A 72,089-nucleotide genomic window follows, 5' to 3' on the forward strand; every position below is an offset into this window, starting at 1 on the left:
TAACACACCAGATAAGCTGCATAGGTGGTACACTCAAGAATCGGATAGGTGCTGGAGATGTGGAGAAGGGGAAGGCACAATATATCACATCTTTTGGTACTGCCCAGAGATAAAGAAATTTTGGTCAGAGATAGGTGATATAGACCAAAAAGTAACAGACTTTAAAATCGAGGGAGAAGCTGCTTTTTGCCTCTTACAGATATCAGGGCAGTCAGAGAGGAAATATGCAAGATCAGTACTGCCACACATGATGAGTGCTGCAAGAGCATGCATTCCCCAACACTGGAGAAAAAGACAAGCTCCTTCGGTGTTTGAGTGGGTAAGAAAATTAGAACACATTAATAAAATGGAGGATCTTGTGCTCTCTTCACAACATAAACAGGAACAATATAAAAAGACAAGGAGAACATGGAACTTATTTATATCTTCGGATGTGGGCAAACAACTATGGGTACCATCATCTCAGAACGCGGAAGTTACGTGAGAGGGAAGGCGTCCCCTACCCCGTTCGAGGGGGGGAGGAGATGCGAGGGAGGGGAAGAGAACTACTTTGAATGTTCCCCCCTTTTTTTTTTTCTTCTTTGTTTTGTTTTGGGGTGTGTGTGGTGTTTGATAGTGGGTATGAATGAGGGGAGAGGGGGGGGGGTAATACAGAAAAGAAGAGAGATAAGGAAGGGAATGAACAGATAGAAAGAAGAAGGGGAAACAAAGACAAGATCAGAGGCTAAGGGTCATTTAAATTAAAGCATAATGTAGTAAAGGGAGGCAAGGATTGAACGAGTAGGAATAGAGAAAGAGACTTGCTGTCTTAACTATATCTTGCCTTAGCTGAATATTTGATGAATGACTAGATATTAATGAGTTGGAAATCTCTAGAGGATTCTATTAGACCTCGGAGATGAGAAAATTGATGTGGATAATGTCTTTGTAACCCATTGACCTAATATGGTGTTATATATGCTGTAATGATTTTTCTGAAAACTCAAAATAAAATGATAAATACAAAAAAAAATAAAATGTATAGGCATAGTGTCACCAGGGATCTTGGTGCATATTTGTTAATACACATTATTCCCTTCTATATGTGGTCTTCACGGAGAGGTTTTCTATTGCTACTTTACCCTCATTCTCCTCCGTCCTAGGTTCTATATCCCTGTTATCTAAGTTCCCTGGATAGGATGTTCTTTTGTGTACTGAGGTTCTGTGTTATCAACTGTGGAACCCTGACTGTCAGGTATACTTACCCTGCCTACCTGCTTATTGCCCTCTTACCTTATGGTTATTGACAATGTTAACCCCATACTGGTCCATGGGCTGGAATCCTCGTCCCTGGGTTTGCCCCCTGGTTCCAGGTCCCGGTTAGGTCTACTCCATTGTGTCCCTCATTGCTATATTTCCCATTTGGGCAACTTGTTCTTTTGCATGGTACACTACACCTTTGGTTTCATGATCCCGCTGTTCTCTGGTGGGCAGTGTGAGGGTATCACTGTATCTCACCGCCTTGTAATTCCTTAATCCCCAATAGTTGAAGAATCCCCAATTCGCCAAATAAGAAATCGCTGGTATCGCTGAATAATTCCACACATGAGCCAAAGCTGAAAGCTGGAACGCTTTCCTGGAAGCTACCACAGACATTTAAAACTACAATTTCTTGTATCCCCTGCCCCCATGCAAGGGAGACACCCACAACAAATACACATTAACCAATAACACAAAGGTTACAATCCACATAAACCCCCCCCTCCCTCTGTCTGTGAGGTAATTATGGTAAACAATGGTTAACACAATTATCAGAGGCAGGAAAAATGCAGTTTTACCCACATGCTGTAACTTTAAAACTATACATCCAATCTTTATACAAATACATGTTCACAATCAATCCATTCAGGGGAACAACATATTAAAAAATGGCACGAATCAGGCCAGGGGTTCCAAAGTTAGTACAATTCTCTTTGGCCTGGCTGTACAAGTCTCTTTGGCCTGACTTGTCTGCCGAAAACTGGTTCTACAAAGTCTTTTGTCCTGGAGACAATTGAGAAGTGATCCACTCATCTCCCAAGGACAGCAAAATACATGAAACTATATAACTATGCCGCTTATTACATAACACCGGTAAATTCAACATATCCCCAGAGAGCTAGATCTGAGCGCACATTATTACTGAATGGCAGATCACATACGTACAGATTCAACAGTAGGGGAAAAACAAGTGTTTCAACATGGGACCATAATCACATGGTAAGAGGCTGACAAGTAGTCCTCTCCAGGTATTCGCGGCAAACTCGAAAGAGGGGAATTTGTCACAGACAAATGAACGAATACTCAATATGGTCTTTTAAGTAGGGAGAGGAAACATGCGAACAGACATAGAAGGGCATCCTTCACAGGCAGGTTCCCCAGACACTGGGCTTCACCCCCAAGCTAACCTAGTTCTTTTTCTCCCCCCCCCAACACTTTCTCTTCTCCTTCCCTACCTTTCTCTGTGTGTCTCCTCCCTTCCTGCCTCCCCCCCTTTTTTTTTTCTTTCTCTCTCTCTTCCCTTTCTCTTTATCCCCTGCACTCTCTCCTCCCTGGATGGCTCCCCCGTCTCAGCCCACCCGTCCTAATGCCATGCTCCTGCATCACCCAAGGATGCACTAAAGCTCCTCTCTCTGAACGTTCGGGGTCTTAACATACCCGAACGTCGCTCCAACTTGCTTCTCACGCTGCGTCTTTCCATGGCGGACGTGGTGTTTCTGCAAGAAACCCACTTCAGGGCGGACGCGATACCCAAACTACAAAACAACTATTTCCCAATGGTCTTCCATGCCGCTGCAGCAGATTCCAAGTCAAAAGGCACCTCTATTCTATTCTCTAAGTCATGCCCGATGCTTCCGATTGACACTAAAGTGGATGTAGATGGCAGGTTCCTTTTCGTTAAATGCACTATTAAAGGTCAAATGTTCACCTTCGCGAATATTTATGCCCCGAATAAACAGTTAGTCCCCTTTTTTCGACGCACATTTACCCTCTTAACGGAATTTCAGGCTGGGACGCTGGTGGTGGGGTGCGACTTTATCGTCGCCCTTTCCCCTTTGCTCAATGTCTCGTCGGGCTCCTCGACACTGCCGTATTCAGCTCTATGAGCTATCAAGACCCTACTGCAGGACCTCCTGTTGAACGACGCGTGGCGTACGCTGAACCCTGACGTAAAGGATTATACGTTTTTCTCCCACCCTCATAATAAGTACTCCAGGATCGACTACGTCTTTATTTCCCAACACGCTCTTCCGTCCCTGTTGCGCGCATCCATAGACCCCATGGTCCTTTCGGATCACCATCCTCTTACCATCACACTCCATCTGGAGTCAGGCTCCCGCACCTGGCGCCTGGACAACTCACTCTTGTCAGACCCAAACTGTAACACCGAAATTGCCACCACTCTGCGTCAGTACTTTGCGGAAAATGACTCCCTGGAGGTGTCCCCGATCACTTTATGGGCAGCGCACAAGTGTGTAGTCAGGGGGAAGTTCATTGCCCTGTCAGCAAAGAGACATAAAGAGAGGCGGGCGCCTCTCTCACTGTTCGTATTCAAACCCTCAAACGTTCTCATAAGCAATCTCTTGCGGAACAAACCCTGACGGCCCTTACACAGGCTAGGCAGGACCTTCTGGACGAATTGGGTAGATCCACAAAACGTAAATTCGCCCTGATGCAGCGCAAATTTTACGAATATGGTAACAAATCGGGCAGCATGCTGGCGAGGGCGCTCCAATCTCGGAGAGCCGCTAGAACGATCCACTCTATCACTGACTCCAGGGGACGTAGGGTGTCCTCCACTACCGACATAGCTGACCAATTCCTTTCTTACTATCATTCCCTGTATAACTTGCCCCAAAATTCTTCCCGACACTCGTCCGCAGACCGCGCCAATCACATTAAGTCCTTTCTGCAACAATACTCCCCTTCCCCGCTTTCAGCTGAGGATCTTGAATCCTTGGATGCCCCGATAACTGCGGAGGATATCTCGTTGGCCCTCAAACAACTCAAACCGGGCAAGTGCCCAGCCCCCGATGGGTTCACGGTGGGATATTACAAGTCCTTTCCGGAGCTCCTATTGTCCCCGCTGACACATTTCTTTAATGCCTTCCTAGACTCTCCTGCCCTAGGCCCTGACCTCCTGGAGGCCCACATCGTTGTGATACCCAAGCCCGGCAAAGATCCATCTTTAGTGACCAATTATAGGCCCATTTCCTTACTTAATGTGGACATAAAGATTTACGTTAAAATTCTAGCAAACCGTCTCCTACATCTTGTCCCCGACATCTCCCTAGACCAGGTGGGGTTTGTCCCTGGTCGTGAGGCCCCACAGCAAGGGTGCGACCACCTGACAGATGCCTTCTCCGTGTCAAATGGCACACGTCAGGGTTGCACCTTGTCCCCCCTCATTTTTATTCTTACCCTGGAACCCTTACTTCGCAAGCTCAACTCAAACCCGGACATTTGTGGGGTGACGGTAGGAGCCAAGTCCTATAAACTAGCGGCCTATGCCTATGATATTTTACTTTTTCTCACGCAACCAGTAACCACTTTGCCAAACTTCCTGAAGGACCTGGATATGTTCCAAGCACTTTCGAACTTTAAGATAAACTACTCAAAGTCTGAGGCACTGAATGTTTCCCTACCGGCGCACCTTCAATCTTTCTGCCAACAAAACTTCCCTTTCCGGTGGGAATCTCCCCATATGGAAGAAAAATATATTTCCAATATATTTAGGGAAAAATTTTTTAGAAATATATTGAATATGGCCAAAATTTTAACATTTCAAATATATTTCCAATATATTTGGGAAAAATAAATTAAAAATGTGTTTTTAAAATATATTTTAAATATATTATTCTTCCATGTGGGTCAAGCCATCACTTATCTGGGTATTCAGATTCCAGCCAAGCTATCCGATTTATACGCAAAGAACTTCACCCCCATCTTTATGGAAGTCAAGTCTGATTTGTCTAAATGGGAGCGTGGGTCCTTCTTGTGGTTTGGCAGACTGGCCATCATAAAAATGAACATCCTCCCTAGGCTGTTATATATCCTTCAGACGATTCCCATCAAAATCCCCCCTGTATTCTTTCAATCGTATCGGCAATTATGCTCCAAATTTATCTGGTGCTCCAAGTGCCCTAGGTTGTCTTGGGATCTTCTAACCGCACCAAAGTCGTTCGGGGGACTGGGCCTACCCCATTTACAAAGGTACTACTGGGCTTGTCACATATCTAGGATCGTGGACTGGCACAATAGTCGCCTCACGAATGACTGGGTGAACCTTGAGGACTCTATGTCTCCCTTTCCCATACGCTTCCTACCATGGTCTAGTCCCAATTCCACTCTGGCGCCTTGTGCGAAACACCCCCTTACGCACCCTACTCTACTCATTTTTCGTCAGCTTTGTAAAACACTGGACATATCTTCCAGACCGGGTCCTATGGTCCCCCTATGCCACAACCCAGACTTCATTCCTGGCTTGGTACACCTTGACCCACTTGTACCCTTGACTGACGTTCCGCATAGGGCGGCTCATTTCTTTAAGGATGGTTCCCTTCTCACATACTCTGACCTCTCACGGAGATTCCCCAAATGTAAAATTCCATTTTTCAATTACCTGCAAATTAGAAACTTCCTACTACACACCAATGACCTCACTGCATGGCACAGAGACACTACCCCCTTTGAGGACCTGTGCGCTCGTACGGAACCCCAACGTCATTTAATTTTGGGCTTATAGTCCCTCCTCTCGCCGAGACTCCCCCCCAGGGTCGCACGACTATGTGATCGCTGGGAAGAAGATCTCGCCATCTCACTTAGTGGTGAGGACTGGGATAGGGTCTTCACCCACATGCACAAGGGCTCCAGGAATGTGTATGTGCAAGAGAGTGGTTTTAAAATATTTTCCAAATGGTATAGGACCCCAGATATTCTACACAAATTTTCGTCGGACGCCTCCCCCATGTGTTGGAGGTGCAATAAACACACCGGTACCCTGCTTCACATTTGGTGGGACTGCCCTCTTATAAGACCCTTTTGGCAGGAGGTCCATTCTCCTATTAGACACATCACCACCTACTCCCCAGTCTTTTCCCAGGCTCAATACCTCCTCCACCACACGTCCATCCCACAAAAAGCATACAAACAATCGTTGACCCTCTATCTCATTAATGCGGCGAGAATGTGCGTTCCGTGTCGCTGGCTCTCTCCCTCCGTAGAGTGGGCAGGGTAGCGGAGATGGAAGAACTGACCCACCAAGCCCACGATTCCCCTGACAAATTTTACACCACTTGTGTCATGGTCTTACCTTCTTGCTGTTCTCCTTCGTTTGACATGTGCTGGCGGCCATCTTGGTTTCTGGGTTTCTTGTAGCCTCCCACTCTGCGGCTCCTCCTTCCCACTGGGAGGAGCTGGATGCCTAGCTCATATATATAGGAGGTCTGTGGCTTCAGTTCCTTGCTTGGTCCTCCTGTGTTCACATGCTTCTAAGACTGCTGCTGCTTCTGGTTCCTGATCCTGGCTTCGTCTGATTACCCTGCTGGTTCCTGATCCTGGCTTCGTCTGACTACCCTGCTGGTTCCTGATCCTGGCTTCGTCTGACTACCCTCCTGGCTCCTGACCTCTGGCTTCGCAAAGACTCTGCTTCGGTTTTGCCATCCGTTTGGACTTTTGCTTTACAGCTTGATTTTCAATAAAGCCTTCTTATTTTCACTTATCTGTTGTTGTACGTCTGGTTCATGGTTCCGTGACATTAGGACCAAGCCATGAATTCTGACGGTACAGGGCCATCCTCGCTACCCACGCTGGTTGCCAGACTTGATCAGCAGGATCACCTGTTGGGTCAGTTCGCCGTGGCGTTGCAAATCCTGCTTGAACGCACGGCTCATTTCGCTCCCGTTGCCGATGGGTCGGTTGTCGCTCCTGGGCCCGCTCCTACTGCCGCTCCGGTTGTTGCGCCAGAGTCTACCCCGACACCTGTTGTTGCGCCTGCGGTGTTTCGGGGTATGACCGGTTCTGCCCCCCTTCCACAGCGCTTTGGGGGAGAGCCAACTCAGTGCCGAGGTTTCCTCAGCCAGGTGGGCATTTATTTCGAGTTGCTGCCACATGCCTTTCCTACTGAGAGATCAAAGGTGGGCTTCTTAATTTCGCTGCTCTCGGACAAGGCCTTGGCCTGGGCCAGCCGTTTATGGGAGAACAACAATCCGGTGGTTGCCGAGTTTTCCGGTTTTGTTGCTTCTCTTCGGAGGGTATTCGATGTGCCGGCTCGTGCTGCCTCTGCTGCGAAGCTCCTTATGTCCATCAGACAGGGTTCACGATCCGTAGCTGAATACGCCATTGAGTTTCGTACCCTGGAATAATGAGGCTCTGGTCGCTGCTTTCTCTCATGGTCTCTCGGATGCCTTGAAGGATGAGGTTGCAGCTAAGGACCTACCAGTGGAGCTCGAGTCTCTTATTTCTTTCCTGATTTTGATTGACACCAGACTCAGGGAGAGACCTTCCTTTAAGGAGAGTCTGCGGAGGCCTCCTAACAGATTGGCGCCTACCTTTGCTGTCCCACCCGTGCCTCCCTCTCCTCCCACGCCTCCTGGGGATGACTTGGCTGGGGATGAACCCATGCAGCTGGGCTTTGCTCGCCTGTCCGAGGGGGAGAGGGTACTCCGGAGACGCGAGGGCCGATGCATGTACTGTGGTCTCGGTGGGCATTTTCGGTTGGCATGTCCGAACCGTCCGGGAAACGCTCGCACCTGAGATCCTGTCGGGGGCAGATCTTGGGTGGAGTCTCCTCGTCCCCGGTTTCCCGTGTTGACAAACCACTGATCACTATTGTCCTCTCCTGGGTCGGGGGCTCAGTGACGACCCAGGCGTTGGTGGACTCTGGTGCTGGTGGTTTGTTCATTGATAGTGTGTTCGCTGCCGCCAATTCCATTCCTCTGCAGGCCGGAGGTTCTCCACTGGCTCTTGAGGCGATAGACGGCAGACCCCTTCTGCCGCCACACGTGACTCATGAGACCCTTCCAGTGGGGATAGCCATTGGTGCCGTTCACAGAGAGTCGGTCTACTTCCAGGTTATTTCGTCTCCACACTACTCGGTGGTCTTGGGGTAACCCTGGCTCCAGAAGCATAATCCGACTTTCGATTGGAGATCGGCCGAGATCCTCTCGTGGTCACCACAGTGTGGGGCTAGTTGCATCCATGGGCCTGTCAAGTTGCTGTGTACTAGCTCGGACTCTCTGTTGCCTCCTGAATACGAGGAGTACCGGGATGTATTCGATAAGGTGCGCGCGGTTGCCCTACCTCCACACCGCCCATACGATTGTGCCATCGAGTTACAACCTGGTGCCGTTCCTCCTCGTGGCAAGGTCTATCCACTGTCGGTAGCGGAGAATGAGGCCATGGAGGAGTACGTGAAGGAGGCGCTTTCACGCGGACACATTCGCAAATCCTCGTCCCCGGCAGGGGCTGGATTTTTCTTTGTGAAAAAGAAGGGCGGTGAGTTGAGGCCTTGCATCGATTACAGGGGTCTCAATCGCATCACGATCAAGAACACTTACCCGATACCCTTGATTTCCGAGCTGTTCGATCGCCTTAAAGGGGCCACGGTCTTTACCAAACTCGACCTGAGGGCGGCATATAACCGCGTAAGGATCAAGGCGGGCGATGAGTGGAAGACCGCGTTTAACACCAGGACCGGTCATTATGAATCCTTGGTTATGCCCTTTGGGTTGTGCAATGCGCCCGCAGTCTTTCAGGAATTCATCAAGGATGTTTTCCGTGACCTGTTGCAGCAGTGTGTGGTGGTCTATTTGGATGACATCTTGGTATATTCTGAATCCATGGAGACCCACATTCTGGATGTCAGACGAGTGTTGCAACGGTTACGAGAGAACAAGCTGTTCGGTAAGCTTGAGAAATGCGAATTTCACCGATCCCAGGTAACCTTCTTAGGTTACATCATTTCCGCTGAGGGGTTCTCCATGGATCCTGAGAAGGTTTCGGCTGTCTTACAGTGGCCCCAGCCCAGTGGTCTTCGCTCCCTGCAGCGCTTTTTGGGCTTCGCCAATTATTATCGGAAGTTCATCAGGGACTTTTCCATGCTAGCCAAGCCTCTCACGGATCTGACCAGGAAGGGCAGTAATTCCCAGGTCTGGCCGCTCGAGGCCATCCGAGCTTTTGAGGCTCTAAAGTCCGCCTTTGTGTCGGCTCCGATTCTGTCGCATCCCAACCCTGGGTTGCCCTTTGTCCTCGAGGTGGACGCGTCTGAGACGGGAGTAGGCGCCCTTCTGTCTCAGCGTAGAACACCAGAGGGTCCTCTGCTTCCTTGTGGGTTTTACTCCCAGAAACTGTCTTCCGCGGAGTGCAACTATCAGATTGGTGACAGGGAGTTATTGGCCATCGTGCAGGCCCTTAAAGAATGGAGGCACTTGCTCGAGGGTTCGGTGGTTCCGGTCCTCATCCTGACGGACCACAAGAATCTGACCTACCTTTCTGAGGCCAAGAGATTGACACCACGTCAGGCCAGATGGGCTCTGTTCTTGTCACGTTTTAATTACGTGGTCTCCTACCTACCCGGTTCCAAGAACATCAGGGCGGATGCCTTATCACGGCAGTACTCCGACCTGTCCAGGGAGGAGTCGATTCCGACTTCGGTCATACCTCCGAATCAGATCCTGGCCGCCATTCGCACCAGCCTGACCTCTCCCCTGGGTGAGCAGATTTTGGCGGCTCAATCTGGTGCTCCCTCTGGGAGACCCAACGGCAGATGTTTTGTGCCTGAGGAGTTGCGCACTCGGTTGTTGCGAACCTACCATAACTCCAAGACCGCGGGGCATCCTGGAAAGAATCAGCTGTCCTGGGCTGTTTCACGTCTGTTCTGGTGGCCTTCCCTACGTTCCGACATCGCCGCATATGTAGCGGCATGCTCCGTTTGTGCCCAGAGTAAGTCCCCTCGGCACCTTCCGTTGGGCCTTCTGCAACCCATAGCCACCGGGGAGCGTCCATGGTCACACCTGGGGATGGATTTCATTGTGGACCTCCCTGCATCCCGAGGCCATACGGTCATTCTCATGATTGTGGATCGGTTTTCCAAAATGTGCCACTGTGTTCCTCTCAAGAAGTTACCCTCTGCACAGGAGTTGGCCACGATTTTTGCCAGGGAGGTTTTTCGGTTGCACGGTTTGCCCAAGGAGATTGTGTCGGATCGGGGGAGTCAGTTTGTGTCCAGGTTCTGGCGCGCCTTTTGCTCCCAGTTGGGGATTCATCTCTCCTTCTCCTCGGCCTACCACCCTCAGTCCAATGGGGCCGCAGAACGATCCAATCAGGCCTTGGAGCAATTCCTTCGTTGCTATGTCTCCGATCACCAAGACAATTGGGTTGACCTCCTGCCTTGGGCTGAGTTTGCCAGGAACACGGCGGTGAACTCTTCCTCTGGGACGTCTCCCTTCATGGCCAATTATGGGTTCCAACCTGCCGTGTTACCAGAGGTATTCTCTCCCCAGGATATTCCGGCTGTGGAGGATCACCTTTCCTTCCTACGTGCTTCTTGGGTACAGATCCAGAAGTCCCTTGAGGCCGCTGCGCAGCGCCAGAAACTCCAGGCTGATCGCAGACGAGCGCCTGCTCCTTCCTACCAGGCCGGAGACCGTGTATGGTTGTCCACCCGCAACCTCAACCTTCGAGTGCCCACTCCCAAGCTGGCGCCTCGCTTTGTTGGTCCCTTCCGAGTGCTTCGCAGGGTAAACCCAGTAGCCTATGCCCTTGCGCTTCCTCCTGGCATGCGGATCTCCAACGTGTTTCATGTCTCCCTGTTGAAGCCACTGGTGTGTAATCGTTTCACTTCCTCCGTTCCTCGGCCTCGTCCGGTCCAAGTGGGCAATCGTGAGGAGTATGAGGTGAGCAATATCCTGGACTCACGCCTGGTCCGCGGTCGGGTGCAGTTTTTGGTTCATTGGCGTGGTTATGGTCCAGAGGAGCGTTCCTGGGTTCCCTCCGCAGATGTCCATGCTCCTGCCTTGCTCCGTGCCTTCCACGCACGCTTCCCTCAGAAACCGTTCTTTACTCCGCGGAGGAGGGGCCCTTGAGGGGGAGGTACTGTCATGGTCTTACCTTCTTGCTGTTCTCCTTCGTTTGACATGTGCTGGCGGCCATCTTGGTTTCTGGGTTTCTTGTAGCCTCCCACTCTGCGGCTCCTCCTTCCCACTGGGAGGAGCTGGATGCCTAGCTCATATATATAGGAGGTCTGTGGCTTCAGTTCCTTGCTTGGTCCTCCTGTGTTCACATGCTTCTAAGACTGCTGCTGCTTCTGGTTCCTGATCCTGGCTTCGTCTGATTACCCTGCTGGTTCCTGATCCTGGCTTCGTCTGACTACCCTGCTGGTTCCTGATCCTGGCTTCGTCTGACTACCCTGCTGGTTCCTGATCCCGGCTTCGTCTGACTACCCTCCTGGCTCCTGACCTCTGGCTTCGCAAAGACTCTGCTTCGGTTTTGCCATCCGTTTGGACTTTTGCTTTACAGCTTGATTTTCAATAAAGCCTTCTTATTTTCACTTATCTGTTGTTGTACGTCTGGTTCATGGTTCCGTGACAACTTGGGCCACTTGGCTCCACTTTTCCTTCTCTACCGAATACAGTAAATTGTTGGGAGCATCAGGCTAACCGGCTGCGTTCTTATATTTCAGTCCTAGATGTGACGGGTTCTCCCATTCCTCCCCCCCTTCTCCTCCCACCCCCTTTTTTTTTCTCTCCTTGCCACCCTTCGTGTTCCTGTCTCGTTGTCCCATTCCCGTTCCTTCTGTTCTACCCCCTTACTTCTTCCCCTCGCCCCCTATAGCCCTGTAGTACCAGGGTATTAGGAGGAACTAGTTAACCATGTGCACTTACCATTTACCCGCCCTTTCCGGCATACTCTCCCGCATGATCCCCTTGCTCACTATGTCTCCGAGGAGGTCCTCTCTTGACTAAGAGGGGACTCCCTCAGGCACACGTTCTGGGGCCTCGGGCACAGTGTGTTCCCCTTGGGGATGTCTGACCCCCCATTCGTGTGTCCGAGGGCCTCCTTGGTTGCAGTTAAATGGACCGCTTTTCGTTCACGATATGGCCAAAGGGACCCAATGTGTCATTTTTCTTTTGGGCGTGTATTTTCCTTCAGCTCAGACCCTTACTGGTACTCAAACGCTTTTCATGATGCCTAAACCGTCCTATTTTTTGTATGTTCATATGTTTTCCCTTTTTGAGCATCAATGGTTTCTTTGTTATTGGTTATATGTCCTTTGATACTGGTCCTTGTTACGACTACCGATGTTTGTTTAAACATTATCTCAGCTTTTATACACTTATTGTAACCCCACCTATCTGCTTATAAAAATTTTCAATAAAGTGTTTATTAAAAAAAAAAAAAAATCACCTGCGACAAATGGCCTACACTGTTGTGTCCTTAATGAGTTGAGCTCTGTTATGTCACAGTCATTGTTTCTAATTTTTAGAGACTCTTTATTGAGTTGCTCTGTACCAATGTATTGCCTATATTTAAAATGGGAGTCTTAAAAAGTCCTTACCAAGTAGCTATGGACTGGTTAGTTTAACTACTATGGTTTGGAAGGTGTTGAGAGTTTGACAAAAGACCACATAGAAGAGTTTTTGCCCGAAAACAATATTTTAAGCAATAGTCAGCATGAAGGTATGAAGGGCTGAGGTTTCAAACCTGCTTTCTTTTTATGAGGAAGTATGCACAAACTTAGATAAAGAGTGGCTCTAGATAAAATATACCTGGACTTCACAAAAGTGTTCTACACAGTTCCCCGTACATGGCTAATGTGTGAGTTAAAGTCTGCAGGCTTTGAAAATTCAGTTTGTACGTGTGTTTACTCACCGACCTTACCTAAACTGAGACTGGCGAATCATGCAACCCAAAACCCTATACTGATCATAAAAGAATTTTACAACTTCTATTCCACTTTATATGCTAAACCCGAGAAGTTCCAGCAAGATAGGGCAGATTTATTTTTCATGGTCTTTCCGTGGCTTCTCTGACTCAAGCTCATATGGGGCTCATGGACAAAGAAAATCCAGAGTGGGAAATTAATCTGGCCATTAAAAATGTACATCTTTCTAAGGCACTGGACCTGGAAGGCTCTACGGGCAATTACTATAGGAGGTACCAAGAAATCTTGACTCCACTCTCTGCTCATTCTTTAATGAACTTAGGAACTTCTGTTGTATTTGCATGTTATACCAAAACCGCAAAAGGACCACTGGGATTGCATAAACTATTGACCCATTTCTTTGATAAATGTAGACCTCAAAATAAATTTGTTCCTTAGCCAGTATATCCATTCTAACCTACCAAAATTTGTTCTAAATCACCAGGCTTCTGACCAAACTAGGAGAGTGATAGATGTTATCACAGCAATTCATTGCAACTGGGACTGAATGGGGCTTCGACGGGGCATATTGCTCTCTTTAGATGTCCATAAAACCTTCAACACACTGTCCTCAGACAATCTGTTCCATGTTCTGTCTCATTATGGCTTTGGACCACAATTCCTGTTGATGCTACAAATATTATACAGCTGGCCAACCACATCTCTAATGGTAAAGGGTCTATTTCTCAAACCCACTCGCAATTCATAGAGCTGTGAAACCGCTTGCTGTTAAAATTTGAAACCGCATGGATGTTAAGGGGATTGAGTGCAGAGATGGGGAACACAAATGCGCCCTTTTTGCAAACTACATCATGTTATTAACTTCATCCCCCATTACCTCTCTATGAAACGTGTACGCCATACTCCAACATTTCTCGATAATCTCCGGTCTCAAAATAAACCATGATAATTCTCAGGCACTGAATATATCATTACTGGAAAATACAGTTGCGGCTCTCAAGAAATCCTAAAATTCCACTGACAATCTGAGGCTCTTCCATACTTAGTAATAATGATCCTATCCCCCAGACTCCTCGCGGAGATGGGACATCACAAACTTATATCACAAACTTATATGGTACCTACAAGTAATAGATTCTCACCATTGAGACCTAGATCTGTGAGAGGACCTTTTGCCACCCCCAATACATCAGATTCCAATAGATCAAGGGGGGAGTATGATAGGGGGGGCCCCCAGATATTCTCAGCCATCACCATATAGATCCTACCCGCAACCCTATTATAGACCCTATAGGGGTAAAAGGAGAGGAAATAATAGAAGTAGAGGCAATCATAAGCCCCAATGGTACACTCAAGGGGGAAGAAATCCTCCAAACCATCATCAAGCTAAAGAGAGAGATTTATATCCCACTCCCTATTACTCTGAATAGTATTGGGATACACAATATAGACAAGCTTATTCCCCGGATGAGCGGAGATATGCCTCATCCATTCACTTCCAACATCAGGGGGAAGAAAGGGGATAGAAGGACAATTACTGGATGAATCCACAGGGACCAAGAAGAGAAAATATAAGAAACGAGGATGTAGAGGAGGGAGAAAAAAGAAAAAGGAAAAGGGACAACTGAATAAAGGGATATTCAATCTGGCAGGAGTAGCATTGTCGGATTCTGAATTAAAAGTTTTACAAGAAGGGTTAAAATTCGCTCCAGCCAAAGCTTTAGACCAGTTTGAAACCTTTATTGATATTAAAACATTTAGTAGAAAGTTAAATATAAAGAAATTATTTGCGGAACAAAACTAAAAAGGTATTATAGAAGAACCCGTGGAATTCCAACATGCAAGTTCAAAAAATAAATCCATCTTCAATTCGAAATCCAATACTTATCAGTACATACAGGTTTTTAAAAAGATGGTACAACAGGATGTTCAACAATTGAAGACAAAAACAAATTAGAAATACAAAGAAAATATGGGAAGGTATTAAAAGCCTAGAAAAAAAAAGAATATTAATTAGACCCGCGGACAAGGGTGGCAGACTTGTGATCCTTTAAAAGGAAGATTATGAAACTGAACTGAATAGAATCACGAATGACAAGAACACGTACAAAATATTATCAGGTGACCCAACTAGCAAGTTAAAAGCAAAACTCACTAAGTGGATTAAAAAAAGAACATCTAAAGGACTATTAAATAAAAAAGAAAGTAAATATCTAAACATCAAAGCTCCTCATATCCCTGTGATGTGGATCCCAAAGATCCACAAGAATTTAGAGAAGCCTCCAGGGAGGCCCATAATTAGTGGAATAAATTCTTTGTATGTGAGGATCGGTGAATATTTGGACATTTTTTTACAACCAATAGCGGCAAGTGGAAGATCCTTCCTGAAGGATACGATGGGTACCATTAGATCCCTGGAAAATCTGGAGATTAATCAGTCCACCATAATAGCGACAGTAGATGTCGAATCGCTATACACAAATATTCAACAAGAAGATGCCATGCAAGCAGTAAGGTGGGCATTCAAAGGTTACACAAATCTAAAAACTCCCCAAATAGAATTCCTCCTGGAATGTCTTAAAATGGCTATGTCAAACCATTACTTCTGGTATGGAGGAAAATTCTTCAATCAGATAAAGGGGGTAGCAATGGGGGCATGTTATGCCCCTAGTGTGGCCAATATATTTCTAGCAAAATGGGAGGAAGAACAGAGACCACCTGAGTTGAAGTATTACAGGAGATATGTAGACGACATCCTAATAGTGTGGGAGGGGTCACAAGAATCTTTGAGTGATTTCTTTCTGTTCATCAATCAGAATGATTATCAGATCAAATTTACTGGGAATATGGATAAAAATAGCATACAGTTTCTAGATTTAGAAATATACTGGAACAATAACACACTTAATACAAAAACCTTCTTTAAGGAAGTAGATTCCAACGGGAATATATCTACTAATAGCTGCCACCATCCAGCATGGGTCAAAGCCATCCCTAAGGGTCAATTTGTCCGCATAAAGAGAAATTGTACCAACAACCAGGACTATTTCTTACAGACTGAAAAACCTATTCTCAGATTCAAAGAAAAAGGTTACAAAGAAGATCTGAGAAAAACCCAAATTAAGGTATTTTAGATGGAAAGGAATGAACTCCTGAAAAATAAAACCAAAAGAGAAAACCAATTTGACCTAGCATTTATTACGGGGTTCAATCTTCAGTACAAAGAGGTAGAAAAATGCATCAAAAAGAACTGGTCTATACTTCTAAGGGATAATACATTAAAAGAATTACTCCGCAAGTGTCCCAAATTCATCTACAAGTGTGCTCCCGGACCGGAGAAATATGATTGCTAAAAACGTACCAGATCCACCTAAAAGACCGACGACCTTCCTTGAAAGAAATGTTTTTTACAGATACGGGAGATGCAAAGCCTGCAGAACTAGTAGACATAAGAAAAGAACTGAACTCAAATTTGCATCATCTGAGAATAAAGAATTTGCAATAGAAAAATTCATTACATGCGGGACTAGGTTTATAGCTGCTTGTTGTATTATGTCCTTGTTAACCAAACAGCGACCGCCCACCGCAGATATACTGAGGCAGGCAGCCGCTGCTGGGCAAAGTGACATAGGGGTACGTCACTCGCTCAGCTGCCTGTATGGGGCGAGCGCGCGCTGCCGGAGGTGCACTCCTGCCCCCGCTCATTCACAGGCATCCCCGCGCAAGTGACCGTCGACTCCGATGTCCGCCGGTCACTCGCAATCTCCCGCGGGAGAGGGAGAAAGGCAGACGGCTGATGTAAACACAGCCATCTGTCATTCTCCCTGATGTAAGTGCAGAAACTATACGATCCTGCTATGTAGGATCATATGTCTCTGTGGTTACATCACAAGCCAAGCCTCCCCACAGTTAGAATCACACCCCTAGGGACACACTTAACCACTTGATCACCAGTAAAGTTAACCCCTTTCCTGCCAGTGTCATTTTTACTGTAACAGTGTATATTTATAGCACTGATTACTGTAGTAATGTCACTGGTACCCCCAAAAGTGTCAAAAATGTCAGTCAGGGGTCCGATCTGTCCGCTGCGAAGTCGCAGCCCCCCGCGAAAAAAAAAAATATCTGATCACCGCCATTACTAGTTAAAATAAAAACAATAAAAATTACATAAATCTTTCCCGTAGTTAGTAAATGCGATAACTTTTGCGCAAACCAAATCAAAATACGCTTATTGCAATTTTTTTTACCAAAAATATGTAGCAGAAAACAAATTGGCCTACAATGTTAAAAAATTTTGATTTTTACATTTTTTTTGAGAATTTCATATAAAAAATTTGAAAAATATTGTTATTTTTTCAAAACTGTTGCTCTTTTTTTGTTTATAGCGCAAACCGCGCAATTGTCTGTTAAAGTCACGCAGTGCCGAATCACAAAATAGGGCCTGGTCTTTCAGCAGCCAAATCCTCTGGAACTTAAGTGGTTAAGGAAAGTCAGGATTTTATTTTTAATTTTTGTATTTTTTTTATACATTTTTCGTTTATTTTTATTTTATTCATATTTTTTTCGCATTTTATTGGTATACATTTTTATATATTATTACACATTTTATACACATTTTGTAGTGAATATAAAAGTAATTTTTTAGGGTAGCTTTTTAAAGATGTATTAGGTATATATAGATGTGCGGGAGTATGGAAAACTACCTGTTTAAAGGACAGTGGAAGTTGGTAATGTTGCAACCTTTATATTTCATAGAATGGGGAATAGAGTATCTAATATATAATTGAGAATCTTTTGTAAAATCACAATATGTGTCTATCTCAATATATATTAGATTTGTGCCAATTTGTTTATTATAAAAAGCTCCCAAAATCTACATAGAGCAAGTATTTTGCATAGAATGAAGGCTGTCACCGCTATATTTACTAGGAAAGCATTTTAAACCAATCAGCTGAGTGGGAGGCGTATATTAAGCCTCGGGGCGGGACAGTGTTCGGACTTCCTGATGATGCAATAGCGAAATGCATTGTGGCCTAGACAGCGCCCGAACATCCTGTTAGCCACTGACGTCACTTCCCCCATAGCCATGGAATGCACGCCTGGCCGCTACCCCGCTACCAGGTGCAGGAGAAGTGTACAAGTAGTGAACACTGGTATTTCGTTCTGTTTGGAGACAACATTACCACTTGCCCTGATGAGATTATCCATACCAAATCACCTTCCCAGATAGTTTACTCAGTCACAACTCATATGTAAGAAGATCTGGCGATGTTTATCTGTCGTATGATCTGTAGAATGTGCAGTTGCGACAGGTAAAAGAACGATACTTCCATGCAGGTTAGGAGAGATGCAACAGGTCACAATGAATGTACAGCATAAAATGACTAATACAGGAAAGGGGAAGGGGTGTACCTCAAGCAGCATGCAAACTACGGAGTGGCACAAGAGACAAACTTAAAGAGGTGGTAAACCTCAGAATTTTTTTTTTTTAAAATGAACACCTGAAAGACAAACACATAATGAGCTAGTATGCATCGCATACTAGCTCATTATGAAATACTTACCTTAGAACAAAGCCCCAAAATGCCGACCGCTCACCTCTCTCATGGGTGACATATTGTGTTGCCTTTCTTCCTGGTTTGCGGCATCCGGCCATCTGATTGGCTGCAGCCGCGATGACGTCACTCCCGCGCATGCGCGCGGGAGCCGATGGTCACGGCACGGGGCTCTGAAGGAACGGCACGAGCGCCCGTTCCTTCAGAGCGCATGCGTCAATGATGTCACTGGCTGCATGCAAAGTAAATATCTCCTATATGGTACATGTTTAGGAGATATTTATAGTACCTATAGGTAAGCCTTAATATAGGCTTACCTATAGGTACAAGTTGCAGAGGAGGGTTTACTTCCTCTATAAGATGAATATTAAAGAAACAGTACATTATAATAAACAATATCATGTAACATGACACTCCCCGCCTGAAATCTTTAGATTTCAAAGCCTATTATATATATATAAGGATGAGTCCAAATATCTAAAGTCAAAACTTGAACCTGTAAGTGAAAACATTGAAAATAATACTGGAGTGTACACCATAAATACAAGATACGTGCAAAGCAAATAAGGTATGCAGTAAATGAACAACCAAACACGAAGTCCAATAACAGATGGCTAAAGTTCTGTAGTCTACAGTTAACAGTTGCATAGTTAACGGTTATAGTGGCATTCTCCACTATAACACCGTATAGCCTGATACTCTTGCATAAGTCACTCACTTGGGAGAAGAAGTACCAATTCTGTGATTGGTCGAGAGAAAGTCCGAGCCGAACCTCCTTTGATAAAGGTATTTCACCTTTGAATCTGTGGAATTCTTCCATGTACACGTCTTGTTGTACACAGCGAATGATAACCCTTTCCGCACGCTCAATTTCCATTGCGGTAGGATGGTTGGTACAGATATGCCAGCCACGACACTCTGATGTTGAGCTCTTTTTAAAACAATGAGCAATGTGAATCAAATAAGCAACAGCCCTAACAGTGGATGACAAGGTTGAAAAATGTTCAAAACGATGTAACTTGAGTTTTGGTTTTGAACTCGCAGAGGTATGCAGTGTGGTGTTCATAGACCTGATTTCTTTATCGTCATCAAGATGTACCAGATCATAGGTAACGTCAGTGGAAATTGAGTAGGAGCTCTCACAAAGAAATCTTGGAGGCGACAGCCACAAGCAGCCATGGAGAGCTGCTGAGGATATAGCTCTTGTCCCACAATCAGCAGGATTAAGGTCAGTGTGAATATAATGCCATTGCTTTGGCAGAGAGAATCTTCTGATACGTTCTACTCGGTTACTGACATACATGTGAAATTGTTTAGTTTGGTTGTAAATGTAACCAAGCGCTATCTTACTGTCTATGCAAAATGTGAAGGAATCAATTTTAATATCCATTTCACTCTTTATGACTTCAGCTATTTCCACTGCTAGCACAGCTGCACAAAGTTCAAGTCTGGGTATGGTACTGTATGTGCAGGTTTTGATGTTAGCTTTGCCTTGCCTAGAACAAAATTGCAATGTACAGTATGTCTCGATTAACCCCTGCGGTCTTCAAATAGGCCACTGCAACTATAGCTTCAACTGATGCGTCTGAGAAAACATGGATTTCCCTCTGGTTAGCGGCTGAAATGGAGACTGGGGCAGAGCAACGTGGAATTCGGAGCTGTTCTAGTGGCTTCAGAGAACCTCTCCATTTCTCCCACCTTTGTTGTTTCTCAATAGGTAACAGAGTGTCCCAATCTACTGTATGTTATCAGTAGTAAGCTGTCTTAAAAGCATCTTACCTTGGGTGTTGACTGGGGCTATAAATTCCAGTGGGTCTTAGATGCTATTCACTATGGACAAGACTCCTCTCTTGGTAAAGGGTTTGTCACAGGTATGAAAAGTGAATGTGTCTTCTTTGATGTTCCACAGCGGACCTAGACTTCTCTGCATAGGAGGCATGTCTGACCCAAGGTCAAGGTCTTTTACACTGGCAGCATAGTCCTCAGAGTGAAATGCACTCATTAGCTCTTGGCTGTTAGATATAATTTTGTGAAGTCTCAAGTTTGCTACAGATAGCATCTCCTTTGTTCTGGTGAGAAGATCAATTGCTTCTTTAGCAGTAGGAAAGAATTTGAGCTCCTCATCTACGTAAAAGTTCCTTTCAACAAATTGTCGAGCATCGGATCCATACTCAGCTTCTCCAAGCTGGGCTGTCTTTCTTAGTCCATAGATTGCCACAGCTAGGGAAGGGCTGTTCCCAAAAAAATGCACCCTCATACGGTTCCCAATTACCTCTGTTGATGTCATTGTCTTGGTGCCATAAAAACCTGAGGCAGTTCCTGTTGTCTTCCTTGACAATGAAGCAGTGGAACATTTGTTAAATGTTGGCCATCACTGCTACGGGTTCTTGTCTAAAGCGAATTAGGACTCCAATCAGGCTGTTGTTCAAGTTGGGCCCTGTGCGGAGCATGTTGTTAAGAGAAATGCCTTCATGTTGGGTACTGGAGTCAAAGACAACTCTGATTTGGTCTGGCTTTCGTGGGTGATAAACACTGAAGGAAGGGAGGTACCAGCATTCTTCTCCTTGTTTCAGTGGAGGTGCGGGTTCAGCATGACCTCTATCAAAGATATTCTGGATAAAGTCCACAAAATGTCTTTCCATCTTTGGTTTCCTGCTTAAGGTACGCTTTAAGAAGTCGAATATTTGTATGGCTTGATGTAGATTGTTCAGTAGCTTCTCTCTCGGGAGGCGAAAGGTTAGGGGTGCTACCCAACTATTGGAATCTTCCTGAAAGAACTCATTGTCCATTACTTTGATGAATTCTTTGTCTTCTACCGAAGGAGCTAACATGTCATCTTCACCTCTTGTATTGAAAACTGTCATCGCAGGTGCGGGAAAGGTTTGTGTTGCCATGTTGCAACTTGCAGCTAGTTACCTTCTCTTTTACCCAGTAGTGATGTGGGCATGGCTCAAAGTGAGTATTTGGCAATACATTTGTCTTGAATGAAGAAATGTTAGTAGGCCTTTTCATTTTGCCTATACAGACATTGCCTATGATGACCCAGCCTAAGTCCAGGTGCTGGGCAAATGGAGCATCTGGAGGTCCACTGACCTGCCTGTGCACCTTGTAGACCCTTAGAATATCTCTTCCCAGCAGAAGAAGGATTTTATCATCTTTGTCAAGTGGTGGGATTTCACTTGCTATTGACTTTAGGTGAGGGTGGTAGAAGGCGACTTCTGGTGTACATAGTTACATAGTTACATAGTAGGTGAGGTTGAATAAAGACAATAGTCCATCCAGTTCAACCTGTGTAGGTGTGTGTGGCTGTAATCATCTCACATAGCCCTTAATGTCCTGATCCTTGAGATATAAGTCTAAGAGTCTTTTGAAAGCCACCATACTACCCGCAGAAACCACCTCTTGTGGTAGAGACTTCCACAATCTTGTAGCCCTAACAGTAAAGAACCCTCCTCGTTGCCTGAGGTTAAAACGCTTCTCCTCTAATCGCATTGTATGTCCTCGAGTCCTCATGCAATTCCTTCGAATGAATAGTTTTTTTTCTAAGCTGAGATCCCCATTAAGATATTTATAAATTGCTATCATGTCCCCACTCAGACGTCTCTTCTCCAGGGAGAATAAATCGAGCGATTGCAGCCGCTCTTCATAGTTAAGGTCCTCCAACCCCCTAATCAGTTTAGTTGCCCTTCTCTGGACTCTCTCCAGCTCCAACACATCCCTCCTGAGGACTGGCGACCAGAACTGGACAGAATACTCCAGATGCGGTCGGACCAGAGTTTTATAAAGTGGAAGGATTATAGTCTTATCTCTGGAATACATCCCTTTCTTTATGCATGCTAATAATCTGCTGGCTTTGGCAGCTGCCGCTTGACATTGCATGCTGTTGCCTAATCTATCATCAACCAAGACTCCCAGATCTTTCTCCATTTTTGATTCCCCCAAGGGTTCCCCTCCTAACGTGTATTGTGTTTTTATGTTTTTAGTCCCCAAGTGCAAAACCTTACACTTCTCCACATTAAACCTCATTTGCCAAGTCGTTGCCCACTCCGTTATTTTGTCCAGGTCATTCTGTAGGATATCTGCTTCATGCTGTGTAGTTATTGCTCTGGCCAATTTTGTGTCATCTGCAAAAACTGATAACGAACTACTGATCCCGTCCTCAATGCTGTTTATGAATAAATTGAACAAGGTTGGTCCCAGGACTGAGCCCTGGGGAACCCCGCTTACTACCTCAGACCAGTCTGAGTATGCGCTGTTTATTACCACCCTTTGGACACGGTCTTATAGCCAGTTTCGTATCCAAGAGCAAACCCTGCTGTTGATACCTGCAGACCTTATTTTATAAATTAAGCGCTTGTGGGGAACTGTATCAAATGCCTTAGCGAAATCCAAGTACACCACATCCACTGGTCTGCCCCTATCTAGCTCACAGCTCACCTCCTCGTAGAATGCTAAGAGATTGGTTTGACAAGAACGCCCATTTGTAAACCCATGCTGATTACTGCTGATGATGTTGTTGTCTTTAGCATACTCTACGATATAGTCCCTTATCATCCCCTCCAGAAGTTTACATATTATTGATGTCAAACTGGCAGGCCTATAATTTCCTGGGATATGCCTCTGGCCCTTTTTGAATATCGGAATCACGTTAGCCTTCCTCCAATCCCCTGGTACATCTCCTGTCCTAATACTGTCAGCAAAGATCAGGAACAGTGGTCTAGATATAACCTTACTGAGTTCCTTGAGTACTCTCGGATGTACGCCATCCGGGCCTGGTGATTTGTTTGTGTTAAGTTTATCCAGCCTTTCCCTGATTTCACCCTCTGTTAGCCATAGTGGCAAGTCCTGTGTATTACTACTAACCATACAGTCATGGTCAGTGTACCCCTCCCTTTCCTGTGTAAAGACTGACGAGAAAAAAGCATTCAGCACGGTTGCTTTTTCAGTGTCCTCTGTAACCATCCTCCCATCATCGTTAATTATGTGTGCAATATGCTCTGCCCTAGTTTTTTTGCTGTTGATATATTTAAGGAATTTGTTTGGGTTTTTTTTACTATCCGATACTGTGCCCTCTGATTTATATTTCTTGAAGGCCAATTTTTTCCCCTAATAAGTTTTTTAACGCTACGGTTTAGCCAGCCAGGTTTGGCTTTGTCTCTTCTAAATTTATCTCCCATAGGAATGCACTGCAAGATGCATTTGCTTAATATGTTCCTAAAGCATTCCCATTTTTCCTCTGTGGTCAGTGATCCCAGGGTTTGGTCCCAGTTTACCCTTTCCATCAATGAGTACAATTTTGGAAAGTTTGCCCTTCTGAAGTTTAGGGTTCTTATGTTCCCACCTTGCCTTTTTATATTGTTATTTATACTAAATGTTATCATCCTGTGATCGCTAGAGCCCAGGTTGTCCTGGACTCCTACCTCCAAGATTATGTCTGGGGCATTAGATCCAGGACTGCGTTTTCTCTGGTAGGGGAATCCACCAACTGTGACATGTAGTTGTCCTGTAAGGTTTCCGTGAATAGTCGGGTCTTCTGTGAGTGTGCAGTCCCCTCATCCCAGTCAATGTCGGGATAATTGAAGTCCCCCAATATGATGACTGATCACAATCTTGCCACTTTACCCAAAAGTGCTAAAAATTCCAGCTCTACCTCCTCCCCTTGGTTAGGTGGCCTATAGCAAACCCCCACAACTACTTTTCCCTTTTCTCCTTCCCTATGGAGTTCAACCCACACAGATTCTAAATCCATGCTCATCCCATCCGTAATGTCACTCCTTTCTATCACCTTTATATTGTTCTTGACATAGAGACATACCCCTCCCCCTCTTTTTCCTACCCTGTCCTTCGGGTACACCGAATACCCTTGGATATTGGCCAGCCAGTCATGTGAGGGGTCGAACCAAGTCTCTGTTATTCCCACAAGGTCTATGTCATCCTCATGTACTAACATTTCCAATTCATCCATTTTATTAGCTAGGCTCCTGGCATTAGCATATACCCCTCTTAGTTTTACAGAAGTTAAACGTGATTGGCGGTTATGTCTATTCCTGTTTGGTCTGAGGTTTTCCCGCACAGACCTGCCAATTGACGTTGTGGACCTACTGTCGCTGCTGACCCTACCACTGCCTTCAGTCCTTTGCTCCCTCCTGACTGATTCTACTTCTGAGCCCTCCCCCCCGTCTCCTAGTTTAAAAGCCCCTCCAACTTGGTGGCCATCTTTCTCCCCAAAAGAGCTGTACCGTCCCCATTAAGGTGCAGCCCATCCTTGCTAAAGAGCCGGTAGCTGACTGAGAAGTCAGCCCAGTTCTCCAGGAACCCAAACCCCTCCTTCCTACACCAGTTCCTCAGCCACTTGTTAAGTTCCCTAATCTCCTTCTGCCTCTCTTGTGTGGCTTGAGGTACAGGCAGTATTTCAGAGAAAACCACCTTGGAGGTCCTTTTCCTCAATCTATTACCTAAGTCCCTGAAATCGTTCTTTAGGATCCTCCACCTACCTTTTACTTTGTCATTAGTGCCCACATGCACCATGACCGCTGGGTCATCCCCAGCCCTGCACAATAATCTGTCTGTCAGATCTGTGATGTGCCGAACGCTGGCGCCCGGTAAACAACATACTGTTCGGTTACCGAGATCTTTCTTACAGATTGCCCTCTCTGTCCTCTTGATAATTGAGTCGCCAACTACCACAACCTGTCTAACCTTTCCTGAGTTATGGCCCCCCTTCTTCCTGGAGCCGCCCCTCCCCTAGCAGCTGGGGGAGGGCGCCTCCTGCAGCTCTGCCACCCCTGAGCTGATATCCCCCTCAACCTGCAACTCGGCAAATATGTTAGGGTGTACCAACTCAGGACTGGCCTCCCTGACACTCTTCCCACTAGGCTTCCTAACAGTCACCCAACTGCGTACCTCTGATGGCCCCTGCCAGCGCCTGATGGGTAATGTCCAAGCTCCTTTCCAGGTTGTTGATGCGACGCAGTCTTGCCACTGTGTTCTCTAGATCCAGGATCTGGTCTTCCAGAGCAACAAGTCGCTCACATCTTGCACAGCAGTATTCGCCCTCAATTGGTTCATCAAGGAACTCATACATGGCTCAAGAAGTACACTGAGTGGCATCCCCAATCCTGTCGGACATTATTACCCACTACTCTATGGGGATAATGTTAACGACCTGCTCTTCCTTACCTACACTACCTCTAACTCCCCTGGTACTAAACCTGGGGTACTCACCAGTCGCTAGTATACTAACCAGTCACTAAGATACTCACCAGTCGCAAGGATCCTCACCAGTCGCAAGGATCCTCACCAGTCGCAAAGATACTCACCAGTCGCAAAGATACTTACCAGTCGCAAAGATACTCACCAGTCGCAAGGATACTCACCAGTCGCAAAGATACTCACCAGTCGCAAGATACTCACCAGTCGCAAAAGATACTTACCAGTTGCAAAGATCCTCACCAGTCGCAAGCATACTCACCAGTCCAAAGATCTTCACCAGTCGGTCGGTCACAGAGCACTGTCAGTCAGTCGCAGAGCACAGTCAGACAGTCGCAGAGCAGTCAGACAGTCGCAGAGCAGTCAGTCACAGCGCAGTCAGTTAGTCACAGCACAGTCAGTCCGTCGCAGAGCAGTCAGTCACAGCACAGTCAGTTAGTCACAGCACAGTCAGGCCGTCGCAGAGCAGTCTGTCAGTCACAGCACAGTCAGTCAGTCGCGGCACAGTCGGTCAGTCACAGAGCAGTCAGTCAGTCGCAGAGCTGTCAGTCAGTCGCAGAGCAGTCAGTCAGTCGCAGAGCTGTCGCAGAGTAGTTTTAAGCAGATAGATCAGCTCAGTGCAAATCGTACCACAGCTACCCTTCTCAGTCTATAGCAGCCCCTTTTCAACCTGTATTGCTTGTAGTGTTGTGCTTTTGGTCCCCCCACCAGCCCCACCCCCCTACCAGCTGATCAGTTGTTACCTTACGTCCCCGGTCAGGTCCTGTCAGGTCCTTGTCCTTGCCGCCGCTGCTCTGTCACCCTGTCGCACGCTCTCGGTCATCCCCGCCGCCGCTGCTCCGTCCCCGCTCTGTCTCCCTGTCGGTCGGTCACCTTCCGAGTCTCCTTCACCCGGCGCCAGGCTCCATGGTGCAGCTTCCCCCGCACGTGCGGCTCGCGGCTCCTCCTCCGCTCCTCCTCTCTCACACACACAGCTCCCTCGCTGTGCACCGATCACCCCGCAGCTTCCGGCTTCCGGCAAGGCTTCCGGCGAGGTGATGGCAATAGCTCCAGTGTAGGTATTTCTTCTTTGTTGGCTCGTATTTGGTTGCACTCTACAAGTGTGGGTAAGGGTAATTGAGAGGTTATCTCCTAGAAAAGACACAATACATCCGTTGGCCCTTCTTCCAAAGACCTCTGTAGTGCCACTACAAGTGCCTAAGGTGTAAGGGTGAACCTCTCTTTTTATGCAGAATAGATCAAACAGTTTGGATCGGGCAAGTGATTGATTGCTTTGATCGTCTAAGATAGCATACACCTTTAAAGTCTTTTCTGGTTGATCCTTGTGGTGAACATTCACTAGGCATATTTTAGCACAAGACTTGTCACAGTGGTCTTCCCCACAGACTTCAGTGCATGAGGAAACTATCATGGTGGAATTAGGCACCTGATCTGTACTTTTGGCCCGGGAGAAAGGTTTGCAGGTTGTGAAGGATTGGACCCAAGTGGATGGAGAGCTTGCACATGGTCCTCGGAACCGCACTCTATGCACTTGATAGGGATTTTTACATTCCTTGGCTTAGTGATCAGTGGAAGCACAGCATCTATAACATACCCCAAAGGTCTTTAGGAGTTCCTTTTGTTTTTGTAGGGGCTTCTTCCTAAAGCCGATACATTTTTTGAGGGGATGTGGCTTCTTGTGGATAGGGCATAATCGGTTTGGGTTTTCAATCTTGCCATTCTTGTTTGAGGTGGGAGCTGAGGTGGGAGTGGGAATAATGTCTGTCTTCTTAACAGACACCGGACCTCTATGGTTCCTGTAGCTGGTATGTAGGTTGTCACCTTTAAGCGAGGAAGTACTGAACTCACCGAATCCAAAACTAGGATCGTTCTTGGTGTCAGCAATTTGACAAAATCGCAGAAGTAGGAGAACAGGGAAAGGAAAACCTTGTTTTCCCATTTGTATGATGACCCAATTTAGATCCACTTTTCTTGTAGGCCATACGGAAGCATGTAAACGATGGGGTCAACTCCTCAACTCCAAGTAACTGAGGCCAGGTAGTTTAGGGTCGGTTTTGGCAAGTTGGACTTCGAGAAGAAGATCACTGAGTCTCTGGAATTTTTTATTGTCCTTACCGGATATCGTTGGGAAATTGTCCAATCATTTGAGCAATGCATTCTCTATGGTTTCAGGACTACCATAACTCTGTTCTAGACGCTCCCATGCAGCGGTGAGACCTGCAGCTGGATTGTCGATGTAGACTGACCTGAGGCTCTTGACACGTTCTGTAGATTGAGGGCCAAGCAACCTGGTCAGCAGATCCAGCTCCTCAGCAGCAGTAATACCAAGATCACCTATTGTAGTTTTGAAAGTGGCTTTCCAGCTTCTGTAGTTTTCAGGATGGCCATCAAAGCTTACTAGGCCTGACTTGGTGAGATCACTTCGAAGTATATACTTTACAAACTCTGCTGTATCAGTTGCCTTTGACTTTACATAGGAGGTTGCTGGTTGAATGTTGCGGATTGCATTGTTTATGGTATCGTTGTAAAAAGACGTGGGAAGATATGGTGCAGCAATGGCATTCAGCTGAGTTGTTAGGTTAAAGTCTGGAACAGTACTGTTAGCAGGATGTTGGTGACTTGCTTGTAGATTAGTGTGCCGTTCTGTGACATATGCAGAATCAGCATGACAGTCGGGAGATGAACTGGGGTGGTTTTGCATATAGGAAGTTGCTGGAACAGCTTTTACCTGGTGATGTGGTAAAGTCCTGGTGATGTTGTGAAGAATGGAGGCAATTGAGTGTTCACTGCTGTGGTTTAGAACATAGTTCTTAGTGCGTTCGAAAGGATCCTCCATATCTGCCTTGACGCTGACCATTTCACCTGCACTGATAGCTTGTTCCAAAATCTTTAGTTTTGCTGCAGCTGCCTCGTAGTTGCTCTGTTCCTTTAAAGTTTCAATTGCTGCCCTTTGACGTGCTGTCTGAGCTTCCATTGCTGCCCTTTGACATGCTGCTTTAGAGGCTGCCTCAGCTTCCATTGCTGCAGCCTCAGCCTCCATGTCTGCTCTCTTTTTTGCATATGCAGCCTGTTCTTTGATAGCCTCTACTTCGGCACGGGCATTTATAAGCTGTTCGCTATGCGTTGAGTGCCTTGAACTTTGGGATCTAGAGGAACTTTTAGAGTGTCTGGTGGATACGGATCTGTGAGATACAGTGTCCTGTAACAGCATTAATTTTGCTTCTGCCTTTGCTTTAGTTAGCAGGATAAAGCTTTCTCTTTCCTCATTAAGAAGCTGGACATTGTTAAGTTGCTCTAAGGACTCCTCAGTGTTAATGGTTTGCAGAACAGTTTTATATTTATTGCTTGTAGTCTGGTACAGTTCATATGAAGCACAGAGATAGTTAAGTTCTCATGGATTCATAGTTCTCTTTAACCTTCCAAGTGAGTTTCACAGAGCGTTTGGCTCTGGATCCTCATCCTGGCTTTCTCCGTGTGGTGCATGCTGTGGTGTTTCATCACATACTGAGCCTTTTCCACTCATGATGGCCTGAAGTACACAGGCTTGGCTGTAGAAGTGAAGAGTGTCTGTATACTGTGAGGAGCCGTAACAAGCTGTGCTGGGGTTGTATGCAGACTTCTCATACAATACACACAATTAGACTTCACTATGATCTGTCCTGTGATGCAGCAATCTCTGTACAAGCTGCTGGATAAGTTCTTTTACTATTCTGGACTGGGTGCAAAGGCTATGAATGTGGTTTTCAGGAGCACATGGTGCTCATTGCCCTGATGAGATTATCCATACCAAATCACCTTCCCTGATAGTTTACTCAGTCACAACTCACATGTAAGAAGATCTGGCGATGTTTATCCGTCGTATGATCAGAGGAATGTGCTACAACAGGCTAAAGAACGATACTTCCAAGCAGGTTAGGAGAGATGTAACAGGTCACATTGAATGTACAGCATAAAATGACTAATACAGGAAAGGGGGAGGGGTGTACCTCAAGCAGCATGCAAACTACGGAGTGGCACAAGAGACAAACTCAAGACGAACATTAAAGAAACAGTACATTATAATAAACAATATCAACATGACAGGCACCTTTAATGTAAGCGCACATCTATTTTGATTTTGTTATTTGTTACAATAAATGGGATTACACTATTTTTGGATTTCCTATTTCCTCTATTTCTTGTACACATTGGGAGAGATATCCAGGAAACATCTTCTGAATTTTACATGGGTGTCAGCATTATTTAATAGACGGAGGAGGAGAGATTCCACTCATATTGTGCCTGGATTGTATATAGAGCGTCATAGGTCCCTGTGACCTGCCAGCTTCTGGTGAGCATTGTAATTACTGTAGCTCACGAGGTGGTTTGCTTCTTCATTCTTTATTGATACACGGTGCGGGATACAATATATGGATCTTCGGGACTCTCTATTAAGCACCATTTCCTAGGACACTTGTTTTTGGATTCACCATGATTCACTTCATTATATGAATAGCCACATAGTTTATTTTCATTATCATATATATATATATATATATATATATATATATATATATATATATATATATATATAGCTTTGTTGTGACACTATATATAATTTAGCTCATCCGTTTCAGGAATACCTTATTTTTACAAATTATTTTGCTTCACTTTGACAAGATATTGATTTGTACGATTAATTAGTTATTTTTAAGTTTAACCAGTGCCTACTTTCTTGGTATAAAAAAAAGTTATATAGGAAATTCCGCACTCCAAATAATAAAGAAAATGTGAAATTAAAAAGTCCAAATTAAGGCTGCCAGCAATATCTGATATTGACAATTCAGAGAAGACAAAGATATGATGGGGTTGCGGCGCTCAGATAACCTCAGAAAACCTGTCAGGACCTGGGCTTTTGCCTGGTTTTAAATCTAGAATAGCTTTTTAAATTTCCACCTCTGCTATATCTTCCTCTAATTTGAGAATGTCGTTACATTTTAATTTAGGTAGTTGGCTTTGATTTAGATAGTCTACAATGGATTGTCATCTGTCAGTTTGTAGTTCAGGGGGTTTTGCCTGCATTGGAATGTTGTAGAGTTTTGTGTAGAATTGTTGGAATATTTCGGCTAGTTTAAAGGAGTCATGTTCGAGGGTACCATCAGGCTTGCTAATACCTTGAATTATCCTGGACAAATTGGATTCCTTCAGTGCTCTTGCTAGCTGTTTGCTGCTTTTGTCACCGAATTCGTAATAAATGGATTTCTTCTGAAAAAAATTGCTGTTCATTCTATTTTCGAATACATTTTTAAGAGCCTTTCTTGCTTCTAGAAGGTCTGGTTCTAGTTGTAAGGCCAGAGATTGCTTGTGGGAAGAATCAAGGTAGGCAATCCATTTAGTCAGATCGTTAATATGTTTCTCTCTATCTTTTTTCTTTTCAGCCCCAATTTTTATCAATTCCCCCATAATAACACATTTATGAGCTTCCCATACTGTTATGGGAGACATATCGGGTGTTGAATTCATTTGAAAATAATCAGATAGTATGTTCTGTATGTGTGTTTGTGTCTCTAAGTCCATTAATAAAGAAGCATTGAGTCTCCAGTTGAAATTCCTTGCTATTTCTTTATGCATTTTCAAAGAGAGGGAAATATGAGTGTGATCAGAGGACAAAATGACACCTATTTTGGCAGTTAGAATGTCTGGTATATCTTAGTTATAGATGTATAATCTATTCTGGTGTATGGTTTGTGTGGATTAGAGTAGAATGTAAAATCTCTCTCGGTGGGGTGTAAGATCCTCCAGGTATCTATCAACGTCAGAGAGTTTAGTAGGTGTTTAATCTTTCTTTAGAATCCTATACACATGTCAATTTAGAGGAGGCATCTAGATTTGGGTTTAATGGGACATTGAAGTCTCCTCTGAGAATGATACAGCCCCTGGAGAAGGACTTCAATTCGTCAAGAAAGTGTTGGCAAAAGGAGATGTGGCCTTTGTTAGGGAAGTATACGTTTGCAAGGGTCATTGGTTTGCCATTTATGTGTCCTCTCAGGAAGAGATATCTGCTTCCGGATCAGAGAGCGTGTCTTCAGCTGAGAAGGTGGAGGATTTACTTAAGAGGATAGAGACCCCCTTTGTTTTAGCAATTGGATTGGTTGCGTGGTAAGCCTTAATTAAGAAGATGTCAGTTAGTATGGGTATCTTGGAGGTTTTAAAATTCATTTCTTGAAGCAAGACGATTTAGGATTTTGCTTTTCTAAGTTCAGAGAACTGGCTGGATCTTTTTTCAGGTATGTTTAAACCATTGATGTTATGGGAAATGATTAATGGGTGTTTGCCCAAATGTGAGTAAGTCATTGTAGAGAATGGAAAAATGAAAAAAAACGGGGGGGGGGGGGAGTGGGATGGGTATATGTAATAGTGGTGTGGTTCATAAATTGTAAAATGCTGATAAGTTTCTATTTGGGGGTTATGGGAGGTGCGCCTGTGAGAGGGGTAGCTAAGGTAGCACACGTTTGGTCGGCTCTGAACAGGTCTATATACTGTAAACAGAAAGCTTGAGCAGGCGTATGTTCCGACATTAAAATCCATGTTAACAGGTAGATAAACCAACGATCATTATATGGTATGTGGAATAAGAGTAATGGCGAACTAGTCAAGGTACATGTGGTGGGTCTCTGCATGTCCAAAGGGGATCAACATGTATCAACGTTAAACAGTATGAAATTTGACCAGTGCATCAGAATTAGAAGTTAGAAGTAGTCAACTAAGACAAACATCAGGGTAGATTAAGGAATTTGAGCACAATAATCAGTTCTCTATGAGAGGTTCAGGTTCAGAGGAGGGGGTACTAATAGCTCCCCGTTCAACACCAATCCTCAAGCAGAGGAATAATTCATAAAATATATGTACACAAAAACAATTTTCAGAACAATATCTTAAAAGCTTACTATGTTTGTGAGCAGACCCACAACGGCAATCTAGATGCTTAGGGAAAGTTTTTCCCAGAAAATCGATGTAGGTAGAGAAAAGTTATCAGGTTATGTGTGGATGGAATACAAGTAAATCCCATTCAGGGTCTTCTGCATTATAAGAGGTAATGTACAGACCTCAAAAGACTCCTGAAATGTGGTATTTGAGGGGTAATTGGGGTTACAAATGTATTAAGTATGTGTGCTATAATGTAATATGACCTTTTGCAATTAACAGATCAGAAGAGGAACCAGAATGGGTTATTCTTCATCAGTCCAACTATTATTCTGGGTAAGGTAAATAGGGAGAGAGAAAGGGGAACCCAAGGTGGGGTTCCCTTCCGCCTCCCCCCCATCCCTCATAGGGTGTCACCATGTTCTACAGAGGTACATGGTTAAACAAGGGTACCTGGTCCATGGTTACCTCAGAATTCAGTCTCACATGACCATGAATCTAGGAAGCTGAGAAGCAAGCATTTTGGAAGCCCATTGTCATTTCATGGTGTCCCTGTAGGAAAGATCATGTAGAAAAAACAATAGAGAAAACGGATGAACCACGAAGATGTAATTGAGAGATAATGGAAACCATGGCCTCTAGTGGTGGTTCGCAGTCATGACTTGTAAAGAAAAAACTTTGGTATCCTGTAGGCCTAGGTACAACTTTGGGGAACAGGGTAAAGTGAATGTGGCTTTCATAAACACAACTTTAAAGAAGTAGGCTTTGTGAGGAAGAATATTCCTCAGTTGAAGAAGGTAAATGGGGTCAAGTAAAGAAGTTAAGAGTGATAAAGGTAGACCAAATCCTCTTCTCTTACAGTCTCAGTCTTGGGAGAATAAAGAAGTTTTGAGAGGGTATGCCCTTTAAGGAAGTTGAGCCAACAGCAGGAAGTTATGCGTCTTGATCTGGAATGAGATCTGTCTTCATGGAATCATCCGGTAGGATGAAGAATCAGAAAAACCAAGACTACCGAATAGCATCAGGAGAAACTCTAACATTGAAAAACAGAGCTCAGAGTGTATATTGTTGTGTAACACCGCCATCTAGGGGTTATATCCTTTAGTGCAGGTGGAACAAAATCCAGGTAGGTAAAAAATAGAGCATAAAAAAAAAGGGAGAAAAGAATGAAGTGATGAAGAAGGAGGCTCATGTTAGGTGAAAAATTAATTGTGGAATACGCAATCATTAGATAGCACAATTTAAGATGTCACTGGTAATATTGGAAACTGAAGAGACACCTCAGAAGATGCAGTGGTGTTTTTCAAGTAAAGTTAATCATATTCCCTGTGTCTAGGGCTTTTATGAGGAGGAGGTGAGGCATGTAGCATATCCAAGAATGTTTGTTTCTTCCCTTTCTAGGAGGGGGGTTTATTGGGTGAGGGCCTAGATGAGGCAGGGGTTGCACAATGTGGCAGGGGTATTTTGAACTCTTGGCACCATTCAGGTAGCTCCACTAGATCAATCTGAAGATTTTCCCAGAAACTTGGCAGGTCATCAGTAGTGTGCAGCATGTAATTTTTGCCATTATGAGAGGCCTGAACTGCGAACGTAAATTTACATCTTTAAGTAATTCCTTTTAGTGGGGTTGTGGATCGCTTTTCTAAGTTGTTGTTAGTATTTTTAATTTGATTCATTGGATACGCAGAAGCCAATGGAGGGATTGACAGAGAGGAGCAGCAGATACTGAGTAGTTGGTAAGGTGGATGAGCCTGGCAGCAGCATTCATAATGGACTGAAGGGGGGATAGCCTTTGTAAAGGTAACCCAATGAGAACAGAGGTGCAGTAGTCGAGGTGAGAGATGACCATGAAGTAAATTAGGAGTTTTTGTGGTGTCATTTGGTAGGAAGGGCGTATTTTGGAGATGTTGTGGAGGTTGAGGCAGCATGATTTGGACAGTGATTAGATGTGGGTTCGAAAGGATAGTTCAGAGTCTATGATTACACCTAGAACCTTGGCATGTGGGGTTTGGCTGATAGTTGTGCTATCGATCTTGACAGAGAGATCAGGGGAAGGGGCACGTGGGGGAAGAAATAATATGAGCTCTGTTTTGGATAGATTGAGTTTGGGGAAGTGGTATGACATCCAGGCTGATCTGTCTGTTAGTAAATTAGATATATGTGAAGAGACTAAAGGAGTGAGGTGAGGGGTAGAGAGATAAATTTGGGTGTCGTCATCATAGATATGGTATTGGAAGCCTATTGTAAGAGTCTTCTACTCTTCCTGCGGCTTTACTTCCGGGTTGCGTTCCACCGCTGAGCTAGGTGGAACGCATATGACCGTAATGACGTCATGCGTCGTGCGACGCGGATCGTCATCTCCAGCGCCGCTCAAGGCTCCTATTTAGTAGAGCGGTATGCACAGAACAAACCGTTCGTGCAACCGCTCGCTATCGGTACAAGCTTCCTATTTATAAGCCCTATTGAAGAGAGCCTACCTACCGCCTTACCTTACCTTGCCTTGCCTTGCCTTCCTACTGACTAGTTAGTCAGCAACCTCTACTTAATTCTCTGGAGCCTCATCAGGATATCCTCCTACCTCGGCACCAATCTCTACAAGGATAAGTACCCATAGGGGATTCCACCATTCCTAAGCTATTCCTTGCTATAACTACTAAATCAATGATCAGATATATGTTGCTATAAGTACATGTTCTCTCAGTGTCACGCTACAGTGAAGTAGTTGCTAATTTTGTCTGTTGCTTGCTTCTGCTGAGTTGCTATTCATTACTGGAACATTTACTATAGCCATACACTATTCATTGTGCTACGTCCTCTGTGCTTCTGCTTGTGTATGTTCTTATACGTGTTCAGGGACAGTTCATCCACTATGATGAGTCAAGAGAGTTAAGTCAGGCGATTTAACATATCTCTGCAAGACTACTGAGTGGAATTCTGCAGCTGTAGATCCAGTTCCATCTAAAATTAACCAGAGCGTTACAGATTGCACGAACCAAAATAATGGATCCAGCAGATATGGCCACTCACTTTATGCATTTAACTCAGAAAGTGGAGGCGCTTGTACATACTGTTACTGAAGTGCAAAAAGAGAACCAGACACTGAGACAACAACTTTCTCGAGTTTCACAGCTTACTGCTGCACAACCCCGTGAACCTAAAATAAACCCTCCACAAGTGTTCACTGGTGATAGGAAGAAATTCCGTGAATTTATAAATGCATGTCAGTTATTGTACAGCCTGAAACCCCGTACTTATAACACAGACCGCATTAAAGTCTGTACTACCATTTCTTACATGTTGGGTGATCCACGTGCTTGGGCAGACTCCTTTATTGAAAAAGATGACCCGGTACTTAATTCCTACACTGCATTTATAGCAGAATTCTCTCGGTTATATGAAGATCCTAACAAACAAAGTACTGCTGATAGTCATCTCAGAGCATTAAAACAGGGTAGGAGACCTGTTGAGGACTTTGTTGTGGAGTTCAAGAGATTGACCCTTGAACCCTCAGGGTGGAACGACGCATCTTTAAGGACCCAATTCAGGCTTGGCTTGTCTGAGGCTGTTAAAGATGAGCTCGCCCGGGTGGATTTACCTGACACCCTGGATGCATTAATTCAGCTTAGTATTAATATTGATAGACGATTGCGTGAAAGGAAGGCTGAAAGAACAGGAGTTTTACCACCTATTCCACCTTGCTACACCACATCTGAACCGACTCCAATGGAGATTGGCACCATACGTTCCCCACTAACATCTAGTGAACGGGCTCGACGCAAATCCTTAAACCTCTGTATGTATTGTGCCTCCGCTGAGCACTTGATAAGTGGCTGCCCACTTATTTGCAAAAAAGAGGGTGAGTCTTTACATACTTTGGTGGGGGGCTTAACAAAACCATTTGGACTACTTTGTAGTCTACCCATACCTTCGGTTCCATGGGAGGTACTATCTCTCGATTTTATAGTCGAGTTACCTCCATCAAAAGGTTTTACTACAATACTCGTGACTGTAGACCATTTAACCAAAATGGCACATTTTATCCCTGTTCGAAGGTTACCCTCCTCCAAGGAGACAGCCGAGTTGCTTGTAAAACATGTATTTAAATTACATGGTATTCCCAAAACTCTTATTTCAGATCGTGGATCTCAATTCATCTCGAAATTTTGGCAGTCTTTATGTGGTATTTTACGCATTGATCGAAGATTAACTTCACCATACCATCCACAAACTAATGGACAGACAGACTGAATGGGTTAATCAGTGCATTGAACAGTACCTGCGTTGTTATACCTCATATGTACAAGATGACTGGGCAGATCTGATTCCTTTGGCAGAATTTGCCTACAATAATACAGTCCATAATACTACCAAACAAAGCCCTTTTTTCCTTAACTATGGTTTCCATCCAACACTTCTTCCTCCTCGTATCTTACCTTCTAGTAATCCAGTAGCTACTGATTACCTGACACAAATAAAAAATTCCTTGGATTTACTTAATACCACCATTACCCGTGCTCATAACCAACAAAAACATTACTATGACCTCCGTAGGAGACCTGCTCCTCAATATACCATTGGTGACCTCGTTTGGTTATCCACAAAAAACTTACGATTACGGATTCCCAGTAAGAAACTTGGACCTTTATATATGGGACCCTTCCCTATCGAAAAACTCATTGGTACATCTGCTGTTCGCCTTACCTTACCAACAGACTTGAAGATTCATCCCATATTTCATGTATCATTATTGAAACCTCATGTCCCAAATCAAGGTAGGAGTACAGTAGTACCTCCACCAGCTGTGCACGTAGAAGGTGGTGAAGAATATGAAGTTCAGGAGATTCTAGACTCTCAAAATCATAGAGGGAGACTGCAATATTTATTGAGATGGAAGAATTATGGACCCCAAGATGATACCTGGCTAGATGCCTCAGAAGTTCATGCACCTAGGCTTGTTCGGAAGTTTCATACAAAACACCCAGGGAAACCAAGCCTATAGGCCTTCTGGAGCAGGCCTTATGGGGGGGGGGGGTACTGTAAGAGTCTTCTACTCTTCCTGCGGCTTTACTTCCGGGTTGCGTGTCACCGCTGAGCTAGGTGGAACGCATATGACCGTAATGACGTCACGCGTCGTGCGACGCGGAGCGTCATCTCCAAGCGCCGCTCGAGTCTCCTATTTAGCAGAGCGGTATGCACAGAACAGAACATTCGTGCAACCGCTCGCTATCGGTACAAGCTACCTATTTACAAGCCCTATTGAAGACATCCTACCTACCGCCTTACCTTGCCTTGCCTTGCCTTCCTACTGACTAGTTAGTCAGCAACCTCTACTTAATTCTCTGGAGCCTCATCAGGATATCCTCCTACCTCGGCACCAATCTCTACAAGGATAAGTACCCCATAGGGGATTCCACCATTCCTAAGCTATTCCTCGCGATATATGTTGCTATAAGTACATGTTCTCTCAGTGTCACGCTACAGTGAAGTAGTTGCTAATTTTGTCTGTTGCTTGCTTCTGCTGAGTTGCTATTCATTACTGGAACATTTACTATAGCCATACACTATTCATTGTGCTACGTCCTCTGTGCTTCTGCTTGTGTATGTTCTTATACGTGTTCAGGGACAGTTCATCCACTATGATGAGTCAAGAGAGTTAAGTCAGGCGATTTAACATATCTCTGCAAGACTACTGAGTGGAATTCTGCAGCTGTAGATCCAGTTCCATCTAAAATTAACCAGAGCGTTACAGCTATCAGCTGACCCAGGGAGGAGGTGTAGCTCAAGAAGAGAAGGGATCCAAGAACAGAACCTTGGGGGACTCCAACAGAGAAAAGGAAGAGGAGAGGAGGAAGTAGATTTGTAAGTGACACATAAGGTGCGGTTGGATAAGTAGGAAGAGAACCAGTCAAGAAGACCAAAGGAGTAATTTTTTTGAGGAGGGGGTGGTCAACTGTATCAAATGAAGCAGAAAGGTCCAGGAGCAAGAGTACATTGGTTTAGGCTGTTAATAGATTGTTTGTTAGTTTCAAGGAGGGCAGCTTCTTTGGAGTGTTGAGGGTGAAATTCAGACTGAAGAGGGTCAAGAAGGTTATTCTGGGTGAGGTGGTCACTCAGTCAGTTGTAGATCAGATGTTGAAGGAGTTTGGATAAAAAGGGGAGCAAGGAGATGGGGCGTAGGTTGTTAAGATTGGTGGGGTCCTGTCACGTACATGGTTGAGGCCGAGCTGACGGGAGGGCTTCCCCTTACACCTCCTGTCCTGTTTCTCCTGAGAGTGGTGACAGGATATAACAGGGCACAGAGTGACATGGTTGCCTGGTTGGAGATCCTGGACAAAAAGGTACTTGCAGCAGCTGCCAAGCAGGTTTGGTGACTGGCAGATGTGGGTGCAAGCCAACAGCTGCAGAACAGCAGGCAGACTGGTGAACAGGCAGGTGCAAGACAGCAGACAAAAACTAAGCTGGTGAGCAGGTGGATGCAGGATATTGGGTGGTCAGGCAGGCAGAAGTCGGTAACGACCAAGTATCAGAGGTACAGGATTGAATCCATAGAAGAGTCAGGGCTAAGCCAGGGTCAATATCAGGCGAGCAGAGAAGGCACCAGAACAGTAGGCAAAAGGAAGAGTCGGGTAACAAGCTGGGTCAGCAATAAAGAATCAGGAACGAGCAGAGTCCAACAGGCTGGGTATAAACAGGAACAAGCACAGGATCAGGTCACAGACAGTAGAAGCTGACGACCACTCAGCAATCTTCTGGTCTATGGAGCCAGTTTAAATAGGCAAGAGGGCACCAAGTATTCACACATGTTCACGCTAATGCGCATACGCAGGTGCGCATATATGTTAGCGAGTCAGGAATGTCTAGTTGCCACTCTGGAATTCTTATGCACATGCCTGCGAGTCACGGAACCTCTAGTTGTCTTTTATTAGCAAGTGCACATCTTCCTGCATGTCTTTGTGCATGACTATGCATACAATTTCCCTGACCGGTCCATTGAGGGCTTTTCAAGGATGGGGGGGATTAGTGCATGTTTTAGAGAGTTGGGGAAGATGCCTGAAGATAGGGAGAGATTGAAGATGTGAGTTAGAGAGTGTAGAATAGAGCAAGAAGGTAAACATAGCATTTGGGGGGAGGGGGGCAGAGTCCAGAGGACAGGTGGTTAGCTTGACATTAGAAAGAAACCTCAGCAACCTCGTCTATAGTGGTGAGGTTGAATGAAGGAAGTAACGATTGTACCTGTGGACATGGAGTGTTAAGTGGAGAAGTAATCTGTACAGTGGAGATCTCCTCACGAATCGTATCAAACTTATGCTTAAAGTGATTGGCGATCTCCTGGGCAGTGAGTTAGTGGGTGGAGGCAGTGGAGGTTGAAGTAGAGAGTTGAAGGTAGAGAAGAGTTGATGGGGGCAGGATGATAAGTTGAGGAAGCAGCAATTTTATTTATGGAGGGAGGCTTAGTCTTACACCACATGCGCTCAAAAGCAGGGCTATGTTTTTTCAGACTTCTGATGTCATCTTTTTGCCAAGATTGTAGGGGTCAGGGCCTGATTCTGTGTGTAGTGAGGGGGACCAGTGTGTCCAGGGAGCATGACAGTGAAGTGTTGTAGACAGAAGTGGCTAGGTTGTGGCAGGACAGGGGTGAGATTTTCTCATAGAGGTGGTCAGTGGCAGAGTAGAGAAGAGAAGGGTTGAGATGTCAAAGGTTTTTACACATAATTGTAATTGTAAGGCCGTTGGAGGGTGAGGAGGGGGGGGGGGGGAGAGTAGAGAGTGAAACTAATAAGGTAGCGACCAGAGAGAGGGAAATTATAGTTGGAGAGGTTGCATGGAGTGCATAGGTGGGAGAAAATAGAGTCAAGGGCATTGCCGCCAGGGTGTGTAGAGGAGGAGGTTAGTCCGAAAAGTTTGGAAGTAGCAGGAGTGTTAGTATTAACATGTTGAAGGCACTGAGAATGATTGTGGGGATTTCAGAAGAGAGAAAGTATGGTAGCCAGGCAGAGAAGTCATCAAGAAAGGCTGATCCCAGTCCAGGGGTGGTGGTAAATCACAGTTATCCTTAGAGAAGCTGGAGAGAAAAGACGAATGCACTGTGCCTCAAATGAGGTGAGTGACAGAGGGGGAAGTGGGTGGAGTACCTGAAAGGTGCAATGTAGGGCTAGAAGGATTCCCACTCCCCCTTCTTGCATCCAGGGCTGCTGTTAGAAATCACTGGGCCCCACACAGCCTACCTGACTGGGTCCCCAGCTGAAAGTGACTGAGGACAGAGATTCTCTGCAACCTCAGTTGCACAGTCGAATGAATAGGAAGTACTCTCAGGCTTTCTGCTCATTCAAACTGAAGCATAGTAAATACAGTTTACTATGCTTCGGTGATGACTTGACACATCACTCACTGTGTTCAATTTAAGAAGGAAGGGGCCAGAAAATGACATATTTACCAGTCCCTTTCCCCGCTCACCATCCTGAAACATCAATCTGTGTGCCTGCAGCAGCTGCCAGCAGGAGAGGAGGGAAGATGTCAGTGCTGCAGGGGAAAGGGGCAAACAGGGGGGCCTGGACAAATGGAAGCATTGCATGTGCTAGAACCAATCCCCCTGCAGTGCAGTCGTGGGGAGAAAGAGGAGGAGAAGCTGGCAGTGCTGTAAGGGGAGGCAGAAGTACAGTAATGTACAGAATGTACAGAATGTACAGTAATGTACAGAAATACAGTACAGCCAGCCCTCTTACTCAGCAGGTTCCTGGGCCCCCATTTTGAACTGATGGGGCCTGGGCCCAGTACAGGAGGGCTGGCTGTACTGCCTTATCAGCAGCCCTACTATCGTCCACCGAGTCTGAGGAGTGAGTCCAGAGAAGTCCACCATGGGAGAGAGCAGCAGAAGTGTCAGATTCATGAAGCAAGATTTCTGTAATGGCGAGTAGGTTAAATTAGTTATCTACAGATGGTTAAGCAGTGAGGACATACCAGAGTAATATACAAACGTAAGGAAAGCAGTAATCAATGAAACCATTACACACAAGCCCCCACTTGCCTGTCTTTCAATAGTAATTTTTACATATATTGTATAACAATACATGATGGAAAAATCACCTTTCCTTTATATTTTGACAAATATACACATTCCGTATGGACAAACAGATACACTGACAGGAAGAATCAATGAACTACCATGGCACTCCACAGGGCTGTGGTAGTTAATTGAGAACTACAAGCCGACAGCCACAAAGGATGGTAGGGCTTGCAGTTCATTCACACACATAGCTGTGGGAATGAATGACACAGCCGTGCTTCAGCAGTGGTAACATGTTATACCCTAAAAACTGTTGGAACATGTAATATGTTCCCAAAGGTGAGCTTATCCTTTAAAAAAAAAATGGAATGGACAGTGTAAAAATAACAAAAAAACGTGTAAATGTTATACCGAGAACAATAATTCAAGTGCTAGGTCTCCTGTGTAACTGTAAACTCTAAACATTTTCCTGTAATTTTCTAAAGCATAGCAAAAAAATGCAGATATTTTATGAGTATGAGAGAAATCTGAGAATTGGCCTGGGGTCAATTGGCTAAATATTGTTAATAAAAGTACTTGAACTTAAATGTAATTTTTGTAAGTTGTGCTTCAAAAATCTCTGCCTATAGTTTCTTTCCTGATGTATTTTAGAATATTAATTCTATATTGTAAAGGTCCACTTTACAAAAACACATTACTACTAGGGATGATCGAACGGTTCGGGTCGACCATCGGTTCAACCCGAACATTGGCTGTTCGAAATTCGGCCGAATTCTGAACTTTTTGCGGTAAAAGTTCGGAATTCGGCCATCAGAACCGCCCAAACTGCAATGGGACAGGAACTGGGCTTTAAAAGCCCGTGATTGGCCCAGAAACATCAGTAAAAGCAGATTGGAGTGACTAGGGGGTCCAGAGGCCAATCAGGAGTGAATACGCCCCCCATACGCCCCCCAGTATATAACATAGCCCCGCCAAATCTCTAGCACTGTATTACAGAGGCTGTGGAATAGAGTGGAAGCATTTCTGCTGCTCCAGTGTCATTTTGCAATTATTAGTGTGAGGAAAGGGATATGCAGTGTAGTTAGGGTACTATATACCACTATAGTTAGATTCAATAATCTAGTTTCTGTAGGGAAAGTGTTAAGTGTCAGGGTGACCACAGTTAAGGGTGAACTAACTCTGCTATGCCAGGGTGACCGAACACTTCCATGTCAGGGTGACCGCTAGAAAAAAAAGATAATTTTTCTTAGAATTTCAGTAGCGCAGGGATGGGGCTCCGCTCCTTTCACATCTGGGCGTTTTTGTTTCAGGCGTTTATTGGGCATTTTTTGGGCGTCTTTGGAGGCAGGCATGACATCTGAACTTCTGTAAGAGGGTATATACACACACACACACACACATATATATATATATATATATATGTATATACACATATGTTACGGAACAGGACACCCCTGAGCAGGTACCACCGTTGACAGACGCTCCTAGTGCTTCCCGAGGGCTCCAAGCACTCCACCAGACACCGTAAGCACTTCAGACTCCACGAACCGCCGCAGCTTGGTTAGGGTCTTGGCATCTCCTACCCACCCTGGACTAACGACAAGGCCCCAGGTTCCTGTGGGTGAACCTCTCTTTCCTCAGAGAGTGCAGCACGAACAAGCTCTTACACAAGCTCTTAAAAGAGCTTAGTGATTCTCTAAGGGAGTATGGAAGACCATAGCAATCCCTGCAGCAGATTCCCCCAATAACGAGACAAAGCTCCGAGATGAGGGTAAAACAGGAACAACATTTATTGGAAGAACAGAGCACACTTTTATACGGAAATTGGAACATCCTTCCCCCAACAACCGCTTTCCCATTGGTCAATTGTAAAGTACTTGCAGTTCTCACTAAGGTCCTCTCCAGCATATGCAAATGAGGGCTTGAAAATGAGTCAACAGGGATTGGTCAGATAGTTTTGACCAATGCAAGGAGACAGAAGCCCCAGGGGGCAATCAATGTACACAACAGTCAGACACAGAACAATGGTTCCCTAACGAGCCCTCAATACACATTACTGTCAATAGACCGCCCGTCTCCTCAGAACTTCCTGTAATGCCCATATTAGGAGTTGGCTTCCTGTTCCTTACAGTTTACAGGAATACGTTTTAGCTTCCAGGAGAGGCCAGGCTCCATTAGCCACATGTTTAAAGAAACACAAAAAGACACAAAAATGCATAACTCCCAGTCTACTGAACAGAACCCCTACATTCAACCCATCCCCAGATAGCCTGGATCTGAGCGGTGGGGGCTTACAGTGCATCTGCACTGGTGGGGGGCTTACAGTCTCCCCCTGGTACATTAAGCTGCCGCTGGGGAGAGGGGGTAACAATCTCCTCTCCCATATATACTTCCAGTCTTTGTGGAGGGAGACCGACTGTCTCTCCTCCCAACACAGAGTCCTGCTGCTGGGCGACAGGACCGACTGTCTCTGCCCCCTTTAACTCAGCCTGCCGCTGGAGAATGGAGACTGGGCTCCCAATTCCCAATAAATCAGGCTGCCGCTGGAGAATGGAGACTGGGCTCCCAATTCCCAATAAATCAGGCTGCCGCTGGGGAATGGAGACTGGGTTCTCCTCTTCCCTTAACTGTACCTGCCGCTGGAGTTCCTCCCAATGTGCCAGCTGGCCCTCTCTCTCTGCCCTGTCTAGCAGAGTCCCGAACACTAAGTTCTTCACGAACCGCTTGGATCTCTCCAGTGGATTGGGTCCGAAAAAGTTCAGCCGTAACCACACCATACGGTCATATTCTCTCAGAGAGTATCTGTACTCCACTGCTGGTTCCATCCCACCGCTGCCACCAATTGTTACGGAACAGGGCACCCCTGCATAACTCCCAGTCTACTGAACAGAACCCCTACATTCAACCCATCCCCAGATAGCCTGGATCTGAGCGCTCAACATATCCAAACAGCGCTCAGATGCCACAAACACAGTCAAATTTCCATGGGATTTACGTTTAGCCTGGGCTGATGAGAGGGTCCATAGTCCCATTGCAGGAGGCGAGCAACCAGGCTTCTCCAACGCCCAGTGGCGAGATTGGTCTCGTCACAACATATACACATATAGGTATGAAAGGAGCGGAACCCCATCCCTGCGCTACTGAAATTATTTCAGTAACGCAGGGATGGGGTTCCGCTCCTTTCACACCTATATGTGTGTATGTGTATATGTGTATATATACCCCTATACAGAAGTTCAGATGTCATGCCTGCCTCCAAAGACGCCCAAGAAATGCCCAATAAACACCTGCAACAAAAACGCCCAGGTGTGAAAGGAGCGGAACCCCATCCCTGCGCTACTAAAAATTCTAAGAAAAATTATCATTTTTTTCTGGTTCTGGACATTCTACAGAGCTGAAACTTCACAGGTACACTTTTTAGACCCCACAGACACTAAATCCAAAGAAATCTCATTTTTTTTTTTCAAGAATTTTTCCAATAATTGGCTCTCTATTAAAAACAACAATTTTTAAGAACTTTATTTTGTGTGACTAATAGTCCCTGGGGCATGACCCAGAACCCTAGGCACTTTTTAGGGGCATTTATTGGGTTTTAGGGCTTCAAAATTGTGTTTTTTGATTCCAGAAGTTCGGGTTCCATTGATTTCAATGGGGTTCTGGAATCCGAACCAAACTTTCGGGAAGTTCGGGTGTTCTGGTTGAACCGAACTTTTCAAAAGTTTGATCATCCCTAATTACTACTACATATGATATATTAATGATTACAGAGCTGCATTTTATATCTGCCTGGTGCTCAGCGTTAAGGCCTGGTTCACACCTTTGCATTTTTTTTGTGCGTTTTCAGTTTTGCAGAAACATACTACAGTTCATTCAACATGGTTACCTATGGGTCTTGTTCACATCTGTGCATTTTATGGAAAGGGCCAGGGACCAGCAGGTTGTGTTTTTGGTTCCATAGACTTCATTGGATCAAAAACGTGTATTTAAAAATGAAAAATGCACCGGAAGGAATTGCTCCCTTCCTGACCAGGCCATATTTTGAGATTCGGCAATGCATTACTTTAACGGACAATTGTGCTGTCGTGCGACGCTGTACCTAAATAAAATTGAAGTCCTTTTTTCCCCACAAATGAGCTTTCTTTTGGTGCTATTTGATCACCTGTGCGATTTTTATTTTTTGCGCTATAAAAAATAAAAGAGTGACAATTCTAAAAAAAAAAAAAAACAATATTTTTCACATTCTGCTATATGACATTCCCCCCAAAAAATGTAAAAATCTAATTTTTTTAACATTTTAGGCCAATTTGTTTTCTGCTACATATTTTTGGTAAAAAAAATTGCAATAAGCGTATTTTGATTGGTTTGCGCAAAAGTTATTGCATCTACTAACTACGGGAAAGATTTATGCCATTTTTATTTTTTTTACTAGTAATGGCAGCGATCTGCGATTTTTTGCGGGACTGTGACGGACAGATCGGACCCCTGACTGACATTTTCAACACTTTTGGGGGGACCAGTGACATTACTGCAGTAATCAGTGCTAAAAATATGCACTGTTACTGTAATAATGACACTGGCAGGGAAGGGGCTAACAGTATAGGTGATCAATGGGTTAAATATGTACCTAGGGGCATGTTTCTAACTGTGAGGGGGCGTGGCTTGGGGAATGACCATAGAGACCTGTAATCCTATATAGAAGGATCACAGAGGCTCTATGATCATTCCAGGTAGAAGAACGGTCAGCTGTGTTTACAACAGCTGACCGTTCTTCTCTCTCAGCGGAAAACGATCGCGGGTGTCAGGCGGCAGTCAGAGCTTCACCGCTGATGAGCGGGGACAGGAGCCACCTAGTTGCTGCCAAGTGACCGAAGTATCCCTACGTCGGTTTGCCTGGGAGAGCCACACTGCCGCAGTAAATATCCGGTAAGCGATCGGCAACCGGTTAATATATTATTTACATACAGTGAAGAATGTAAAAAAGACTGGATAAAGATGTTTTTTTTTTTGATCAGCCAGAGGACAAGAACACATGGAATCCCCCATCCACAAGTGAGATGGATGGAGGAATCCTCCCTGCTGTGCTGTTGTATTCTAATAGTGAGGATTCCTCCGCTGTCAATACTCTAATTAGCACTGCACCTGACTGGCTGCAATAAAAAGAGAGTTTTCCAGCAGCGCCTTTCAATAGAAGGTCAGGTATGAGTGGAAATATCTCTTTCTGCACAATCAACAAGTCAATTCCATGCCAGGAAAGCAGTCCCATTCACCCATTATTATAAATTAGTAAATTGCACCCGCTATCAATATTGATAAGATAAGATAAGATAAGATAAGATATCTGGAGACAACACAATGAAAATGTTATATTTCATGATCATCCTATGATTATAAACAGCTGATAAAAAAAACACATATATTTTTGCAGTATGGAAAGCAACAGTAATAAAATGATTCAATTAAACTCTTTGTCTCGTCAAATGTTAACTTACATTTTTATTTTTTTATTTTAAACAGAAAAGATGATTTAGAAATACATTTGCTTTGAAGTGCATGCCAATATTTCCAGAAGGTCATTGAACTTTACAAGCAAGTTCTCCAGTTCAAATCTGCCTCTAACATTCATATCTCACTGCCTTTCTTTCAGTGGCCTTTATTAGCCAGGCTCCCACAGCTTGTAGCACATTTTAAACAGCAGCACTAGGAGAATGTAAATGCAGAATAATATATCATGATTCAAATTTGCATGGTCAAATGTCAAAAAAATTAGGGCTTTTCCAAAATCATGCCAAGAGAAATAACATAAGTGGGCCACTCAGCAGCAGGCATGCCATTTTACGTTAGTTCAAGCTGTCATCACTGACTGCAATTGGAAGTAGTGGTCATTAACTGTAGCTGTGCTGTTGATGCTTGCAGATAGCGTTTTTTTTTTTTCTTCATTTTATTTTAAATACACACGTGCAAACTGACAGTCTTTCAGAAGCCACCTATACTATTACGTTGCTTAGTTTATGTGGGAGGGGGAAGTTTATGGGGGAAGTTAATGCCATTTTCATACCAATAGGTGACAGAAGGCAGAATGAGGACAAGTGTGGGTAGAGAGGGTGACACACTTGCATATTGTAGCGGATAAATACTCATTTAAAATAATCACTTCATTTCAGTCCTGTAATGACATTAACAAGCTTGAAACACAGGGAATTACAATAGTCAGAACAAATAATTGAATATTCCACTAGTGCAGAATGGAGGCACAAGTCAGACTTAATGTCATGCTGTTTCTAAAGTCTATGGAAGCATGCAATTAGATAATAAGCTTAAACAGCAGAAAATTGGCACTAAGGCTGCTACTTCTGTTACCAAATAAAGCACTGCTCACCGTTAAAACTCATTCCGAATCTGTCGCTAGCAAAAAAATAAGCTTCCACTTAGGTTCTTGATGTTCATTTCATAAAACAGATTTTGAAAAAAACATTTAATATTATGCAATTGATAAGAACATCATTGTAAGAATGTGAGTCACTAAGAAAACAATATTTATAAATATTTTTTTTCCTCAGAGGGTAAAAAAGTATAAGACCTTACATACATAATATTAAATTTAAGCTCTGTATGAACTAATGAACACAATTTAAATTATGTTTTTTTTACGTTAGTTCTTATTATATATATTGTTTAAAATGGGTGCCGCTGGAATTTAATTAACAAGCTAAAAGATGGTTATAAAGAAAAATATGTCAAGCTGTATAATACTAAGGAGGGTTCTGTTGAAATGTCAGTAAATTCTAATTAGTGCCTTAAATATATGTAGCAGGATTCCCAGCCATTTTGCTGGATATGGGTCCCCCTGGGTCACCGAGTGCAACAAAAGTACCTTTGTGCATGATTTCCCAAGTGTGAGCACTGAGACAATGACCGGTCCAGTATCTTTGGGTTTTGTATTTATTGAGAACTTGGATGGGAGAAGGGAATGAGTGAGATACGCCTTTGGCTCAACTATGCACAACTTGCTGGGGACAACTGAAAAATGCTTATTGGCGCTGACTTGACGCTGGCTAAATGGCGGTCAATGCTGGTTGGTGCTGGTTAACGCTGGCTTGCTGCCTGTTCACTCCAAACTGACCTTGGACTGCTTTCTTGCATAAAGAAGTACTCTGTGAGCTCCCTTAAGCACTCCTTGCTGAGGTAGCTACTTGTATGACTGCTGCACTGCTAAACACTTCAGGGCCCACACCGGCGCCCCCTTTTACTCACTTATCTTCAGGGCTTAGACACTGGCACCCCCTTTCTAAGCCTTCTCTACTGGTTAGCTGAGTCCCGGATCCCTCTGACCTTCTCGAATAGTCCCCTCTCCTAGGCAGACCCCTGGGCAGTTTCGAGTACTCACAATACTGTTTTTCCTGGAAACTTCTGCCCAGCAGCTCTACTCGGTCCACAGAACACTGGATCCCTTTCTCTGCAGCTCAGCTCAACCTCCGTCCTCTAGGCCAACTGCCCAGGACACCCTCACTCGCTGACAGGAGGAGAGACCGGCATCACCTTCCTCCTGGGACTCTGCTTCCCGCCAAAGAAACCCTGTTACATGCTCCCCTCAGACTTATAACTCATCCCAGGGTGCATTGTGGCAAACTCCGCCCACTGAGATAGCCATAAGCCCTGGTGTGCTATCGGCTAGGTTTCCTCCACCGTCTAATAAGAGCCCTCATTGGAAACAGTGAGGAGACTCCCTAGGCTCAACAGGTCACACCTGGAAACATGTGACAGCCTAACTAAATGATCTCCCCCCTCCCTGAAATGCAGACAGGGCCACCCATATGCTTTTTCCTAGCACCTACCTAGGAGGGTGCTACATATATAAAACTGTCTCTATAAAAATTGGTAAATTAAGTTCAAGCTCAAACATATTGGCCCTTGTTTAGTAGACTGCAATGTCCAAAAGCTTGCACGTCCACACCTTGGCATCCTGGTGTGATGCATTAATAAGCCCATGTTAACGTGCAATGTGGCAACCTATTCCAATGTACCAAAATATTATAAAAATGAACAGCACCAGTTTTTGAAACACACCACAACATGTGGTATAGCATTACTGTGTGTTGCAACGTGTCATGGAAAATAATATACCCTTGATGCACAAAAAACTCCATTGCACTAATAAGTGCACTTTTGGATATTAATATACGCCAAGTGCAAATAATCCCTTTTTGCTACAGTAAAAAGCATAGTTTTCAGCTCTTTTTTATAAGGCAGTGGAGCGTGCTCACCCTCCCCAGAGATACAGACACACACAGGCTGTTTCAGTTTGGATGCTCCCAAGTTTTCCCTATGTTGAACAATAGGCTTTGTTTATTTATAGGGCAACAACATATCAAAGACAGGAAGTGATGGCTACACCACATCAGTCAATCAGTTCCAGATGTACAGTCACATGACATAAGTTACTCACATAGAATAGCCAATGACACACTTGTATACGTTCAAATATAGAACAGGAAGAGGAAGTACACAGACGTGAATAAACAGAGCAGTGTGCATGGCTTATTGCCTAACCTTACACAATGAAAACAGCAGGTAGAACCGTGAATGCTGCTCTAATCAAACCCGTGCATGGAATTCCTCCATTACTACTGGTAAAGTTCACTGGTGCAAAGCTTCAGTGAACAATGCCTAATAGGATTATAATACTGTTCCCATAGACATGAGGCTATCTGCAGGGAAAGAGCCATGTTGTTTCCATTATGGTGATCAAGCATAGTAGAAAGAAATGAGCGTGTATCCCTTCATAAAGACAGATAGATATCAAAACAATATGGACTCCGCACTGCAATACACATAGATCTCTATAGGCAAACAGACCTGCGCACGGAGTGTTCGCTGGCAGAGATGTCTATGTAGAGCGAATGAGTCTTCACATCTAAGGGAAGGTTTTCACTGACAATAGTCTTTCCTTAACTACGTGCTGGCCGCCCGCTGTTGCATATATATTGCGGCAGGCTGGCTCAGCTGTGTGAATCGCCGTACCTGTACAGCGGTACACGCTATCGCCCCTGGGGGCAAACCCACCCCGCCGTCACCGTGCTCCAGCCCCCAGTAGGCATCGGGGATGACGATCCATGGGACCGGTGGCACAGATTGCCGCCGGGCACCCGCTGTCACTCCCTTCTGAGAGAGAACACCGGCCAACTGTTGTAAACACAGTAGACCGTTGTTCTCTCTGAAATGATCACAGAGCGCCTATATAGGAACACATGTCTCTGATCATTTAACAAGCCCCTCCCCCACAGTTAGAAAACACTCTCCTAGGCTCACCATTAACCCTTTGATCACCCCTAGGTTAACCCCTTCCGTGCCAGTGTCATTAGTACAGTAACAGTGCATATTTTTAGCACTGATTACTGTAGTAATGTCACTGGTCCCCCCAAAAATTTAAAAAATGTTAGTTAGGGGTCCGATCTGTCCACCGCAATGTCGCAGTCCCGTTAAAAATCACAGATAGCCACCATTATTAGTAAAAATAAATAAATAAAAATGACATAAATCTTTCCCCTAGTTTGTAGACGCGCTAACTTTTGCATAAATCAATCAAAATATTTTTATTTTTTTTTACCAAAAATATGTAGACGAATAGAATTTAGCCTAGAAGGATGAAAAAATTAGATTTTTTTTGGGGGGGGGGGGGGAATGTTATATAGCAGAAAGCGAAAAATATATATATTTTTTTCAGAATTGTCGCTCTTTTTTGTTTATAGCGCAAAAAATAAAAATTGCAGAGGATAAAATACCACCAAAATAAAGCTCTATTTGTGAGAAAAAAAGGACATAAATTTTATTTATTTAGGTACAGTGTCACACAACCGCACAATTGTCCTTTAAAGTAACGCAGTGCAATGCCTTCCTTCTTACATAAAAGACACGATTCACTTGCTTCAAATATTGGATGGCCTTTCTGTACCCCCGGAAGCCCTGTTAGTGGTGATAGATGTGGAGGCTCTCGACAGCTCTATTTCCCACCAACAGGGCGTCCGGGCTGTCAGACATGTACTGTCACAGTCCAACTCAGATTCAACACAGACCAATGAGTTTATTATATAAGCATTGCAATACATCCTTACCCATAATGCATTTTCATTTGACGGTTCCCATTTCCTCCAGGTACAGGGTGTTGTGCCCCATCGTACGCCAACCTGTACCTGGGGGAATGGGAATGTTCCTTTCTGTTAGATGAACAGTCTAGACGCTGGACACAGCACATAGTGTCGTGGCATCGTTATATAGACGACATTTTAATGTTGTGGACAGGCCCCAAAGTCTTGTTATTAGATTGCATTAAATGTATTAATTCAAAATCATTTAACTTGAATTTCACAATGACATTCCACCCCCATTCAATCGACTTCTTAGACATCACTATCAGGAAGGACCGTCGTGGTAACATCAACATCACATTATACCGCAAACCCACAGCAGCAAATACTATTTTGCACGCAACCAGTTCACATCCCCAACCACTTATACGTTCAATACTATACAGTCAGTACCTTCGATTACAAAGGAACTGCTCTGAGGAATCTGCCTTAAAACAGGAGGCCGACAACCTTCAGAGAAAGACTGTTAAAACGTTGTTATACACACACGTGTCTGAAAAAAGCCTACAGAAGGGCCATCCAACCCACACGACATGACTTACTCTTTAAAATGAAAAAAGACCAAACCTCTACAGAATTTCCTCTGAACAAACTTCGAGTCATCACAAAATTTACCAAACAACATCAACAGGTATCCAAAATAATCAATATATATTGGCACTTGTTACAAATTATCCCTAATCTCAATCCATTTATTTCGGAAAGACCTTCGACTACTTATAGTAGATCAAAAGCTTTAAAAGACCATCTACTACATAGCGAATTCGTCTGCAAAAGACCAGGCACTTACAAATGCGGCGGCTGCGATTACTGTCAATTCATAAACACTAACATTATTCTACCAAATGGCAAACCCTACAAACCGGCACATTTTGCCAATTGTAAAATGGCAGGAGTGGTCTATCTCCTCCTCTGTCCTTGTGGTTGCTACTATGTAGGTAAGACTAAATTGGAATTTACCAAACGCGCCTGCAGACATGTTGCCAGTATGCGCACCTGTAACCCAGACTTGTCTCTTGGCAGACATACTCGAGATGTACATTCTGGAATTTTTCCCCGAATCCAGTTTGTCATAAGGGATAGGGTGCACCTCAATACCAGAGGAGGAGATTGGAACAAAATTTTACTCCAAAAAGAAGCCCGGTGGATCGCAGACCTGAATGCCACCCTACCTCCAGGACTCAATGACACCTTGAGCTACAAACCATTCTTAGAGGGCTTTTCCTCTGGAGGATGGGAGAAATAGTTAACCACTGGCATGTATCGCACTGCTACTAGATTTACCTACAGCTTTTGGCCTTGACAGGACTGAATATTAATGCCTGTCACTAGATATAATACAGTCCCTATTCTATTCCTCCGCTCCACGACAATATATGGTCTGGCCCTGTACATTTGCACATACAGACGTATATGGGTGGATGTGCGGAGCCATACTTCTGACTTTCAACTCTACTATATTGTATCCGTTTAGCCATATATGTCTTTACCATTTCCAAAGATGTCTGTATAGGTAACAACTGGATACGCTGGAGCGCTTGCCGTGTTTTTGATCAACATGACGCTTGCTATCACATTTGTATGTGACCTCTTCTTTAATACTATGATTATTCTGGCTATTAATTTAATTATACCATGTTACTTTGGGTACACACATTTGTTTAGGTACACAGACAACACATCTGTGTTTTCCTTCATTGGACATTACATGTGAGATGGTACCATGTCTGAGCAGTTGTTGCGCCCTTGGTCAACGCGGCATCTGTGATTTCTCTTTGTCATGACTAGGGATGATCGAACTTTTGAAAAGTTCGGTTCGACCAGAACACCCGAACTTCACGAAAGTTCGGTTCGGATTTCAGAACCCCATTGAAATCAATGGGACCCGAACTTCTGTAATCAAAAAACACCATTTTTAAGCCCTAAAACCCAATAAATGCCCCTAAAAAGTGCCTAGGGTTCTGGGTCATGCCCCAGGGACTATTAATCACACAAAAAAAAGTTCTTAAAAATTGTCGTTTTTGATAGATAGCCAATTATTGAAAAAATTAAAAAAAAAAAAAAAAAAGAGATTTCTTTGGATTTAGTGTCTGGGGGGTCTAAAAGTTGTACCTGTGAAGTTTCAGCTCTGTAGCATGTCCAGAACCAGAATTACAGCATACCAAACCTTCAAAAATGACTTTTTTGCTTAACCGCACCTTTCTTTTGCTCCTAATCAACGGCTCAGCCAATGTGTATGATGGGGACATAATGCAGTGCACTGGGAACAAGATTAGAGGTTTTTTTGGAAAAAGGTGCTGTCTCTTTAAATGTGCATATAATTAACGGGTGTATTTCCACAATGGGGCTTTTATTACCAAATGTTTCAAGAAGTCCAAAGATGTATGTAATTGCACTTTATTTCATGTAAAATGGTGTTTGGTGCACTTTAACTTGAAATCTCACAAGAAACAGACATATATGCACGGATACATTGAGGGTTAGGGGTAGGGGCCACAATGTAGTGCAGAGTGAACAAGATTAGAGATGTTTTGGATGAATACTGTTGTCTCTTGACTTTGAATAGAAGTAAAGGATGCTTAAAAATTGGGCATTTGGTGGTGCGGACGATGCCTTGACACCATATCCCTATGAAAGTGCTGGTAATGAAAGCAATAATTGCCTTTGTAAGGAAAAAAATTACAATGATATGCATCTGTGTGACAGGTGCGCAAAAATTGTTGTTTGGGTGTTGGCGGAGCCATACCACTGTAAGCCCAAAGAGCTGGTGTTGAAGAAGGCGTAAAAATTATGAAGGTGTGCACCTGTGGAACAGGTGCGCAAACATGGTAGTTTTGGTGTTGGCGGAGCCTCCCCACCATAACCCCAAAGAGCTGGCTTTGAAGGAGGCCCAAAAATTGTAAAGGTGTGCACCTGTGGAACAGGTTCGCAAACATGGTAGTTTTTGTTTAGCATAGCCTCCCCACCTTAACCCCAAAGAGCTGGTGTTGAAGGAGGCCCAAAAATTGTAAAGGTGTGCACCTGTGGAACAGGTGCGCAAACATTGTCGTTTTTGTTTTAGCATAGCCTCCCCACCTTAACCCCAAAGAGCTGGTGTTGAAGGAGGCCCAAAAATTGTAAAGGTGTGCACCTGTGGAACAGGTTCGCAAACATGGTAGTTTTTGTTTAGCATAGCCTCCCCACCTTAACCCCAAAGAGCTGGTGTTGAAGGAGGCCCAAAAATTGTAAAGGTGTGCACCTGTGGAACAGGTGCGCAAACATTGTCGTTTTTGTTTTAGCATAGCCTCCCCACCTTAACCCCAAAGAGCTGGCGTTGAAGGAGGCCCAAAAATTGTAAAGGTGTGCACCTGTGGAACAGGTGCGCAAACATTGTAGTTTTTGTTTTAGCATAGCCTCCCCACCTTAACCCCAAAGAGCTGGTGTTGAAGGAGGCCCAAAAATTGTAAAGGTGTGCACCTGTGGAACAGGTGCGCAAACATTGTCATTTTTGTTTTAGCATAGCCTCCCCACCTTAACCCCAAAGAGCTGGCGTTGAAGGAGGCCCAAAAATTGTAAAGGTGTGCACCTGTGGAACAGGTGCGCAAACATTGTAGTTTTTGTTTTAGCATAGCCTCCCCACCTTAACCCCAAAGAGCTGGTGTTGAAGGAGGCCCAAAAATTGTAAAGGTGTGCACCTGTGGAACAGGTGCGCAAACATTGTCGTTTTTGTTTTAGCATAGCCTCCCCACCTTAACCCCAAAGAGCTGGTGTTGAAGGAGGCCCAAAAATTGTAAAGGTGTGCACCTGTGGAACAGGTGCGCAAACATTGTCGTTTTTGTTTTAGCATAGCCTCCCCACCTTAACCCCAAAGAGCTGGTGTTGAAGGAGGCCCAAAAATTGTAAAGGTGTGCACCTGTGGAACAGGTGCGCAAACATTGTCGTTTTTGTTTTAGCATAGCCTCCCCACCTTAACCCCAAAGAGCTGGTGTTGAAGGAGGCCCAAAAATTGTAAAGGTGTGCACCTGTGGAACAGGTGCGCAAACATTGTCGTTTTTGTTTTAGCATAGCCTCCCCACCTTAACCCCAAAGAGCTGGTGTTGAAGGAGGCCCAAAAATTGTAAAGGTGTGCACCTGTGGAACAGGTGCGCAAACATTGTCGTTTTTGTTTTAGCATAGCCTCCCCACCTTAACCCCAAAGAGCTGGTGTTGAAGGAGGCCCAAAAATTGTAAAGGTGTGCACCTGTGGAACAGGTGCGCAAACATTGTCGTTTTTGTCATAACCAAAATGAGGTTCTGTGAACGTAAAGAGAATGAGAGGAGGGTTTGAGGGTGGCACCATGGTCCAGGCTTAAACTGAGGCTCAACTGCCACATCACAACGATAGCCTAGTCTACAAGGTCTGCATCAGGTGCATCAAAGCTTGATATCCACGACTGATTCATCTTAATGAATGTCAAACGGTCGACTGAGTCGGTGGAGAGTCTAGTTCGATGGTCTGTGACGAATCCTCCTGCTGCGCTGAATGCCCGTTCCGATAGGACACTGGAAGCAGGGCAGGCCAACAACTCCATGGCATACTGGGCCAGTTCTGGCCAGTGGTCTAATCTTAAGACCCAGTATGCCAGTGGATCGGATTCGTCACATGAAAAGCCCTCTGTGTCACTTTGTGCCCTCACGTAATCGTCCACCATGTGATGCAGACGGTGTCGATGCGATGTGGCAGCTGAGAGGCCTGGGCAGTGAGGACTAAAAAAAGACCGAAAGGCATCCGTCAACCGCACGCCTTCTCCAACGCTCCTCTCGTGACCACCAGTAGAATCCATGGTAGGTTGTCCCCGCCCCTGCACCCTACGGGAGTCGGGGAACATGTTCACCAGATTCCTCTTGAGACTGTCCTCAAGGGATTTGATCCTGTGGACTCTATGGGTGGATGGGAAAAGCTCCGAGACTTTACACTTGTACCGGGGGTCAAGTAGGGTGGCCAACCAATAGTGGTTAGTCTCTTTAATGGCCTTGATTCTGGGGTCCTTTCGCAGGCTCTGGAGCATGATGTTTCCCATGCGTCGCAAATTAGCGAAGGCCTGAGAAGCTGACTCCTCGGGGTCACTCATAACGACATTATCTTCAACGGGCTCCTCCTCCTCCCAGCCACGTACTACTCCAAAGTGTCCCGAGGGAGTCAAACTAGGCCTTGCAGATTGCCGCATGTCTTCCTCCTCCTCCTCCTCAAACCCTGCAAAAGTTCCCGCAGAATCGTCCTCCTCCTCCTCTTCCACCCCTGGATCCTGCTCGGGCCTCTGGGAGCTAGGCATAATGGGGTCAGGATTCTCAGGATAAAGGGGGCCTTGAGAGGCAAGGAAGTCCTCCTCTTCCTCCTGCTGCTCTGCCTCCAGTGCCCTGTCCATAATGCCACGCAGAGTGTGCTCCAACAAAAACAGTACCGGTAGGGTGTCACTGATGCATGCGCTGTCCCGGCTGACCATCCTTGTGGCCTCCTCAAATGGCGAGAGGACAGCGCATGCATCCTTAATCAAAAGCCACTGCCGTGGTGAAAAGAAGCCCAGGCGCGCAGAGCCAGTGCTGGTGCCGTACTCGCATAGGTATTCATTGAGGGCCCTCTGGTGCGTGTACAGGCGCTGCAGCATAGCCAAGGTGGAGTTCCAGCGGGTGGGCATGTCACAGATGAGGCGGTGTACCGGCAGGTGAAACTCGCGCTGCACTTCGGCCAAACGTGCAGTGGCACTGTACGACCGCCTGAAGTGACTGCACACCCTTCTTGCCATCCTTAGCACATCCTGCATTCCCGGGTACGAGTTCAAAAACCGCTGTACCACGAGATTCAGGACATGCGCCAGGCATGGCACATGGGTTAACTTTCCCTGACGAAGGGCGGCCAGGAGGTTTGACCCATTATCAGTAACCACCATCCCTGGCTGCAGCTGGCGTGGTGTCAACCACCTCTGGGCCTGTGCCTGCAGAGCCCCAAGAATCTGAGGGGCAGTGTGCTGCCTGTCCCCTAGACACACAAGCTGCAGCACTGCGTGACACCTTTTGGCCTGAGACATAGAATAGCCCTTTGAACGTTTACGTGGTATCTCATCATATTCAAAGGACCATTCTGCAGAGGAGGGCATGGAGGAGGTAGAGGAGGAGGAGCAGGAGGGGGTAGAAGTGATCGATCTACCCGGATCAGCGACACCACCAGCTGTTTGCAGACGTGGGGGCAACACTGGCTGCAGCACCGAGCCCTGGCTACAATCCCTTCCACTGGCAAGCAGTGTCACCCAGTGAGCAGTGACAGAAATGTACCGTCCCTGCCCATGTTTGCTTGACCAAGTGTCAGCCGTCAAGTGTATCTTACGGCTGACTGACTTGGCCAGGGATGACACTACATTGCCTTCCACATGTTGGTATAGGGATGGCAGGGCCTTACGGGAAAAGTAATGCCGACTTGGCACCTGCCACTGTGGAACTGCACATTTTGCGAAGTCACGGAAGGGAGCAGACTCTACCAGGTTAAATGGTAATAGTTGCAGAGCCAGTAGTTTAGCCAAACTACTGTTTAGACGCTGGGCATGTGGGTGGCGGGGAGTATACATTTTTTTTCGTTCCAGCATGTGTGGAATCGAAATTTGGCGTCTAGATGATACAGCTGGTGGTGTGCTGGAGGTAGATGCGACACTGCCTGCTATATCATCATCCCTGCCAGTGGAGGCTGCCAACAGGTGACGAGTGACTATAGCAGGGCCAGGAACAGACTGATGTGCAGGTGGAGCAGGTGGAGCAGATGGAGCATGAGGAGGAGCGCGAGGAGAACTAGGAGGCCGACTGACCAATCTTTGGCCCTTTTGTGGGTTCTTTAAATGCTCCTGCCAACGGGCCGAGTGGTGGGTTGTCAAATGCCTGTTTAGGCAGCTTGTACCCAGGTGGTTGACATTTTTGCCACGTTTTATACCCTTCTTACAAATCTTGCAGATCGCAACTGTTTTATCTGCATGGGATGTCTCAAAAAAGGCCCAGCAAGATGAGGTGTGTATAGTGGCCCGGGAGACAACAGGTGCGGCCTTAGATGGAGTAGGCCGTCTGCTCTCCCCTCTTGCTTGCTCTGCCTCCTCCTCAACCTCAGACCCAACATCTGACTCCATCAAAGACTGAGCATCAGGCCTGGCCTGGGAGACAACAGGTGCGGCCTTAGATGGAGCGGGCCGTCTGCTCTCCCCTCTTGTTTGCTCTGCCTCCTCCTCAACCTCAGACCCAACATCTGATTCTATCAAAGACTGAGCATCAGGCCTGGCCTGGGAGACAACAGGTGCGGCCTTAGATGGAGCGGGCCGTCTGCTCTCCCCTCTTGTTTGCTCTGCCTCCTCCTCAAACTCAGACCCAACATCAGACTCCATAAAGGACTGAGCATCAGGCTGGAGTAGATGGCCGACACTGTGGTCAAACAGCTCAGCTGACTCCTCTGCCATGTCTGAAATTGGGTCTAAGGGAGGACATGAGGTGGACATGGACTCATCTGTATTTGTTCTGACAACTGCAGAAGACTGACCACTTTTCTCTGCCTGGGTCACTGTAGTTGCAGATGATGCCGATGATGAGGGTTTGTTCATATAGTCCACCACCTCCTGTACATACTGTGGACGTATAGCTTGGCCACTGCCGGAGAACAATCCAAATGGTGGCCTGGCTGAGGACTGACCACCACGTCCACCCCTGCCTCTAGACACCCTAGAAGCTGTGCCCCTTTCCGCAGCAGGGCCACGTATGCCTTTTCTTGGTCTACCAGGCATATTTCTCAATGATGCGTTGGCAACTGTGTGCGGTGAAAAACGCACACTGCTATGCGACCCACAGTTGTCGCTGGATACAGCACAGCAGTTGCGGTTCACGCACAGTAGCAAAGCCTTTTGCACAGTGGACCTAACGCTTTGAACAACAGGCGTTAGGTTGTCACTGATGCGTTGGCAACTGTGTGCGGTGAAAAACGCACACTGCTATGCGACCCACAGTTGTCGCTGGATACAGCACAGCAGTTGCGTGTCACGCACAGTTGCAAAGGCTTTTGTACAGTGCACCTAACGCTTTGAACAACAGGCGTTAAGTTGTCACTGATGCGTTGGCAACTGTGTGCGGTGAAAAACGCACACTGCTATGCGACCCACAGTTGTCGCTGGATACAGCACAGCAGTTGCGGTTCACGCACAGTAGCAAAGCCTTTTGCACAGTGGACCTAACGCTTTGAACAACAGGCGTTAGGTTGTCACTGATGCGTTGGCAACTGTGTGCGGTGAAAAACGCACACTGCTATGCGACCCACAGTTGTCGCTGGATACAGCACAGCAGTTGCGTGTCACGCACAGTTGCAAAGGCTTTTGTACAGTGCACCTAACGCTTTGAACAACAGGCGTTAAGTTGTCACTGATGCGTTGGCAACTGTGTGCGGTGAAAAACGCACACTGCTATGCGACCCACAGTTGTCGCTGGATACAGCACAGCAGTTGCGGTTCACGCACAGTAGCAAAGCCTTTTGCACAGTGGACCTAACGCTTTGAACAACAGGCGTTAGGTTGTCACTGATGCGTTGGCAACTGTGTGCGGTGAAAAACGCACACTGCTATGCGACCCACAGTTGTCGCTGGATACAGCACAGCAGTTGCGTGTCACGCACAGTTGCAAAGGCTTTTGTACAGTGCACCTAACGCTTTGAACAACAGGCGTTAAGTTGTCACTGTATTTTGCTGCCTAGCAAGCACGTATACCTGCTGTGATACAGCAGCACTGTGCCACGTGCTCACTAAACAGAACCCTCACACTTTCCCTACAGAAACTAAATTTTCAAATCTAACTAATGTAGTACAAAGTTCCCTAACTACACTAGATATCCCTTTCCACTAAATAGAAAGCTCCATACAGCAGAAGACTGACACTGTCCCTTAAGTTTTTTTTTTTTTTAACTCTAAGAACCAGCACAATCGCTGTATCTAACTACACTGGCTGTAAGCTAAATACAATTCTGCTATATGGAGCTTTAGAACCACTCGATATGTAGGAAATGTAGTGTAGCAAGCAGGAGTCAGACAGAACTGCTTCAACTCTCTTTAACAGGCTCTGGATAACTGTGCTAGGGGTTAGGCGGGGCCATCTTATATAGTGTGGGGCGTATTCACTCCTGATTGGCCTCTGGTCCCCGTAGTCACTCCAATCACGTTCCTAGGAGACTCCTGCCCCCTCATTGGCTTTTGCAGAAGTTTCTGGGCCAATCACGGGCTTTTAAAGCCCAGTTCCTGTCCCAGTGCATTTTGGGCGGTTCTGGTGGCCGAATACCGAACTTTTGCCGCAAAAAGTTCGGTATTCGGCCGAATATCGAACATCCAATGTTCGGGTCGAACCGATGGTCGACCCGAACCGTTCGATCATCCCTAGTCATGACTACCCTCCTTTGCTCCTTTGTTCCACTTATTCCTTCATTCCACTTTATTTTATTTCACCTTATGAGAATCGTTGTTCTCTTATCTGTGCCTCCCTGCTATGTAATTTTTTTTACTTTTTTGCAGTTTCATGTAATTACATCTTACATGTGTAATTGTTCCTTCTATGTGGATGTGTGTTGCCTCCTTGCTCCCCCCCGGCACAGCCAGGGGGCGCTGTTGCCACTTCACCACGACTCTGCAGACCGCCCACTCACTTCAGTGAGTTGTACGCGTAGCGCGATGTCGGTCACGTGTGCTGGCGTCTGTGGAATGCATTATGCCACTCTGCATCTGTGGGGGCAGCTCCGTGCGCTCTGATTGGTCCACGCTGGGCATGCGCGCAATCATCATTGATTGCCCACGCGCCAACATCCTTATCTGCCTGAAATGGAGAGCTCACATTGCTCGCCACGCCGGTAGAAGCAGGACTCTGTTCTCTGTATCTACAGGTACTTATTATTATTATTTTTTTTTTACTTTCAAAAAGTTTTTTATTTCAATTTTGTCAAACACATAACACTGCATAAAATCAAACAATCAGTTGGATGGAACCTCAAACCAGTAGAGGTTCACAGGAATAACAATAATCAGGTAACATACAATTGCATCAACAGTGGAACATCTGTGTCAACTTCTCACGTACCTGACTGATGAGCCCGATAGTGCAGAGGAAGGCCTCCCTTACGTATCTGACTCGCGGCCCCTGGTAGAGCAGACAGGTGGCACGGGAGAGCAGAATGGTATGAGGGCCTGGCGGGTCAGCTGTTGGACGGGCAGCTCCAAGGTCCCAGATGCTTTAAAAGGAGACAACCAGCAGGTAGGAGGATCCCAACAGCAGGCAGGCAGAAGGACGGAACACCGGGTCCACACTCACTCTGGGGGCTCACAGGCAAACTGATCAGTTCACAGGCCAGGTAAAAACAGGCGGGCGGCGTGGAATCCAAAGGAGCATGCAGGTTCAAGGTCAGAGGAGAGCTGAGGTCAGGTGCAGGCAGAAAGCAAGGGAAGTCCAAAGTCAAGCCAGGTCGTACAGGAGATCAATCACAGAAGCAGGAAAACAGGAGCAAGGGTCACAGGAAGCTGCTTATCAGACAGCAAAGACATAATGCTTCTGAGGAGTTTAAATAGAGCAGCCTGTTGCCAATCACTGCAATTAGTCTGCAGACTCTGCACTAAGTTAACCCCTTAGGTTGCAGACCCATGACAATCTGTAAAAAACAAGTTATGTATTATAGTAAAACCCAGCCAGATGCAAAGTAGTAAGAACAAAGGGGACGAAGGGGTGCGACTGTCTCAAGATCTGGCCACAATCCCTGCATCATAAAACCCAGACAGTAGTAAATGTAAGGAAAATGGGGGGGAGTAACGCCACCATCCATCTCCCTCCTATGGGGGCTCAGGGTCTGCTAAACTCCTGGCCAGGCTGAGGTCTCCGAGCACCAAAAAGGTTGCAAAACATGCGGAGACCCCCTCCTGGGTCCAGCTGAGGGGGATTCCCAGACAGACACCCGGGACCCCACCTTTCCGTAGAGGCATCTTAAGTGACCCACAAGGTCCGTACCTGAAGGTACACCCAGCGTTTGCAGATGGGAGGGGGTAATGGCGGCAGGCCATCCCAACTATATAGTTACCGGTCAGCGGCTGAGACGTCACAACACAAAGACACAACAAAAAGGGGAAAAGAAGAAGTGGGGGGGGGAATATAGTTAGCATAGGAGATGAGGTTGCAAAAGTAGGGGGTCACCGGGGTAATCTAAAAGCGAGCAGGGAAAGATAAAAATCCAGAGCTAGCTACAATGTAATCTTAAAATGTTGAGCTCACGGCTCCCAGACACTCTCAAACTTGTGTAGGCGATCCTTAAGAATCGCTACCATATTTTCCTGGGCCATGATCCAGGAAATGTTCCTGGTGGCAGCTTGAAAAGAGACTGAAGGCTTCTTCCAGGCTCTGGCCAAGGTGAGTTTAGCGCCCAGAAGGATAAAAAAAACCAAGGAAAGCGAATATCTGGGAGCCTTGAGAGCGAAAATGTGTAGAAAAGCTACCTGAGGAGTCTGTGCAATCGGAAGTTTAGTGACCATTCTGACGAGGCAAAATACTTTGTTCCAGAAAGAGCGTATCCTGGGGCATGACCACCAGGTATGTAAAAAAGTGCCCTGGTGGTGGCATCCCCGGAAACATAGTGAGGAGGAACCTGGGTAAATAATCGCCAATCTGGTAGGTACCAGATACCATCGAGTCAGGATCTTGACGTTAGCCTCAATGAGGGTAAAGTTCATCATCCCTTTGAAGGACCTATGAAAAACCTTATGCCAGTCTTCCAGCGGGAGCTCCAACTTTAGATCACGCTCCCATCCCAGAGCATAAGAAGGCTTATCACTGGTCTGCGTGAGGGCTGCATAAATGAGGGAGATACCCCCTCTCGTATCTTATGTTTCCGAGCACCATCTCTCGTAAGGGGTCAATAAGTGATGTTAGGGGTTTTGGGCCCACAGCGTTCGTAGGAAATGTGTGAGTTGAATAAAACGGAACTTCTCAGTATGAGGCATCTTAAGTTTGGATGTGCAGTGAGTTAAGGATAGAGGTCCAGTGAAGGATATGAAGTGGCTTAAGCGATACAGTCCCTTGTCTGTCCACCATTTAAAGGCTGCTATGGTGTGCCCAGGTGGAAATTGGGGAGCGATGGAAAACGTGCGTTAAGGGACGTAAAGGTGAGGCAATAGAAGGGTTCTGATAAAGGTTCCTACATAGCGCTATAGAGTGGGATAAGGAGGGCGCCAGGATAGCAGGTTGGAGTTTGGGGGTACACCAGGCTATGTAGTCTAATGTATGGTTAGGCACCACCTGGCGTTCCATTGTCACCCAGTCCGGTTTGGGGCCTCGGAGGTATATCGTAGAGAATTGGGCCAACTGGTAGTACCTCCAGAGGTTAGGCAGTGCCAGACCCCCCATCGTCCGGGATCGGAGTAGGGTTTCCGTGGGGCAGCGATATCCCTTTTTTCCCCATACAAATCTAACGATCTGAGATTGCAGTGATTGAAGGTGAGATTTGGGGACACGGGAAGTGACCTAAAAAGGTATAGTAAGCAAGGTAGGAGCGTCATTTTAATTGAGTTGATCCTCCCTAGCCAGGAAAGATTATGTGGATTCCAGGAAGTCAAGTCAGCTTTCAGTTTACGGAACTGGGGGGGGTAATTGACCTGATAAAGAGAATCGAAAGTGGGGGTGAGCTGAATCCCCAGGTAGGGAAGGAACGAGGTGCACCAGTTAAAGGGAAAGGTGGCTTTGACCAATTCATAGACAGGGGAGGGGACCGTGATGTTGAGGACTGAAAATTTTTCTAGGTTTACTTGTAGACCCGACGCAATGGAGAACCTACGGAGAAGGTCCAGGACATTAGGGATGGTGATGACCGGTGAGGACAAAAAGAGTAAAATATCATCTGCGAAGAGGGCGCACTTATGTTCAGTCGGACCGCAATGGACCCCGCGAATGTCGGGATTGTCTCGGATAGCTATGGCTAGAGATTCATCTCTTATGTATATAATTCAGCTTAAATATATGTATATAAATGCATAAAACCAATATTGTGCAATAAGATGCAATACAAAATGTGAAATCACAGTTTCTGATTGAATACAACTGAACAAATATAAAGTGACTTAGTGCAATGCATCAGTGCGCATGGTTTCCAATAATGTCACTAAATATATGTGCACATGTGTATTAGTGATTAATTGGCCAGATATGGCTGGTGATAGTGACTGGAAACCCTCAAACAGTTAGTTAGTTAAACGTGGGCTACTAATCAAATTAAATATATGGTCACGTATGAGCACTAAAAATAGTGAACAAAAAAAGAATATGTTATAAAAATGAATATGTTATAAAAAAGTGAGAAAATAGTAGTGCATGCAAGTGGTAAAAAATAATTTATCTATGAAAATTTAAAATTATTTGCATTTCATATACAATGAATAGAGAAAGAAATCTGTGGCGTTTTTTTTGCAAATCGATCACTTAAATAAAAAAGGCAAGTTCATGTGAAGTTCATAAAAAAGGTATATATAAAGAGTTGGGCTGTAACGGTGTCCGATTCAGTGGGCGATTCTCGTGGTGCTCCAGAAAAAAAGTGCCGGGTGTGGAAACCGTGCTCCCCTGGTCCCAACTGATCCCGCACTCACCAGAAGTTATCACCCCTACAGGGGTAATCAGCATGTAAGATTTATATCCACTAATCGCTCCAGGATAATCCCATAGGCTGATCACTCTCTTGTGGCCGTATATACCGGTTAACTCATATGCCCGTCATGCCCATAAAGTAAGGATCCAAGGTTCCATGTGGAGGAAGGAAGGCTTGTATAGTGATGTACCATTTTAAAAGTTGTATACTTTATTATAAAATAAACAGTGTACTCACATTTGAGAAGCAAGCATAGACACTTAAAAACATAGGGACCGCAAGACCCTCTCTAGCGGTGGCTTCCGGGACGCTGTGCTGACCAACCGCCGGATCTGCGCTCCACCAGTGCGGAAGTGACGTGATTACGTTTGACGCGTTTCGTCATCAATGACGTCTTCAGAAACGTAACCACCGTCACTCCTGCTCCGTATGAAAACAGTGTGGTTACTAAGCAACCGGATGAAACAATCGCAACTGGCCAATCACTTAGACTGGCTACGGAAGGAAGTGATCATTTGTTACTAGGCAGACTTAGACTATCTAAAAATTCTCGATTGGTGGTATACAATCGTTGTGTGCTCAATCAGAAAAAAGCATAGTTTCTTGTCAATAGTTGCAAGGTAGAATCTTATAATCTAAATTGATTATTGTTCTGAGAACACGGAAGAAAGAGTGGTGGGTATCAGAAAATATGTAGAGTTATATATAAGAGGTGTAAAGTGCGGTCCAGATTAATGGTTAAACGGAAGGTTCCTATCAAACAGGGTTTTATTGTTTTTGTAAAGGCTATGGTGGGTTTATTCTGTCCATAATAACATAATTAAAAACAGGGAGGATATATATATTTAGTTTCATGTTAAAACATATTTAAAACACGGGGCCTTCTATTACTATAATTGCGTTTGTGACCTAAAAACACATATATTGTACGTTAAAAAATAATAATAATAATGATGAGGATATATTTACCTCTGAGATGTGTCTATGAATAGACTATAGTACTAGTATGTAATAAATGTGGTACATGTAAAGGAGAAAAAATTATATAAGTGATTAATTACATAGAATTATATGAATCTAGCACCTGAAGGACTTATATATAAAAAAAATGTAATTCTTATAAAGGTATTAAAAATATTAAAGGAGAAATATACAATATTATGCGCGGGAAATTATTTAGTAAAAAACTATAACAGGGAGCGTATATGTTATATTAATTATTATTATAAAAATATTGTTAAAGACATGTTGAAGGAAGTATATATAATATTGTGCACAGGAAATTATTTGATAGAAATGTATAACAGGGGACGTATGAATATGTGATGGAAAACTATAAAAAGTTGTAAAAAATATATAAAAAAATATTATAAATAGTGGCCATACAAAAGCTGTGTTGAGGGCGAGGAGGGCACCTTACTATATGCCCTACATTTTACATTGCGTAAAAAAAGTCCATCCTGTGGTCCAGTATTCACACCCTATGTACTTATAAATTCATTACATATATTACTCAATAACCCCATGAAAAACATAAATAATACAATTTTACAACATCATGAATAAAAACCCAAAAAATTATTTATTTTTTTAAATTTAAAAATCAGAGATAAAACAATTAAGGTCAATATCCAGGTTGAGTCCACCCGGCTGGAGAGACTCAAGCTGGTATATCCATTTGGTTTCGTTTTGGGATATCTTTTTTGTTTTGTTCTCCCCTGGCCAGTTTTCTTTAATGGTATCAATCCCATAAAACACTAGGCCCTTGGGATTGTGATTATGTGACTCCTTAAAATGCCTAGATAGGCTATGTTTCGGGAAGCCATTCCTAATGTTTTTTATATGTTCCCTAATGCGTACCATGAGAGGGCGGGTGGTCCTCCCCACGTATTGTAGGCCGCATGGACACTCCACGACGTATGTTACGTGCGTGGTGTGGCAGGTTATTAACTTTCTAACCTGGAAAACTTTCTTGTTGACCTTAGATTTAAATTCCAAAAAAAAAAAAAAAGAAAAAAACCCTGGAATTTAAATCTAAGGTCAACAAGAAAGTTTTCCAGATTAGAAAGTTAATAACCTGCCACACCACACACATAACATACGTCGTGGAGTGTCCATGCGGCCTACAATACGTGGGGAGGACCACCCGCCCTCTCATGGTACGCATTAGGGAACATATAAAAAACATTAGGAATGGCTTCCCGAAACATAGCCTATCTAGGCATTTTAAGGAGTCACATAATCGCAATCCCAAGGGCCTAGTGTTTTATGGGATTGATACCATTAAAGAAAACTGGCGAGGGGAGAACAAAACAAAAAAGATATCCAAAAACGAAACCAAATGGATATACCAGCTTGAGTCTCTCCAGCCGGGTGGACTCAACCTGGATATTGACCTTAATTGTTTTATCTCTGATTTTTAAATTTCAAAAGAAATAATTTTTTGGGTTTTTATTCATGATGTTGTAAAATTGTATTATTTATGTTTTTCATGGGGTTATTGAGTAATATATGTAATGAATTTATAAGTACATAGGGTGTGAATACTGGACCACAGGATGGACTTTTTTTACGCAATGTAAAATGTAGGGCATATAGTAAGGTGCCCTCCTCGCCCTCAACACAGCTTTTGTATGGCCACTATTTATAATATTTTTTTATATATTTTTTACAACTTTTTATAGTTTTCCATCACATATTCATGCGTCCCCTGTTATACATTTCTATCAAATAATTTCCTGTGCACAATATTATATATACTTCCTTCAACATGTCTTTAACAATATTTTTATATTAATAATTAATATAACATATACGCTCCCTGTTATAGTTTTTTACTAAATAATTTCCCGTGCATAATATTGTATATTTCTCCTTTAATATTTTTAATACCTTTATAAGAATTACCATTTTTTTATATATAAGTCCTTCAGGTGCTAGATTCATATAATTCTATGTAATTAATCACTTATATAATTTTTTCTCCTTTACATGTACCACATTTATTACATACTAGTACTATAGTCTATTCATAGACACATCTCGGAAGTAAATATATCCTCATCATTATTATTATTATTTTTTAACGTACAATATATGTGTTTTTAGGTCACAAACGCAATTATAGTAATAGAAGGCCCCGTGTTTTAAATATGTTTTAACATGAAACTAAATATATATATCCTCCCGGTTTTTAATTATGTTATTACGGACAGAATAAACCCACCATAGCCTTTACAAAAACAATAAAACCCTGTTTGATAGGAACCGTCCGTTTAACCATTAATCTGGACCGCACTTTACACCTCTTATATATAACTCTACATATTTTCTGATACCCACCACTCTTTCTTCCGTGTTCTCAGAACAATAATCAATTTAGATTATAAGATTCTACCTTGCAACTATTGACAAGAAACTATGCTTTTTTCTGATTGAGCACACAACGATTGTATACCACCAATCGAGAAGATAGTCTAAGTCTGCCTAGTAACAAATGATCACTTCCTTCCGTAGCCAGTCTAAGTGATTGGCCAGTTGCGATTGTTTCATCCGGTTGCTTAGTAACCACACTGTTTTTATACGGAGCGGGAGTGACGGTGGTTACGTTTCTGAAGACGTCATTGATGACGAAACGCGTCAAACGTAATCACGTCACTTCCGCACTGGTGGAGCGCAGATCCGGCGGTTGGTCAGCACAGCGTCCCGGAAGCCACCGCTAGAGAGGGTCTTGCGGTCCCTATGTTTTTAAGCGTCTATGCTTGCTTCTCAAATGTGAGTACACTGTTTATTTTATAATAAAGTATACAACTTTTAAAACGGTACATCACTATACAAGCCTTCCTTCCTCCACATGGAACCTTGGATCCTTACTTTATGGGCATGACGGGCATATGAGTTAACCGGTATATACGGCCACAAGAGAGTGATCAGCCTATGGGATTATCCTGGAGCGATTAGTGGATATAAATCTTACACGCTGATTACCCCTGTAGGGGTGATAACTTCTGGTGAGTGCAGGATCAGTTGGGACCAGGGGAGCATGGTTTCCACACCCGGCACTTTTTTTCTGGAGCACCACGAGAATCGCCCACTGAACCGGACACCGTTACAGCCCAACTCTTTATATATACCTTTTTTATGAACTTCACATGAACTTGCCTTTTTTATTTAAGTGATCGATTTGCAAAAAAACCATCACAGATTTCTTTCTCTATTCATTGTATATGAAATGCAAATAATTTTAAATTTTCATAGATAAATAATTTTTTACCACTTGCATGCACTACTATTTTCTCACTTTTTTATAACATATTCATTTTTATAACATATTCTTTTTTTGTTCACTATTTTTAGTGCTCATACGTGACCATATATTTAATTTGATTAGTAGCCCACGTTTAACTAACTAACTGTTTGAGGGTTTCCAGTCACTATCACCAGCCATATCTGGCCAATTAATCACTAATACACATGTGCACATATATTTAGTGACATTATTGGAAACCATGCGCACTGATGCATTGCACTAAGTCACTTTATATTTGTTCAGTTGTATTCAATCAGAAACTGTGATTTCACATTTTGTATTGCATCTTATTGCACAATATTGGTTTTATGCATTTATATACATATATTTAAGCTGAATTATATATATAAGAGATTGATCTACCTATATTTACAATCCAGCACAGGCAGCGCCAATTACCTCACCATCAACACACCATTTTTATATAGACCTCTGGTCTATATTTCTGGTGTAGGCAGCAGCCGCTTCTTCGGTTTTTTCCATCATAATCTCTAGAAATAGAACTTCTCCATAGCGCGGATAATACTGTCACATAACATGGCTAGAGATTTAAATGCTATTGCAAAAATAAGGGGTGACAATGGGCACCCCTGTCTAGTTCCCCGTTTAATGAGGAGTGGGTTTGAATAATGGCCAGCCGTGCAGATTTGGGCCATGGGGGAGGAGTAGAGAGCTCGGAGGATATTTAGGAATTTAGGACCAAAGTCCCATCTCTCAAGGACCTCGAAGAGATAGGGCCACGTGACCGAGTCAAAGGCTTTGTGTAAGTCAATTGACATAATCAAGGCTTCCTGTGGGGGGTTGCCATCCCATCTGGAATTCAGCAGAGAAATAATATCTATGGCTCATCTCATTTGAATAGGGCCCTGTCAACCCCAGGATAAACCCTGATTGGTCCTTGTGGATGTAAAGACTAATAAATCGGGAGATCCTATTCGAGAGAATTTTGGTGAGAATTTTCAGGTCAACATTATTAAGAGAAATGGGCCTATAGTTTTGTACGTCGCTGTGATCCTTGTCCGGTTTAGGAATGTCTGTGATGTATGGAGAATTTAGGTTTTTATCGATCGAATCCCCCGATTGGATCGCATTAAAAAATTTGTAAGTAATTGGTCTAGTGGACCAAATACAGCGCTTGCTGTGACAAATAGTAAATACACTGGTGTCAAATATACTGTGATTACATCTATAATTCCAAACAAGATAAATAAATCGTATAAATCATTAATTTCCAGTGAATATAAAGTGCATTGGTGCTGAATTAATTAGTATATATATATATATATATATATATATATATATATATATATATATATATATAAATAGATTACAAACATGTATAGCAATATAAGCAATCCAAACAATTAAAGTGACTTGTGTGCTCGAATAAATAATTGCAAATGTCTTTAGTGAAGGTGACTCTTCAAAAATCACAAATGTGCTCGTACTCAGACTTGCTTGATATGATCTCAGGTATTTGTAGTCCCAAGTGGGTAATAGGTTGGATCACTTACCGAAAATGGTGGGTCCTAAATGCCATATGGCACCAGAACCAAATAAGCTTTATAAGCCTCCTAGGCTTAAATGGATCCCGTCTTAATATTGTCCCCTGGGCTGGCAACGACTCCTTGGGCTCCAATATGTGCAGTCAGATCTGATGGGGAGGAAGAAAAGATACTCCAAAATTTTAGGGAGTTTATTTACCCAATATATGGGTTTAAAGCATTAAAAATGAGCAAACAATAGCGTTGGTGGTCAGTGGTGCGGACTGCACGTCCTCCTCGCGGGGCTATGCTTGCGCTCCACCAATGCTACGCAACGACGCTATGCGTTCCAAGCTGACGCGTTTCGTCACTTCTGGTGATGCCCTCAGAGCTATAGCTATATGGGCCTATAGTTTTGTACGTCGCTGTGATCCTTGTCCGGTTTAGGAATGACCGTGATGTATGCAGGATTTAGGTTTTTCTCGATCAAATCCCCCGAATGGAGCGCATTAAAAAATTTAGTGAGGTGGGGAACAAGCGTATCGGCAAAAGTTTGATAATATATAGTTGTAAAACCGTCGGGGCCAGGCGCGGAACCCTTCTTCAGGTGTTTAATTAATTCCATAACTTCCAGTTCCGTAATCGGGTCATCTAAAAGATCTTTGTGTTCTCTCTGGAGGCAGCGAAGGGGAATATCATTAAGGAACGCCGCCGGGGGCCCAGATGAGGAGGAGGGAACTGCATTATAAAGTTTAGAGTAGAACGAGTGAAACGTGTGGAGCCCTTTTTGAGGGTGTTGAGAAGTTTAGGGACCGCCACCGTCCTGATCTTAGGGGACAATTTGGAAGCCAACCTAGGTCCAATCTCGTCCAATCTTCTCCAAAGACTCATAAAACTTAGCAGCAGACCACCTCAATTGCTTTTCTGCCACCGTGGACAGGGCAAGGTTCAG

Source organism: Pelophylax lessonae, assembly GCF_965119305.1.
Source record: "Pelophylax lessonae genome assembly, chromosome: 5".
NCBI classification, from domain to species: Eukaryota; Metazoa; Chordata; class Amphibia; order Anura; family Ranidae; genus Pelophylax; species Pelophylax lessonae.